The sequence below is a fragment of the Bradysia coprophila genome, unplaced genomic scaffold (genome assembly GCF_014529535.1).
Source record: "Bradysia coprophila strain Holo2 unplaced genomic scaffold, BU_Bcop_v1 contig_24, whole genome shotgun sequence".
NCBI classification, from domain to species: Eukaryota; Metazoa; Arthropoda; class Insecta; order Diptera; family Sciaridae; genus Bradysia; species Bradysia coprophila.
The window spans coordinates 6,954,618-7,026,706 of record NW_023503501.1 but is presented as its reverse complement, the minus strand read 5'-3'; the positions used below and the strand labels follow the sequence as shown (position 1 = coordinate 7,026,706).

The 72,089-nt window shown below is 35.3% G+C and overlaps 4 protein-coding genes and 1 long non-coding RNA gene across 8 annotated transcripts; 3 read left to right on the top strand and 2 right to left on the bottom strand.

Annotated features, from left to right (window-relative positions):
* The first annotated feature begins 1,520 nt into the window (after positions 1 to 1,520).
* On the top strand, positions 1,521 to 2,301 carry LOC119077717 (rutC family protein UK114-like). Of its 2 annotated transcripts, none has more exons than XM_037184999.1 (3): positions 1,521 to 1,775; positions 1,835 to 2,064; positions 2,125 to 2,301. In XM_037184999.1, the coding sequence occupies exons 1-3, from the start codon at positions 1,711 to 1,713 to the stop codon at positions 2,220 to 2,222; spliced, it is 393 nt and encodes a 130-aa protein (XP_037040894.1). In that variant the 5' UTR covers positions 1,521 to 1,710; the 3' UTR covers positions 2,223 to 2,301. The 2 variants fall into 2 exon arrangements, with proteins under 2 accessions (XP_037040894.1, XP_037040893.1); XM_037184998.1 differs by having other exon boundaries at positions 1,823 to 2,064.
* Positions 2,292 to 10,988, bottom strand: LOC119077691 (zinc finger protein 771-like). Of its 2 annotated transcripts, none has more exons than XM_037184956.1 (7): positions 10,739 to 10,988; positions 10,644 to 10,675; positions 10,407 to 10,549; positions 5,035 to 5,136; positions 4,817 to 4,978; positions 2,961 to 3,044; positions 2,292 to 2,896 (listed from the first exon to the last, which is right to left on the bottom strand). In XM_037184956.1, exons 1-7 carry the CDS (start codon positions 10,833 to 10,835, stop codon positions 2,398 to 2,400), a joined length of 1,119 nt encoding a protein of 372 aa, XP_037040851.1. In that variant the 5' UTR covers positions 10,836 to 10,988; the 3' UTR covers positions 2,292 to 2,397. The 2 variants fall into 2 exon arrangements, with proteins under 2 accessions (XP_037040851.1, XP_037040852.1); XM_037184957.1 differs by having other exon boundaries at positions 4,817 to 4,975; positions 10,739 to 10,985.
* Positions 10,989 to 12,916: 1,928 nt separating this feature from the next.
* On the top strand, positions 12,917 to 15,086 carry LOC119077654 (probable arginine--tRNA ligase, mitochondrial). The gene is made up of 5 exons (XM_037184870.1): positions 12,917 to 13,074; positions 13,151 to 14,336; positions 14,395 to 14,525; positions 14,586 to 14,809; positions 14,876 to 15,086. The coding sequence occupies exons 1-5, from the start codon at positions 13,039 to 13,041 to the stop codon at positions 15,027 to 15,029; spliced, it is 1,731 nt and encodes a 576-aa protein (XP_037040765.1). The 5' UTR covers positions 12,917 to 13,038; the 3' UTR covers positions 15,030 to 15,086.
* Positions 15,087 to 19,956: 4,870 nt separating this feature from the next.
* On the top strand, positions 19,957 to 22,638 carry LOC119077653 (zinc finger protein 391-like). Of its 2 annotated transcripts, none has more exons than XM_037184869.1 (8): positions 19,957 to 20,235; positions 20,294 to 20,490; positions 20,549 to 20,792; positions 20,934 to 21,043; positions 21,104 to 21,628; positions 21,686 to 21,780; positions 22,041 to 22,293; positions 22,415 to 22,638. In XM_037184869.1, exons 1-8 carry the CDS (start codon positions 20,110 to 20,112, stop codon positions 22,566 to 22,568), a joined length of 1,704 nt encoding a protein of 567 aa, XP_037040764.1. In that variant the 5' UTR covers positions 19,957 to 20,109; the 3' UTR covers positions 22,569 to 22,638. The 2 variants fall into 2 exon arrangements, with proteins under 2 accessions (XP_037040764.1, XP_037040763.1); XM_037184868.1 differs by having other exon boundaries at positions 20,546 to 20,792.
* Positions 22,639 to 44,943: 22,305 nt separating this feature from the next.
* LOC119077652 lies at positions 44,944 to 56,728 on the bottom strand. Its single transcript, XR_005087849.1, has 3 exons — positions 56,717 to 56,728; positions 54,931 to 54,935; positions 44,944 to 45,117 (listed from the first exon to the last, which is right to left on the bottom strand). It is a non-coding gene; the product is annotated as an uncharacterized LOC119077652 (long non-coding RNA).
* Positions 56,729 to 72,089: the final 15,361 nt, after the last annotated feature.

Below are 72,089 nucleotides of genomic sequence, written 5' to 3'. Positions count from 1 at the left end.
GTATTGGACCGAAGTTAATTTTTACCGCCTTCTCGGTGGCTAAAAAAATTTGGTCCGGCCATAGGAGCAGGTCAGGTCCCTTAAGTATTTGTTTTTTACTTATTATAATACAGTCACGGCAGAGTACCTTTTACTCTGCTGTGATACAGTTCGAACGATCTATTTTATGCTCTTTCATGAAAAGAGTAAAAGTGACTCCAGTGCCTTCAGCAGATGTTGTCCTGTGCCTTCTTTACCAGATGAAAGGAGATTTTCCGTTTCCACGCGTTGTTCTGCTTACTTAAAAAGCTTAAACCGAAGTGGAAAATACAGCCCGACAGGCACAATTATTAGGTTTCATTCTTATGTATGGTTTCCACTCAACAAAAAGTACTGTGTGATAGGGCCGTGAGAGGGCGAACTGTTAAGCAAACAAAGCAAAAATTGAGAAAAAAAAATCCGGAATACTTTTTCGGTAAGTGGAAATCAAGTATTAAGTTCCCATTCCACTCAACAAAAAGTACTTCGTGAGAGAGCCGTGAGAGAGCGAGCTATCAAATAAACAAAGCAAAAGTTGAGAAAAAATTCAATTTTGTCTCTAACACTGAGTACTTTTTCGGTAAGTGAAAATTAAGCATTAAGCTGAGGCTGAGTCACGTCAACATAAAAATCATCCAGTTGATTTTTACTCTCCGAAACCTGTTGAATAATTTCTAAATTTTCGAAGAAAACAGTCTCTCACTTTGCAGTTATACCTCACAGACTTATAGAACTTATATTTGTGTTGTTTGTACGGGTCTCAAAAAGCGAACCTCTACTCCACATCTCGCGACATTTTCATATTTTTTATGCAAAATAAACGACATTGAATACCGTTAATAACATTATCCGGATAATGTATGGTGACACTGTCGATTCGATTTAGTTTATTGGCACCAAATGACACACTAAAAGCGATTAAAATAAGTTTAAGTTTTTACAATGCTCTCTCGATGAGAGACCTTTGGTTTTTAGTATCGCGGGAAATCGCTAAAACTTAAAAAAATATAATCAAAAGTTCAAATAAACAAGAAGGTTATGTCGCTAAGTGTGATCGCTGTATGTTTCTGTTTAGTCGCTGTATGGCATTGGTTAAATTTCTATTTAAGAGCAATCTATACATGGCTAAATTGTTGCCTACATTTGGACGCAAAGTTATTACTATTTTGATGATAATGTCGGACTCGCATCATTTCTTGTACCTAGAAGATGTACCTAGGTCCGAGATCTTTTAAAAGACAACACACACCGTCAACAGGTTTTTGCCTAACTGACTGAATGACATTACCAACGAACATGTATGAATATAACACAGAGAGACATTATCAGTACTAAATCCAAGACGCAACCTAATAACCGATTCAATCAGATCTCATTATTGTGAACAACAACCTGATGAAGAGAATTATTTTTGTTGCGGTTGAGTTTCGAACCCACAACTGGCAATTAAATAAAATTCAATGTGAAGTCTCGACTCACACGCTGCGCAAACTTAAACAATATCGACGAAAACAAAATAAACAGCGGAACTGAGCGAATCCTCTCTTTTAATCGATCTATCAATGAACAATCTAAATATTTACTCAATGTGAGAGTATAAATTAACTCGAAACTCGACATCGTTAGTCATTCCATGCAAAGTCCCACAAAACACCGAACAGAAAATTCAAAATTTTTAAAAACAAAACGAAAATGTCTACAATCATACGACAAATAATTAGCACCGACAATGCTGCAAAGCCTATAGCACCGTTCAAGTTTGTGAAAAATTAATAAATGCTAATTTCACTGATTCAAATCAAAGTGTTTGTTTTAGTCAAGCGATCGTCGTGAATCAAACCGTTTATTTATCCGGATGTATTGGAATAAATAAGGAAACATCGAAACTGGTTGACGGTGGAGTTGTACCAGAGACGATAAAGACATTGGAAAATATGAAAGGGATTCTAGAGGCTGCTGGATCTGGTATTGACAAAGTGGTTAAGGTAACCATTTTTGTCGATGATATGAATGATTTTGCGAAAGTAAACGAGGAGTACATGAAGGGTAAACGGAAAATTCGAGTAGCCTGAGACCTAAGGTACTCAACAATTTTATTTTTCACAGTGTTCACAACTAACTTCCCAGCCCGATCGTGCGTACAAATGGCCAAACTACCGATGAATGCCAAAGTTGAGATTGAAGTAATTGCCCTGGTAGGATAGAAACTTTCAGTCCACATTTTCGTTTAGACTAAATCAAACTAACTAACTAATTAAGTCGAAACAAAAATCTGATTCACGATAACATGCGATTTATTGATTGACCTCGACCGAATGGTCTCATAAATTAAATAAAATTCAAATTACCGCAAAGTGGATGAGTCGAAATATGCTACATTTAAAACGGATGCAATCGTTGCGTATGATGATGCATCATACCTAAGGAACTTTGATGTGTGTGCCCCAGCATCGGTGGTGGTAAAATCCCTAAGCCAAGCGATGCCGTGCCTAAACTACCGTTAATTGCTGTCGGTGCAATTGGCATCGATACGCTGGGCTCGTGCGTTCGATAATGTTCGATTAAACTGAGCGATGTGGCGAAAACTTTATGGCATTCCCGACATTTGTACGTCTCGGACGTACGTTCGTTCAAGTGAATTTTCTTCTTATGCGCCACCATGTCTCGATTTCGACTAAATGTTTTGCCACACGTATCACAGCTGTGGTTTTTGATGCCGGTGTGAACTACCATATGGCGTGCAACGTCACCGGAAGTTATGAAACCCTTATTGCACACGGGACAGACCTGGTCTCGGATTCCAGAATGGATTTTTTTATGCGCCTGAAAGTTGCCCAACGCTGCAAATTGCTTACTGCATATTTCGCACTGGAATGGCCTGCATGACAAAGAATTTTTTTTTTACTTTCTATGTTGAGAAGCATTTGAGAATTCAATTTTACTTTTCATTTGTGTGAGTCCGAATGTGAATGGTTAGGTTGTGCTTCTGTGCAAATCTCCGAGAACAGTAGGAGCACACGTACGGTCTGTAATTTTGTTTATCTTGTCAATCATCTTACACAAATGTGCCATGTCGTTTTCGAGTAACTCATAAGGCCACGGTTTGAAACCTATGCCAAATTATTACGTTGGCCGATGCACGAAAAACATTTTGTTCTACGACTTTGACCTTTGAACCCAAAGAAGGATATCCCAAGTGTGTATCGCAGACGTGAAGTATCGCCAAAGTCAAATCGATTTTTTTTTTCGACGATTCATGTCACAATCTGGCGATTTTTCTTGGCAATTCATCATTTCTGGTTGATTTGTTAAATCACCGAAAAAATTGCCAGAATGCCAAGAGAAATAGCCAAAGAGTGAAGAACCACCATAAGGACAAATTTTCAATTCTTTATGTTTCTGGGCGTTTCTTCACGCTTTGGCCGTCCTTCTTGGCGTTTCTTCACACTTTGCCGATTTTCCTTGGCGATTTTTTATTTTTTTGGCGATTTGACTTTGGCGATTCTTAACGGAAATATAGACGTCACACATCGTAGATAGTCCAATTTGGTGTAAAAATGAAGGCTGTGGAGACAAACGGCAAATGCAATTGAAAACGAGCCGTCAGAACAGTCGGAGCGTTTGCTGCGACTGAGCCCCGTACAAACCCGTACATCTATTGCGCACGTGAACCTACTTCGTCCGTCGCCCTACTCCTACCGTAAGCCTATTGCGCCCGTAAACGTCGTAAAATTCTTATGCAATGTGTACGTCTTAAAAATTGCGCATAGCGCAATTACGAAGCCCCGTACGACGTTCCTTTCAAAAGTAACACAAACTACACTTCCCACTGATCAGTGATTTTGGAATTATCATTTTCACCTATTTATATTGATTTTACAAAAATCCAAAATGGCGGCCGACGGCCATTTTGTTAGGAGGTGGAAAGTACAACGGCTGCTTTACATTCGTTAGTACCTTTCAAACAAAAAAACTTTCATGAAATTCGGTTAAATTTTACTCGAGATATTAACAAAAAACACCACCTTCACTGTACGGCCGAGTAGCCACATATAAGCTCACTCCAAGAGACCTAGCTCACGCTCCGGTAAACCGAATTTCATAAACTTTTTTTCCCTGATTGGTACGGTCAATACCTATCTAATAAATCAAAATCCATCTAAATCCGTTCAAATTTGACTTACCTACAAGCAAAAACGGCTTGCCGCCCTGTACCTAGTTCACACCAAGGTGATGTATCATTTACAAGTGTAGCCTTTAAATGGCCAGAGAAATCTTTGGAAAACGTTAAAGCACTTATGGGGCCCCAGCCACGTATGAAACAGCCTTTAAAATTCACATCGACATAGCAGAATGACTTTCCTTCATAAAAGATGTTTGTTGGTAGTCATGAATGTCATGATTGGTATCGCTGTAAAGCTTAGACCTCAGGCTAAACAGTAACTATATTGTTGTGATCAAACAAGTCACCAGTAGGGTCCAAACAGTTTTCGAAGCTTCCTGCAGGGCACAGAAAAACGAAAAATCGATCTAGTTAAAAATTTTCCCATCGAAATATTTTCTTGTTATGTTATTCTTACTCGTGGTGCCGCCCTCTACAAAAACCACTAAAAACATTTCATGTCCACGAGAGGTCGAATAAATTTTTTTTCAAGCTCACCGTGGTAAGTGTCAAAGAACAATTGGCCAATGTAATAATTTGGCATTGGTTTTAAACCGTAGACTAGTGATGGGCTCGAAAATGACGTGGGTAGAACTGGTCTATCTGGTCAATTATTGTGACAGGAATTGACCTTACCGTTCGCCACTATGCGTCCGTATGTGTAACTGTAGTTGGGCAGCACATTTAAAATTTTTGTTGCATTCATAGCAAGTTTGCGGAACTTTCGAAGGATTCGGTTTCGGGCCTCGTTTTTTTCGCTCTTCTGGCAGCTTGCGTTTGTATCGACTTCGAGTTCTGCTAAATGAAAAACATCATCAAAAACCGTACGGTCAATTATGTCAAATCGTTCCAACCTTTTCGACGTTTTTTTCTTTTCCTCATCGTCATCGTCGTCTTGATTCTTCCGTTCGACTTGTTGAATGGGATTGTCGGTGTTGGTTTCGTTGTCCCTAGTACTATAAACGAAATGGTTTATGTAGCGTGTCAATTTACTATTAACTTGTTTTCTAAATTATTTCCATTCATTTAACTTTCAACTTTCAATCACTCACTCAATTTTATTCACTTGTTAAAATATTGTAATCCAAGGATTCTTTTGAATTGTATACGATCATATTAGCTTTTCTTCCTTTAAAAATGTATAAAACCAGAACATTTTGTAAAAATAAATCATTCAATTCCCGACACTCGACAAGAATCTTTCTTATTGTATGATTGAGAATTGAGCATCCGAGAAAATCTAAAGAGCTGATTATGACCCGCTTCGATTCACATCGAAAGTGAGCATAAATTAACCTTAGACTTCTATATTGGCGCCCAACGTAAATTTAAAATTCGAAAGGAATTAAAACAATTTCACAGTGGCTAACACAAGGTCATCAACAGCAAATATGGCGCTGAATGGTCAACAAATCCAACAATTAATTGACGCATTGCAACAACGTCATCGTTTAGGAATGACATCATGCAAAGCAACATTCGACGGGTCAAGAGAACTCTACAAGGTCGAAGCATTTATCAACGAAGTGGAAATCTTTAAAAGAACGGAACACATAAATGACGTAGACGCATTACAAGGATTACCACTCTTATTCAAAAAAGAAGCATCCACTTGGTGGGAAGGAATACGTACAACCATCATAGATTGGAATGGAGCGGTTACAGCATTACGAAATGCCTATGCACCACCAATGAAAAACTATCAAATCTACACAAAAATAATTGAATCGAAGCAAGTGGAAAATGAAACGACGGAAAATTATATCTGTCGTCAAAGAGCTCTCATATCAAGAATGGTACACAATCATAACGAAGCAACACAAATCGACTTCGTATATGGTGGTTTACTCCAATACATTCGGAAGGATATGCCACGAAATTCTATTACAACATTCATTGAATTACTGACTCGTGCAAGAGTAATCGAAGAACATCAAATTGAAGTCAAAGCAAAATACGAGGCAAAATCCAAGTTCTGTGATTATTGTAAAATGAAAAATCATTCAACAAAAGAATGCACCCGTAAAAATAAATTTGAATCATCGAAACCCGAAACGATGGCCACCGAAGAAAATAATGGGAAAAATACCACCAAATGTTATGGATGCGGAAAACCTGGATTTATCCGAAACAACTGTCCAGACTGTAAACCAACTTTACACGCAGCATCGATTGAATTGGATTTTTCTCACGTTATGCTGACATTGGAAGCTCCAATACCTGCCATTTCATGTCAAATCAATACATTAGCTAAAACTGCATTTTTCGACACAGCAGCAAAAACGAGCATTGCAAGTGAAAATTTGTACAAACGACTACTACAAAAAGGAAGTATCTCCATTTCAAAAATTGCAAATATCAAACAAGCGGATGGAAAGATCAAAAAGGACATGATAAAAATTATCCAAGCGGTGATCACAATCCAGAATCGAAATTTCAAAATCAATTTGGTAGTATTATCAGACACCGACAAAAATCGCACACTCCTAGGAATTGATTTCTTAGAACAATCAGGGATTATCATTTCACCAATCCAACGAATATGGTGGTTCATAAACGCTCCAATGAGTACATTTTCGTATGATCTGACCAAAAACTACGATACAAAAGAAAACGACGATCCAAAAGTCGAAAACAAGATGAACACCGGTGTTATCAGCAAATCGAAGAAACGGCGATTGAAACAATTATTCAAAATTATAAATTTGGCAAAACCCCACGAAAACGCAACAGATTTCGAATTTCAAAAGCCCGAAATGATTCCAACAACCAATTGGCGCAAACCACAGAAAATCGAATCTTCAGACGATGGCGAACAAACGGAACAATGTGAAGCTATATTGGAAATTATACACTCCAAGTATATGACACCAATCAAACCGATCTCGCCGATTAAAACACCACCAAAGAAGAAAAATATTTCGACAAAGATTGCTCAAAGACTCCAAGACTTATTTGGATCAAACAGTCCACCAGAATCACCAGAACGTCCTCCAACTCCAGGTGCAGATTTGGACATTCTGGATATCCAAATGATCGAATTTCAAAACGAACATTCATTATCGGTCGAACAGGAAATCAAATTGAATAAACTATTACAAAACTACGAAACCAATTTTAATGAAACCGTGGGTCCATGTCCATTCGCAGTCCACAAAATAAATACGGGAAACCATTTACCAATTGCAAATCCACCGTATCGAATGTCTGCGACGAAACGTGACATAATGAAAAAAGAATTAGATGCTATGCTAGAACAAGACGTTATTGAAGAGAGTGACTCTCCATGGGCATTTCAAGTCGTAATGCTTCCCAAAAAGGATGGTTCAATCCGATTCTGTATAGACTATCGAAAATTAAATGCAATCACAGTAAAGGATTCATTCCCACTACCAAGAATCGACGACTTATTACAAGAAGCTCGAGGTACTCTATTCATGTCATCAATTGATTTGAAATCAGGATACTGGCAAATACTAATGAATGAAGAAGATAAAGAGAAAACAGCATTTGTCACTCCATTTGGTTCTTACCAATTCAAAAAAATGCCGTTTGGACTATGCAATGCTCCAGCAACTTTCCAACGTTTGATGAACAGGTTCCGGAATGGATTGCCATCAATTTTGATATTAATTTATTTGGACGATATCATTATCATTTCAAAAACATTCGAACAACATTTGGAGGACTTAAAAAATGTATTTGAACGTTTACAACGATTCCAATTACGTGCACACTCATCAAAATGTAAATTCGCTTGCAAATCCTTAAAATATTTGGGACACATACTAACATCCGAAGGAATTAAATTGGATCCATCAAAAATCAGTGCTATTATCGAACGAGAAGCACCAAAGAATATAAAAGAATTGTTATCGTTCATTCAAACTTGTTCTTGGTACAGAAAATTTATCGAAGACTTCGCAAAAATATCTCAACCACTATCGAAATTGACTCGCAAAAATGTTTCATGGCAATGGACAGAAACAGAACAAGAAAGTTTCGACAAATTAAAGAATGCACTAACAACAGCACCAGTTTTGGGTCAATTGGACGAATTATCACCATTAACAATCAAAACAGATGCAAGTGGTTATGCAATCGGTGCAGTTTTGGTTCAAGGAACGACTGATAACGATCACCCAATAGAATATGCAAGCAGACTATTACTATCGGCTGAACGAAATTACTCGACAATTGAACGAGAGGCATTGGCAGTAGTTTGGGCTTTGGAGAAATTTCGCGGATATATCGAAGACAAAGAAATAAATCTGATTACTGATCACCAACCGCTAAAATGGCTAATGTCCATAAAATCGCCGTCTGGACGGTTAGCTCGTTGGGCATTAAGAATCCAAGCATTTAACGTAAACATTCAATATACACCTGGTCGAATCAATACAGTTGCAGATACACTCTCACGACCACCTCGCCAGGAAACACAAATTGAAAAAGAATCTATTGAAGAATTGCCTATAAATACAATTCAAGTGGACCTACCACGACATTCGGCCGAAAAATTACGATTGGAACAATTATCAGACGAAGAACTTAAAATGATTATCGAAGATTTTGAGTTACCAGAAGAAAACGAAAGATTCATTAAATGGACTAATCGGGGCTATTTTCTAAATAACGGAGTCTTATATAAATACTCAACCGAAATATCTGACAATACACCAGAAGAAGCACAATTGGTGGTTCCAAAACAAAATGTAATGAAAATATTACAGACTTATCACGACAATCCAACGGCTGGTCATTATGGGGTTAACCGTACAATCAACCGAATTGCAACACGCTATTTTTGGTCAAAAATGCGTAAGGACATATCGGATTATGTTGGAAAGTGTTTGGCTTGCCAACAATATAAAGCCAACAATTTGAAACCAGTTGGAATATTACAGACAACTGCAAGCAATCAACGATTCGAAATTGTTGCAATTGATTTAATTGGACCTTTACCAACATCACGATGGGGCCATAAGTATATTTTCGTCATTGAAGATGTCGCAACTGGTTGGATTGAATTATTTGCAATGAAAAACGTCCAAGCTGAATCATGCGCACACAAACTAATATTCGAGATATTCTTTCGTTACGGTATAGCACGACGCATCATAAGCGACAATGGTCCACAATTCATTTCGGCTGTTTTTCAAAAATTGGCATATTGTTTAAACATTAAACAATCCTTTACTCCGGTATATCATCCTCAATCAAATCCATGCGAACGAAAGAATCGAGATATTCGTGCGCAATTATCAATATTGGTAGCTAACGACCATACAAACTGGCCAGACAAACTACCAACAATACGTTTCGCAATGAATTCAGCAAGAAACGAAAGTACCGGATTCTCAGCTGCATTCCTCACGTTTGGCCGAGAACTACGTACCATCGATGATATGGAACATGATTTAAGATCAATCGCAAATTCTGAAAACTTTGTTGCTCAAATTACACCAAAATTATTGCAAATATCCGATACACTCAAAGATGTAAAAGAAACTAAAACAATCGTCCACAACCGAAATGCAAAATATTTTGACGAAAAACATCGTCCCGATCCTGGATATACAGCAGGAGATCTTGTATGGATTACTTCTCATAAAAAAAGTAATTCAACTCAACAAACGACAGCAAAATTTCTTCCACGAAAAGAAGGACCATATGTTGTACTTCAGAAAATTGGATCCGCAACATATGAAATTGGTTCGAATGATCATCAATCAACAATCATTGGGAAATTCCATTCATCTGCAATTTTCCCGTATACCAGCAAAAATTGACCCACTTCAAAGAACTGTTACTTCTTCACATGGACGACTACGAAGAAACATGGGGAGGAATGTAGCGTGTCAATTTACTATTAACTTGTTTTCTAAATTATTTCCATTCATTTAACTTTCAACTTTCAATCACTCACTCAATTTTATTCACTTGTTAAAATATTGTAATCCAAGGATTCTTTTGAATTGTATACGATCATATTAGCTTTTCTTCCTTTAAAAATGTATAAAACCAGAACATTTTGTAAAAATAAATCATTCAATTCCCGACACTCGACAAGAATCTTTCTTATTGTATGATTGAGAATTGAGCATCCGAGAAAATCTAAAGAGCTGATTATGACCCGCTTCGATTCACATCGAAAGTGAGCATAAATTAACCTTAGACTTCTATAGTTTACGCACACACTGTGAGTGTAAAAGTGGTGAGTTACCCGAATCCTTTGTCTAATATTCCTAAGTAAGACCGCAATCGCAGGTCCGAGTTCTCGCATTGTTGTTTGAAATGATAAGCAGCACCCAGTCGATATATGCAATTGTTACAGATCACCGAAGGTAGACCATCGTTTTTGTAAACCTGGAAAATATCCGATGAAGATTTGAGTTCCAGACAGAAGCTGAGAGCACTCCCTGATTCATTGGAGACACTAAGATCGGATGTAGAAACTCACCTTCACTTTAGCACAAAGCATAATCATATCAGCTGAAATAGAAATTTCCCGTTAGATTTGCTGGTAAATTAAAATTTAAAATTGCATGTCGTCACCTGGCATCATAGCAAACTCCATATTAAATATTGATGTTAAAACGCCTTCTTCTAAGCAAACTCGACAAATTTTATTTATGTTTATGTTGTAGTCCATTTGCGGTGGTCAGGTGTCTACCATTCGATGTTATTTTCGCATCGACTTTATGTGATCTTTTCGACTTTTTTTGTTTCCCTTTTGTCTGTCCCTTGTTCGCAATGTTTATGTTTTTTGTTGTGATATGATGGGTATGATGGCGACAGATACATTTTTAGTAATAGAACACCGATGACATTTGGAAGAGAATTTACTACCCGCGAGATTTGTAATTTGTTACATTGTAGAGCTGGATGACAAATAATTTCTCAATGTACTTTGCACTGGACCCAGTAAAAAGCTAACATTTCTCTTTTACTCGTTAACTATAACTTAGAAATGCGAGGCCTTCGACGAAGGAATAGACTGTTGTGATGAGATCCTTCTTAAGTTATAATTATCTGCTCGCTCTGATCATAACAGTCTATAGAGAACATTTAATTATAACTTGCCTTGGAGTACTTGTCAGCGTATTTGCTTGTTGAAAACATGCTATGATGTGAGTGTGAAGACCGTGAAGACGGTGAAGACCAAAGACCAGTTTATTATAAGTTGCCTTGGGGTACTTGTCAAAATATTTCTTTCGCTTTCATCATAATACTCTACAAGAAGCTGCGGGAATTTGCTCATAGATAGGCCTCACAGATAAATGGAATTTTTGGCTAATACTTAAAACATATAATTCCAGTCATTGAAAGTGTATTTAAAATTCCACGAATCAATACTAACTTTTTGCATTATTGTTCTTTGAAGAACGAATTAAGTACAATGACGCTCTTAACGATAACTCGAAAAATTAGAACGAAGTTCTGTGAGATATGAAATCTCAATATTCCCATCTGCGTAACAAGCGCCTTTTGCAATTAAACCAAAAAATTCATTTTATTATACGAGCCTATCACGCAATTTTTTTCGTTTTAATAATTTAAAATTAAACCTTTCCAGCTACCAGTCTAAATAAAAAAGACAAAATTTCGATTCTGTGAACAATATTCAAAATCAAAATTATACACAAAAATGCGCGCCAACAATGCGAATTGAATGATTAAAGTGTGCGCATTCCAAACGTTTCAGATGTATGCATTGCACAGTGCTTTTTACGGCAATAAGATAGCCGTGCCTTTTTGCCCACAAATGTTCTGAGTGATATTTTGACCAAAATGTCCGGTCAATCTTCACCAAACTTTAGAGAATGAAAGTTCCCCACGACTTTTAACGATATTCCCAAAAAAACAAATCAAAAAGTTAATATTTACTATGAAAACGAACTCTCTCAAAAGGGCATTTGGGGTGCTATATAGCACCCCAAATGCCCTTTTGAGAGAGTCCGTACGGGAACAAAAACAAAACTTTTTGAACTTTTTTTGGGGAGTACCGCTAAAAGTCGTGTGGAACTTTCATTCTCTAAAGTTTGGTGAAGATTGACCGGACATTTTGGTCAAAATATCACTCAGAACATTTGTGGGCAAAAAGGCACGGCTATCTTATTGCCGTAGAAAGCACTGTGCAATGCATACATCTGAAACGTTTGGAGTGCGCACACTTTAATCATTCAATTCGCATTGTTGGCGCACATTTTTGTGTATAATTTTGATTTTGAATGATTATTGTTCACAGAATCGAAATTTTGTCTTTTTTATTTAGACTGGTAGCTGGTAGGTTTAATTTTAAATTATTAAAACGAAAAAAATTGCGTGATAGGCTCGTATAATAAAATGAATTTTTTGGTTTAATTGCAAAAGGCGCTTGTTACGCAGATGGGAATATTGAGATTTCATATCTCACAGAACTTCGTTCTAATTTTTCGAGTTATCGTTAAGAGCGTCATTGTACTTAATTCGTTCTTCAAAGAACAATAATGCAAAAAGTTAGTATTGATTCGTGGAATTTTAAATACACTTTCAATGACTGGAATTATATGTTTTAAGTATTAGCCAAAAATTCCATTTATCTGTGAGGCCTATCTATGAGCAAATTCCCGCAGCTTCCAATGAAAGTGTACTTTCATTGCTCTATTAGTGTTCGATTCAAACCAACCACGCACCAACGACCAATGACAATTAATTTCTGATGCAATACTAGATCTTAACTTGTCAAAGTTTGACATCCGACCCTGATATCAGATCACATCCCAAAGGTAAACAATGTACAATGAGATGGTGAGATGATGAAAGTTCCTAAATTCTGATAATTAAAGCCGAACCGTTGACCGACGACTAACAAAATGACCGTCCAATTTCGAAATGCGCTGAGTTCCAGAGTGAGTGTGATATAATATTCGCAATGATTTGCATAGACAATGAGTCTTACGATCCTCCATTCAACCGGCAAAATAGATTCTCCAGTTATTACGAGTCGATGCAAACGAACCATTGGCTTTCCAATCGATCTACGGTGCTCTAAAATTGCGAAGAGGCGAAAATCAGCCTGAATTTCATCTATCGACAAAGGAATTCGCTTCGATCTGTAAAGATGTGGGCCTATCAAAATCGCCGACCGAAATCGTTTCGGATGTGTTGACAGCTGACTATGATAAGGAGCAAATAGTCGGAGCGAAATTGGTAAATCATTCGTACGATAATGTGGTCACGTTTGCACTGAATCACAATAACTTTGTCAGCGAAGTGTTTGCCAGCGCCGACAAGACTGTGTTCAACGAACCGAAACGGCGAATCATCGTCGAGTTCAGTTCGCCGAATATAGCGAAACCGTTCCATTTCGGCCACCTGCGTTCAACAATCATCGGCAATTTCATATCAAATATTTACAAGTTTTTTGGCCACGATGTAATCCGAATGAATTATTTGGGCGATTGGGGAACACAATTCGGTCTGCTGCAAATCGGAATGGAACTCAATAAATTGTCCACCAAAGATATCAAGTCCGATCCAATCACACATCTGTTCAATGCTTACGTTCAAGCCAATCAACTGGCCGCATCGGATCCCAGCATTTCGGAAAGAGCACGGAGCATTTTCTGTCAATTAGAAAATGGCCAAACGACAGACCTCAGTGATTGGATGGAATGTCGAAAGTTCACTGTAGATGAATTGAAAGGGATCTATCGACGTCTTGGAATTGAATTCGATGAGTATTCATGGGAGTCGGAGTATCGCAAGCAGAACATTATGCAAATCATTGACCTCATGAACGAAAGGGGATTATTAAAGACCGATTCGGACGGGAAATCCATAGTTGAAGCGGGAGACAAATCGTATACGTTGCGGAAAAGTGATGGGACGACGTTGTACTTGACTCGCGATGTTGCAGCGATTTTCGATCGCTCTAAGAAGTATGACTTCGATGAAATGCTATACGTCGTCGAGAACGGACAGCACAATCATTTCCAATCCATGTTTGACGTGGCGAAACTGTTACATTTTCCGAAAGTTGATCACTTGCGGCACATTAAGTTCGGTCGAATAGCAAAAATGAGTACCAGAAGGGGAAATGTTGTATTCTTAAAGGATGTTCTAGACGAGGCTCGTGATCTGGCACTTGAAATAATGGAGAAGGACAAAGGTATGTCAACACGCACTTGAATATTAGAACTGACCATCATCAGCTGAAACTATTCCAGACACAAAAATCGACCTTAAATCTATGGGACAAACAGTTGCTGACGTACTTGGAACCTCGTCGGTGATAATCAACGACTTAAAACTGAAACGTAGCGCGACCTACGAATTCGATTTGGAAGAAGCTTCGAAGGTGAGGGCGTACGTTAATTAAGATGTTCCAAAGCTGATGCGGATACTCCTATGCTTCTAGGTTACTGGACACACTGGATATCAACTTCAATATACTCACTGTCGCCTTTGTCGATTAGAAGAAATACCTGGCGTTAAGATGGCAACACATTGCAATCCAAAACTGCTACAAGAACCAGAAGCAGCTAATCTCATCTATAGTATGGCTCGCTGTGCAGACGTGTTGAAAGATGCGAAGGACAGCTTAGAAGCATTTCGTGTTGTGAAATATACGTTCGACCTGTGGTTCGTTGAATGATTTCGCATTACGGTCGGTTCCAATAATTTTATGTTTTACTTTTGTCGTTTCAGTAAAACCATCAACAAAGCGCATCGAGAGCTGAGTATTAAAAATGAATCGAACTCAGAGATTCAGGAACAGCGAATGCTGCTGTTTCGAACGGCCAGATTAATTGTTAATCGAAATATGCGATTATTGGGATTGCAGCCGCTGGAGAGAATGTAGGCGATGATGAGTTGTTATAGATTTTGTTAATTAAATGAAATTGTTTGCGAAAATGAGTTCAGTCAGTTTTCACTGGATTTGAATTTACAATAAAGACTATTCCGGTCGACCACAAATAAAAAAAGCTCGACCTGATCCTGAAGTTTCAGATCTTGTTAGGTTATTTCATAAAGACAAATCCCGACTTGAATCTGATTCATTTAAAACTTTCCCGACAGATTTAACCTGATACCTATGTCCAGGACTTTTGGTTTCAGGTTAATTTTGGTCAGGTCAAAACATTTTCAGGTGATTTCCAAGCTTCAAAAACTCAGGAAAACTGTCGGATTCAAATTTTGAGAAGATTATTTTAAAGTCCATCACTCCCCATGGTTCAGTATCCTCCCGGATCTACCGGATCAAGAACTTCAACATTTTCCGGGTACTCAAAAGCCTTTGAGGGTCGTCTTTTGATTTTAGGAAACTTTAGGGTTGTTTAGTATAGTAAATTTAGTATAGAAGTCCCATCTCGCGACGATTGGCTAAACTACGAATCATTTACAAATGAAAACTTTGTAACGTGGTTCTCTGACGGCTCTAAGTTCAACAACCGTGCAGGTGCGGGAACATTCTGTCATCAAACCCAATTTGAAAAATCCTACTCGCTAGGCTTCTACACCACAGTCTATCAAGCGGAAACATATGGCATCTCACAATGCAGCCGGGAAATGATAACCGAAAACATCAGAGGAAAGTCGGTAATGATCTGTTCTGACAGCCAAAGCGCATTGAAGGCTATAAGCGCATACAAAATTTGCTCGTCTACCGTCCTTAAGTGTAGGGACAAGCTTCAGGAACTCGCCGAACACAATTCGGTCAAACTGGTTTGGGTCCCAGGCCACAGTAATATTCAAGGCAACGAAATCGCCGACACTCTAGCGAAAGCGGGTGCATCAAAACTAATATGCGGACCAGAACCATTCCTAAAAGGACCACCGTCATTCTATACAAATCTAATCTCTAAATGGAAAAGCAAACAGTTCAAACAACACTGGGACTCAACGAACCACGCCAGACAATCAAAAAACTGCATTAAGATCAACGCCAAGAATGCTAAATATCTCCTCTCACTTAGCAGAAAAAACATAAGGAGATTAACATCCATTCTCACTGGCCACTGCTTCCTAAATAAGCACTTGCACACTATGGGCCTATCCCCAAGTAGCTTGTTCAACAACTGCGGAGACATAGAATCAGCCGAACACTTTTTATGTAAGTGCCCCGCTTACATCTCAGCTAGAGCTAAAAGCTTTGGAGCCTACATTCTCCCATACAACATAATCTGGAGCCTTCCGCCCAGCAATATTTTGGATTATCTAAATCGCACAGCTAGGATTTAGGTAACCCTGTGGGTATGCACAACAGGCCCATTAGAGGCTTAGGTGCTGAGGTTTCGCTTCACCCACTCTAACTAACTAACTAACTAACTTTAGGGTAATAGAAAGTAAGTTCCAACATTTCCATGACAGACCACATCCCACTATCAAATTGCTTTTAGAACTAATCAGACTATTCAATATATCTAGAACTATGAAAGAGCATTGTTCTTCTAGAATTTAGAAGATAGTGGGCAGTGTTCTGTGCCCTAAAGTTTTAGGAACCAAAGAGAACCAACCAACTACTACCTTAATCATCACTCTAGTCCAGAAAAGAATAAAAAAAAAACTTAGTTGTCCCTTAAAAAACCCAGAGTTCTAGAACTGGGAAAATTCTGGACCATGTGGTGTGTTTGAATTTTTAGGAACTAGTACATTACCAGGTCAATAATCCTAGAACTACAAAGGAAACTAAAAAAAATGCAGGGATGTCCTTTAAAACTTTCAGTTCTAGAATTGGGAGCGGAAGAAAGAGGCCAGGACTATACTGGTATATAATTATTCCTTATTTAACTTGACAAATATCGTTCTTTCAAGAAATCATTGTCACTTCCAACCCTGTTCCTGGCTGTATCCCATCAGGATAATAAGTTAGGATGTCAGATATTATTGAGGAATCGTAAAATTTTTAGTACCTTATGCTGGAGAACTTTTGAAAGTTCAAAATCCCGAACAAATTTAAAAATTACATTGAAAAGTCGTAAAATTCAAAAGTTCTGACTAGTGGTACCTCTGGATGAGGAAAATCATTAACAACAGACACAACTTCCTGTATCATAATAGCAAGCTTCCTTACAGAATAAAAATTTAACTTTGGTGAAAATATTGAAAATTATTATTTTTTCATTCTTTGCATTATTTGGCGGAAATCGGTTCCAGATCAGCCTCCGTTAAATATAGGAAAGACATACCTTATTTCTGTAGAGAATTTTGTGCCGAACAAATCTTCTGAACTCAACTTTTTTTCTGACATTTCGGAAAAGCTCTGACAAGCCACATGAAAATTCGAGCTATACATATGTATGGTAGGAGTCATGGCGACTGCATAATAATTCATCAAACCTACCTCTGCACCGTAAAATGCAAAAAGGTGGGAGGATAAGGGGAGGTGCTAAAATTTTGGGCATCGCATTAGACTCTGGAAGTTTATATTTACTGATGGCCAAATTTTCAGACCTCTGTGACAAAATATACTATGCAATTTTACCTTGAATAAAAACTTAAAAAAAAAATCAAAAAAATCAAAAAAAAAAAAAAACTATGCAATTGTGTTTTGTATGAAGTGGAACCTCTACTATGTCTGGCCACAACACAACGACAGCTCATGATAGTTTTATGATACTTTGCAACGCACTGCTCCTAGCATGAACACTACTTTGACAAATGTCCAATTTGGAGGCATTTGTGATGAGAGCTACCGCTTAAGATTGATTGTATTGTGTGTTTTAACTCTACAATGAAAGCAAGTCATCTATCTTTACGAAAGAAATGCAGTGCCTACTGGGAGATGCGGGAAATCAGAAACAAAACTACATTTTTTATTTACATCTTTAAAAAAAAAATCTATTTAAAATCGCTTGATAAGATTTTAGTGTAGACAATTGAGTCGTACAACTTTACTATTGCATAGAAAAATAGGTCAGCATCCTCTTAAATTTTTTGTGTAACAGTAACTTATTAACCGTACGAAGAAACACCTTTGGATTTTTGGCTAAAACATGAAGAATCGATTTTTTTAACTGTGAAAATTCTTTGTCTCCAGTTTCGTGGCTGATCACAATGTGAATGTGAGATACTCTCAGAGTTCTACAACAACCAAATACAAAGTATACAGTAGAAGGTTCCAAAAATAACCAAATAAAATTGTACCAAGTCATACAAATCGAAACACTCCGATCCGAAACATGTTTCGAAGACTCTGCAGAATTCTGTGAATCTTGGAGACAGTGATACCGTACATCAAATGCAATGGAAGCGAAGGGAAAATGAATTTTGCCTGGTTTATGGTCCTCATAGACAGAGGACCTCGGCATTGCACGATATTTGTTTCTAAATTTGGTCACCCATGTCAAAAATGGTCTAAAATATCAGTCGATACTTTCCAGAATCTGGAAATAATCTGCAATTCTGGAAAAATTGGTCACTTACATCAAACGCAACGGAGGCGAAACGAAATTTAATTTTGTCTGGTTTATGGCATACATAGACAGAGGACCTGGGCATTGCACGATATTTATTCCAAAACAGGGTCACCCATATCAAAAATAAGTCGAAATATTAGTTTGAAATCAGTCGATACCGTGCAATATTGCACGGTAACGACGGTTTATTTACCCATGTTTCACGCTTTTTTTGATATATGTGACCCTGTTTTGGAATAAATATCGTGCAATGCCCAGGTCCTCTGTCTATGTATGCCATAAACCAGACAAAATTAAATTTCGTTTCGCCTCCATTGCGTTTGATGTAAGTGACCAATTTTTCCAGAATTGCAGATTATTTCCAGATTCTGGAAAGTATCGACTGATATTTTAGACCATTTTTGACATGGGTGACCAAATTTAGAAACAAATATCGTGCAATGCCGAGGTCCTCTGTCTATGAGGACCATAAACCAGGCAAAATTCATTTTCCCTTCGCTTCCATTGCATTTGATGTACGGTATCACTGTCTCCAAGATTCACAGAATTCTGCAGAGTCTTCGAAACATGTTTCGGATCGGAGTGTTTCGATTTGTATGACTTGGTACAATTTTATTTGGTTATTTTTGGAACCTTCTACTGTATACTTTGTATTTGGTTGTTGTAGAACTCTGAGAGTATCTCACATTCACATTGTGATCAGCCACGAAACTGGAGACATAGAATTTTCACAGTTAAAAAAATCGATTCTTCATGTTTTAGCCAAAAATCCAAAGGTGTTTCTTCGTACGGTTAATAAGTTACTGTTACACAAAAAATTTACGAGGATGCTGACCTATTTTTCTATGCAATAGTAAAGTTGTACGACTCAATTGTCTGCACTAAAATCTTATCAAGCGATTTTAAATAGAAATTTTTTTTTAAAGATGTAAATAAAAAATGTAGTTTTGTTTCTGATTTCCCGCATCTCCCTGTGACTTCATCAGCCTCCAAGCATTTCTTATGTTCATGCTAGGAGCAGTGCGTTGTACTTTGTGAAAAATCATAAGAGCACGTTGTCAAATGGGATGGGCCAGAAGTTACTCGGAACGATGACCATAATAAGTAAGAAATAAAGAGAATCCGTTTGATATAATGTTACTAATATTATCATTGAACAAAATAGTCTCTAAACCTCTAAAGCAACCAAATTAAGATTAATAGATTGAGAATGCAATGATGTCGGTGTTTTATACATAATTCGCGTTTCGCGCATTGAAATTTTAAAATCATTCGAAGAAGCATGACATTTTCTGCAAATGTGCTGTTTCAGCTTATGTACACTTCGTCCTCTTCGTGACGTTAAAGTTAGCGTTCTCAGCTTCATTGACAGTTAACTTCGAAAATAGAAAAGGACTGGAAGAATTGATGGTTGAAATGAAAACAAAAAAAATATAGTTGAGATATTGGTTCCCCAGCCATTGAAGACTGGTATTTTGTTTCAAAATTGCATTCAAGTGTTGCAGTCTTCCATTTATTCCGAAAATGGATACCGCCAAATACAATGCCATTTGTCGAATATGTTTAAATGAATCGTCGGAGATGAACAACATATTCGGCAACACCGACAGCAATATTTTACACATTTTGATCTCACTAGCCGATATTCAGGTAGCAATGGAACGTGACATTGTCGATTCGGTAGACTATTAACATTTCGTGTTCACAGATCAATGAAAATGACGGCCTACCGGCACAGATTTGTTCCTCATGTTTGTATGAAGCCAACAGTGCTTGCTTCTTTAAGATTAAATGTCAGGAATCGGATAAATTGCTCAGGAACAGTCTACAACAGAGTGCGTACGAAGATGTCAAAACAGAGGAAATTCTGCACGGCAGTCACTTGCAAAGTATTTTTAACAATTGGTAAGGTGTTGTCGATTGCGTGAATAAGTGAGTTAGTCATTAACAACGTCTGTTCCAGTGAATCAAAGACGACGAATGATTTTTTCAAATCAGAATTGAACTACGATGCTGTGGCTGACCCAGCTAACTTTGTCAAAGACATCTTTCAGGAGCAGGAGGTGGAGGAGGAAGGACAAACGGCTTCTAATGTTCCTGATAGTGAATCTCAACCGGCTGACACAATGGAACCGGATGCGGGGAACTGTGAAATCGTTACCAGTAAAGACAGAATACAGACGGATAAACAGCAGCCAAGTGGGGATGTAAGGCTTCGATGAATCAATGAATTTTGTAATTGTTGGCACGGACTGGACTTTCAGTTCACATAATCGCTTGCGCAATCCTTTCTGTTATTTTACACTTGATGCAAGAGCAGCAAATTGAATTTGTTCTACCGTTCACAGGTGAAAAGAAAGGCTAATCTGCAGTGCAGTGAATGCGATGAAATTTTTAACAAAAAGATTGACCTCAAGCGTCACTTGTCGGTGGATCACATTCAAAATGACGGTGAAAAGTAAGTGTTCACAATGACTGTCACATACCTCTCACGAACCATTTTCGCTTCTCTATTCAGAACCCACAAATGCATTGAATGCTCGAAAATGTATTCGACGGAGGCTCTCCTAGGCATTCACATGAAAACGCACAGCAAAGTGTACTTGTGCGAACATTGCGACAAGAAATTCCACCGGCTCGACATCTACGTGGAACATCAGAAACGACACACGAATTTGCGAACGCATCTCTGTCCGAAATGTGGCAAAGGATTCTTCAACCAACTGTATTTGGAGCGACACATTGTCACGCACAACAAGGATAATTTGGAGAAACCAGTTTACGAGTGCACTGTGTGCGGTAAACGAATGAAACATTCAAATCACTTGCTGGTTCATATGCGATCACACAAGAACCGAACCGGGCCGTTGAACATTGACAATGAGAACAAGAAGGTGATTCTGTGTAGCGTTTGCGGTAGGAGTTGCAGTTCGATGAGTAATTTGGCGGTGCACATGAGACGTCATTCCGGTAAAATGACGAATTTTTGCAAAGTCTGCGGCAAGGGTTACCCACGCACTACGGATTTAACGATTCACATGCGGTAAGTCAATGGAAATTGAAGCTCAGAACTACAATTCTAACTGTTTGCTGTTCACAGGCAACACACCGGAGAGAAACCATTTATATGCAATTTATGCAACCGAAGCTTTGCGAGATCTGATAAGTTAGTCATCCACATTCGCACACATACCGGTTAGTTTTGGTATTGCTTTTCGTTTCTCTTCTGCTCAAATTTTTTTTGGCCTGAAAGAGACGATGTCGTGACAAATCTCCTGCGACGATTTCGCCCCGGACGATATTAACGCCCACTGGTCTTTAGGATCAAAATTATGGTGTAAATAATATCGTACCCCAGGTGCAGGCGATTTGTCCCGTCACCGAAGAGACTAAAATTTTGCAGTAAACTCAGTGCCCGCAGTCCTATTTAAAAAAAAAATTCTTCCATCCCTCAGGCGAGAAACCATACGTTTGCAGCGTTTGCGGCCGTGCATTTGCTCAAAGTAATGACTTAGCCTCACATAAACGACGAACGGTGTGCAGTCCACCCGAACCACCAAATAACTCAATCAATACTTTGTACACAATCGATACGAACGACATAATCCAGCAGCCAATAGCAAATGAGTCCCAGGCCAATGCATCGTTTCAGCATTCCGCCAAGTTTATTGCAACCACGAATAATCAAGTGACATTTGGCAGTGGAAGGTGAGTAGGATGTTTTATGAGTTTATATCAATATCTCTCTATCTGTCAGTTAGGTTGCGCTTCCACATCCGGTTATTCGGACTCCTTAAAAATTCATTTTACTCTTTTACAACTTAAACAGACAGTCGTATCAACACGTCAGTGATGACCCTAAGATAATTGAACATCCTACAGTTACTGTAGCTCAACCACACTTACAGCGGTTCGGTGACTTTCAACCGCAATATCCGACACCAAATTTACTACCAACGTTTACCGCGGCTTCGTATAGATAAGACATTTTGTTGTTATTGTGAGACGAAGAAGTTTTTTTTTTAAAATAAATTTATAATTTTTCGGTCGAATCGTTTTGCCTTTATTGATTAGAGTCAGACATTGTATAAAGTGTTCCAATTTATGGCTTCAGGGACTATTTTTAAGACATTTTTCTGGATTTGGTTCAGATTTAATTTTTTCTTTTTTGACAAATTTCGAAAAGTGTTTTCCAAAAAGCAGTCCCTGGAAATAGAGGAAGCTAGGCCAGGCCTCTCACTCTAAATTTGGACTCTTTATTAAGAAATTAAGGAGGTTTTAGCACAAAAAAAGGAGAAATAAGGAAATTGTTTAAGGAAAAATAAGGAGAAATTTTTCGATAAAAATCGAAATTATTCTAAGATACAGCAATTAACATCGGAAGTCCGCCTCAACTTTAAAATAAAACGCATTATTGTTTATTTTGACTATCGTTTTTGTATCGTAAAATTTACTTTTATCACGATGAAAATTTGAATATTTTGGGCGCGTTTAAGGCTTGAATTAGATTCTTAGCAAATCTTTGCTCCACCAATTGTCACTGTAAGTGCGCATCACCAGTGCCTTTTATAAGGATTTTTCACTGGGGTGCACAACTTTCCGAAGGGCCCAATTTTTTTCTCGAAAGGGCCCTCACAAAAAAGCCGACGTTTATCATAAAATTTACATTTTTTGTTTTCTGTTTCCGGCACCTCTTCAGCGCCCTGGGCTTCGTATTACAGCTACCATTTCCAGCACCCCATTTCTTATTCCCAGCGCCCTTGGCTTAGCACATAGGCTAAGCCGGCACTGTCGTTAACAGCTGTGAAGGTAGGTCAGACCTCCCACTGAATTTTTCGGACAATTTTCATTAAAATTTCAGACATTTTCTACGAAGATTTCGGACTAATAGTGCGCTTGGGTATGGGTAATTGGTGGGCATAATTTGATAATCGATAGCAAATTCAATCGGACGCGATGATTTTTATTTGAGTCGTTGTTTCTAACGTGATTTGAAGGGTCGCATCATTGGTCGATGTATGCGCCGAGGTGCGCTTTGTGAATTCGAATAATGAAACTTTTGGATTACAGCGAATGAAAATTTTGAATCGCAGCGCAAAGTTTTAAGAAACGATGTGGCAATTAAGTTCACTGGACGGATTTATAAAAAGTGGGGTGCACTGGGGTGCACTGGGGTGCATTTATCAAAAGTGTGGTGCACTGATAGGGGACTGGGGTGCACTTTTCCTCCGACTTTGTATGTTAAAAAAGGCTCTGCGCATCACTGTTCATTTTGACGTACCTATCGTTGTAGGGTGGTAGTTTTCAATCAGTTTTCGATGCGACAAAATTTTTGAAATTTAAGACGTACTTAAGGCGTTTAAAAACTTGCTGGATTAGATTTTGATCTCGTTAACTGCAAAAGCTGTTGTTTGTTATACCGTTCGAATTTCGAAAAAATAATAAATTGAAAGTTTGAAAGTATAAATTTGAAAGAAGTAAGTGTAAATAAGGCTAAAACCATGAATCGTTTGTAATAAGGACGCATGTCTGAGACAATGTTAAGGGTGAGTTACATGTTAAATCGAATACTTCTACTCGAGACTCTCGTGGAACTACAAAAATATATGTTAAACCGGTCATTAATTATCTAACGATTAGCCGTTGACATCTGAAGTTTAAATGCTCAAATCTATCGAAAAATGAGAAAAATTCGATTTTGGTACTGACCACTCTGTATTTTTTAGCGAATTGACTTGTATGGAGAGTTTTGTGCATAATACAATACTCTGACGAATTGCCGAAGAAACTATAATTTAATTTGTACTACTTTCCGCTAGGCGATGTCAAATATGTGAAAAAACACAATTTTTGAGGTTAGGATGCCCATAATCCGAAAATGACCAAAAATCAAGCTTATCACCCAAACTATTCTTTATCAGTGACCTATTTGCCATCGATTCCAGCAACATCATTTTGTCGACCTACCCGTTCCCACGACTTAGTACTACAGTTAGAGGCAGTGAGATTTCAGCATGAATTTGTTTCAGCTGTTTTCCAGCTGATTCTCACAACCAATCAAATCTGTTTATACGGTTTTACTACTACCAGGCGCATGAGCAGCTTCAATAGTATAAACAAACAGTTTAGATTGTTTGGGTGGATCAGCTGAAAAACAACTGAGGCAAATTCAGGCTGAAATTTCACATGCTCTGACTGTAAGGTAATATTCGTAAAATCTATTGAGGGATTCTCCTGACAAACGATTATCAAGAACCTATTTTCAATAGAGGTGTTATGGCTTAGATAGATATCAAATCTATGATCGAAAATGTAGATTTTTTTAAAATTATAATTTTCTAATAAAACCATGATCACCAGTACCTCCTTAGAAATCAGGTCATTTTACCAGATTACTATATTCAGGTCCATCCAGATTAAGTTAAAATCGAAATTGATCAAGCTCGGTATTGTCAGGTCCCGTTTATTTAATCCTTACCTGCGTAGTCAGCGTTTTTCTTTAATATAAAGGATTCATAACTGTACTTGATGCTTCGGGTGGTATTATTTTGAAATTATGGGTGAGAATACCTAATTTAATCTCGATTTTTATTCGATCGTGAACAATTCAATTGTAGAAATTGGGTTTTAGTAGATTTATCGATCAACAAGAAGTAACAGGAAAACATATTATTATTTTTGCAATACGTACTGCAAAATGGCGAGAAATATGTCTTGAAATTTGCTTGTTAAAGCTGTAGAAGTATAACACTAAGTACAAGTAGACCATACTTTGAACAAAATCAACAAAATGAATCACAGGTCTGAACGATATATGGGTAATTTCAGCTAATTTGTGACTAGTCGAAATATTTTCACTAATTGAGATGAGATTTCGGCTAACTTTTTTTTCCTTGAAAGCTGTTGACCAGACGCGTCGTTTAACCCCCATATTAGGTCGGTTGCCAAAAATCTCGGGGAGATACCACCATAAAAATGTATACTTGTTTTCAGCAAATTTTTGAAAATTCTAGTTTATTTCACGAAACCTGAACCGATTTCACTAAACTTTTTTTTTGCTGAAAGCTATTGACAAGACGCGTAGTTTGACACCATGATGTCGTTAGCTTCCTACAAATTAGATCTACGGATTGCAATTATAAAATATAGATCCGGACGCACTTTTAGAATAAAAATAAAAAATAAATAGAAAATTTACTTGTCCATGTGTATGCATTCACACTAGTCGCCATTTTTGACGGGGCATTATTGTTGGGATTTATTGTTATTGTTGGACATTATCGTTTTTGTCCAAAAAAGCTGGCGTCCTCAATTACGAGAAATTCTCAATAAATCTCAAATGATTTTTGTAAATTTGTTTTCCTGTAGATGTGAACGCTATAATTCCACAATTGCTCCAAATGGCACGAAATTAAATTTTTAGAAGATTTTTGGTTCATTCTGCTTCGACGTAAGGTGAAATTACCTCGACCCAAACGTTGCCAAAATTACATTTTTTTTATATAAAAACTGAAGATCGGTGTCATTCGAAAGCTACAGCGTATGACTTCACGAGAAAAATAACTTTGGCTCGATCAGGTTAGTTGGGTGAGTGAAGTAGGTGAAAACAGTTTCCCAGTGGTGATAAAAGTCATCCTCGAATTTTAACTCGTCGAGGTTATCTCGAAAAAATTTGTTACCATTTTTTTAAACGGTTTTGAGCCAAAACAACATTTTCTGTGGGGTAACAGCCACCAATTTCGAAAAAAAATATTTCTGGCTATTAATGACCTCCGAGAAATATCACTTTTTTAGACATATCTCCCCCAAATTTTGGGTTACCAAGCTCATATTGGACTTAAACTGCGCGTCTTGACCACAGCTTTCAGGGAAAAAAAAGTTTACCGAAATCAGTTTTTATTTGGTGAAAATATTTCAAAAAGTCACAAACGTGTAACGCAACTAACCGCCGACTTTTGCGATCACACAAGTCACACTTCGCAGCCTAAAAATTCCAATTCTTGTTGGTATGAAAGCACTGTGTCTCCTGAATATTAGAAAATTTATAGACTGATTTATTATCGCAAAACATAGCCAACACAATTAACTTTATGACTCACAGAAAACGAAATTTGTAACGCAACTAACCATGAATTACCCATATTGTGATGCCCCCGACGTTTTTAATAGTTTAGCCTGATAAGTTCAACCTGCGGTACGAAATATTTTTACTAAGTTACCAGTAAATGAGCTGATCAGATTCGATTATCACCAATCTGTTGGGATCAATGATACATTGCATTCCATTTAATTTGGTTTAAATCATGTAAGCGCTATTTGCCTAATGTAAAATTCATTCTCAATAAATATCTGATATCGTGTGGACGTGTTTTAGTCAGTTAGAACTGAGTATCGTCTCACCGGCATATCATTTGGAGTCAAACACCACTGCTAACACAACCCTCAACAAATCATTGACGGTGTCGTTCATAAAAAACATGGAAAATTTATGATCTATAGAATGACCCCATCAAACCTGACTGATTCTGACAGCTTCGTTAATCCTTTGTAGAATAATTCGAACGTTAAAGATGGTGCATTCTCATGATCTTATAAAAATAGGGGCTGTGATGATGTCGTGATTTTTTTTTTAAATGTAAAATGAAAGTTTACTGCCTAGAGTTTGAGTGTTCCGAGTCTAACTAGTTATTAGAAGTGTCTCAATTAGAAGTGATTCCGCAGAAAAATGTATTTTACTTTTAAACAATGAATTTTCTTACTATTTTGACAGATATCTACCGTGGTACCGTGAAACCATCTCGGACAAGCATTCACGAAATTATATCCCACATTTGAGTTTTATTAACCAATGTTATTTTAAATATGAATATCGTCAAGCATTTCTTGTTCAACCCCCTCTTTCAATTTATAGATGTTACACAAATGAGAGAAACGGATAAAAAAAAGTTGCCTTCACTTAATCCCTCCAACAAAATATTTAAAAAAAATGCGAAGCGATTTTAAGAATCGTGAATGAGAACACCATAAACCTTCTTTTTTTCCTCGTCGGTTTTTATTATTTTATATTTTCTGGTTCAGTGGAGAGAGAAAGAGAGTTTTAGCCGGAATGTTCTATTCGGTTTGTCTAAGGGTAACCCTTTCAAGGACTAAATAGACAGTAAATTAGACATTTTTATTGTTGTTTTATGACAATAAAAATTAAAATATAGATCAATTTGAACACGAAGAAGAATATTTATTTTAGTGTATGTGCAGGAGGATGGTAAACGGGATGAGAATAATTTTTTTAAATTTGTTTAGTCCTCGATGTCTGTTAAGAAAATAAGAACAAAAAAAATTTAATTAGTTCCAGTTGGACCAGAATAGAACGGGGAGAAATGTACGTGCCCCATGTGGCTGAGATAGTATGACGATAATTTCTTTTCTTTTCTTTTTTTTGCCTCTCCTCGTCTTTCTTGAGATGTTTCCTTTTTTTGTTACAATCATAACAATAAAAATTAGACATTCATATTCGTAATTGATATTAGAATGGAAAAAAGGGTTGCCTTCATTTCGGCTTTATTACATGGGATTTGGCCATTATTTAATTATAATTTCTTTAAATATTCTCAAATTTATAGTCAGATGTGCATTTCATGTTTTATTAGACTCTGGTTGCCAAAACGTTTATGTGTTTCGTTTTTCTGTTTTTTTTTTTTATTATTTTCATCTAGAAACAAATTGACTGCTCTGCTTAGTTAGAACACATCAAGTTTATTTTGGAAAATTGTAGAGAACCGTGCAATTGCGGTTATTTTGTGAGTATCCCCTGAGTAATAAGAACTATTTAACAAATAATTTTCAAGATTTTCTAAATTCCAAAAATTCCATTCAATTCAATTCCGAAAATTCTACTTATTCCCTTGACTGAAAGTCAGGGTCTTAAACCAGAAAATACCGAAAAATGTGGGTAACAATAAGGTTCACTGTGATTGAAAATGTATGAAATGCGATGAAAAACGTTAAATGTGGGTAACAGTTATTCGTTGAGGGCACGATAACTTGAGTAATTTTTAACCAATTTGGTTGAATCTTTTTTTTAAATTTGTGGAAGTAAAATACCGAGGCTAAGTTCGAAGATGGGCTATGTGGGATGAAGGATCTGAAAGATATCCCAGAAAAACAGTATTTTTCACTGTTGATTATAGCCTCAATCGAAAAAGATTACTTTGATGAAATTTGATTTTATTGCGTAGTGTGTGTAAATCGTATCAGTATGTTTTCGATAATGTGCATGAAACAAGTAGAAAGAAAAATTTCGGCACTACATGCCCAGCCTCTAACCGGTAAACATCTCTTGTTAGTGAACTGCTAACAATTTGATAGTTGACTATCCACTTGATAGTTGACTATCAAATTTGATAGTTGACTAACAACTTGATAGTTGACTATCAAATTTGATAGTTGACTAACAACTTGATAATTGACTATCAAATTTGATAGTTGACTAACAACTTGATAGCTGACTATCAAATTTGATAGTTGACTAACAACTTGATAGTTGACTATCAAATTTGATAGTTGACTAACAACTTTAATGCGTCTACTACCAAAGAAAGATGTTTTTTTTACTCAAGGTCTTACGGCAGAAAAATGTCATGAGCACACTATGATTTAAAAATGTAGGAAATTTTATGAAAAGCGCTAAATGTAACCATCATTCTTTGTAGGCAATATAAGATATAAGTCATTCTCAACAAATTTCTGATTATTTTTTTTTAATTCATTATTCCAACAATCAAACAAAATATGTTACAACTCCCATACGAGTGTGAAGTTCTCACGAGTCGTAATAATTTTATGGGATATTCGACCAATAGAAAAATTCAATTTTACCGATAAAAAATAATAAAATACCGATAGAAATGTGGTACATGTCGCTGGCACCTCTTCAGTAAATCAGTAAAAAGTAAAAAAAAATTGTCTTTCCTTCACTCTTTGTCGATTTTGGAAATATAAAGCAAAGGCGGGTCGTTCCTAGCGAATTCATCCTTTTACAAAATGTAACGAGAAGGCGTTTTGTTCGTTCCAAGGGAATTCATCCTTTTACAAAATGTAACTTAAAGACGTTTTGTCAATTCCTCACTTTTGTAGTTTTCTGAATCGACAAAAGTGAAGAAACGAAAAAAAAAAAATAATTAATTTATCGGTCGTTTATTACCATCCACATTTTATTCACGAGTGACGGTTTTGTAAAATACCGGGGGACTTACTTTTTGTACAAAACTGTAAGTTCGGCAAGTACATCTATCGTTTTTTTTTATTTTTTACCAAAGTGAAAGAGTCCTCTCATCGTTCCACATTTGTAAAACTTCGCATCTACTCTGATTAAATTTGACAAAATGGCAATCAAACAGAATAATAGATAGCTCATACGAGTGGGAAGTTTGCGGCCAGAGCGAAGCGAGGGCCGTAATTCACACGAGTCGCATTTTATTTACGATTTGTGGTTGATTGAAAATCTTGCTGCAAATTTATAAGAAAAATGAGAACTCAAAGATTATTCGGTCTTCGAAGGTTTATTTGAAGAACTTTTTCTGTCAAATATCGTTGTCATGTTTAGAGTAATCGATATATTAAATGTAGGCATTTGTATCAGTGATGCTTCGGAAGTTCAACAATGAAAATGGTCAAAAATATATTGAAAAAATTGTCAGTCAATGGACCTGACCCGCTTAAAAGGTGGGACCTAGTTTCCAAAAATTCCGTGGTAATATAATCCTTTTGTATGTCGACAAGGTGAATTGTTAGGATATGTCAGACACAACAAAATTGTAGTAATAATGGCCAATACGAGCCAATAATAAACGAGAAAATAAGTGTAATGTCGTCGTGGAATTCGTCTGTTTATCAGATAATGGCTCCAGCAGAAGGATTCATATTTTTGTGGACAATGAAGACTCCAGAAATGGCTATACATATGACCCCGTTGTTCGATATCTTCTTCTTCTTAAACAGACGGTTGATATCCACTGCTGTATGTAGGCACGGGTGTGACACTATTCACGCTATTCACATATATTTTATGTCGAAGTGGCTGGGGGGTGTATGTAGGCCTTTCCTTTTGTCTTCCATTCTGAACGATCCATTGCCATTTGCTGCAAATTTGTCCACACCATTCGCTTGATCAAGTTCGTTCTTTCTGGTGTCAAATTATTATGGTTTTGTCATTCTCGCAATGTGTCCTGCCCAATTCCACTTTAGAGATGCTATCCTTTCCATCACGTCTACGACTTTCGTTTGTTGTCGAATCCGCGGATTCGTCATTTTAACTCTAAGCGAAATCCCACTATACTCCGTTCCACTGCTCTTTGTGCTACTCTGAGCTTGTTCTCGGATGCTTTCGTTAGTGTTAACATTTCTGCTCCATACGTCAACACCGTAGGACACACGAATCACACACTTTCCTTTTTAGACTGTTGTTCATTTTGCTTTTAAAAACCATCCTAAGTTTTCCGAACGCTGCCCACATCCAGGGATCAACCCTTCTTCTGACCTCCGCTGTCTGATTGTCGAGACCTAGTTTTAACTTGATGCCAACTCTTTCGATGACCGTGTCTCCAATTTTGATGACCCTGTCATCATCGATGTTTCTCTTGATTTTTGTCTTCGATATGAAAATGGTTTACTTCAACTTCAAGGAGAGAAGAAGCGTATTTATGAACCCTGTATTTTGAACATTCAAAAGAAGCTCAAGTTTAAGAAATTAGAAGTAATTGGACTGTTGAAAACTGTAGTTATATCTGAAATTAGGTGATACAACGTCCTTGTTTGGAACTTTTTACCAAGAATGATGTTTGAAATCACACACAAGAGTGAATTACAATGGAAAAGTCAGCATAATTGCCAATGCCATCAATGCAAAATTGCTCGTGTGTTTTCTGTGTATCACGTTCGACTGCATAATTATACTTGTGATGTAATTGCAAGATTTATTGGTCTGATTTTGATGACCGGAAATCACAAATTCATTCGACAATGAATTTGCAAACCAACACCAACCATAGATGTTGCCGAATGTACTTGGTATGTACGGAAAAATCACATTATAAAACATGCTACAACTATTACATGGTACGGTATTATAGATGTAAATTAGGCCTCAGCATAAATAGGAAAAGTAAAATAATAAAAAAAGGAGGAAGAATAAAACTACAATCATCAACAAGGAGTATGAAAAACATTCTCCACTGCATCGCCACCCACTTTGCAGGACAATGGCGGACGTGTTTTAATTTTTAAACGGCTTTTAGATAAAAGTTTGCTTTTTCTCTTTACGGGTTACAAGCATTTAGACCAAAGCTATCCTTCCCTTTTATACAAAAATGGAATTCTCTAACCAACATCCTCTACATATAGAGAGTCTCTTTATTTTCATTTTTTTTTTTTCATATTTTTTATTCTGTGCTGCCATTTGGACTTTATACATTTTATATATTAAAGGGAAGGGTGGGGGTAACCATCGGGGGAGAAAGATAAAATAAAAAAAAATATGAGGATGAAGTGAGGGCAGCGATGAAATATAGAGATATAGATACAATTTTTTTTTTCTCCCAACGAAAATAGTAGATGTGTGTGGTTCGCAGAAAATGTTTCCTAATTTATGAGATGACAAGATTCTGGGACACGAATTTAATTATTATATTTTTGTCGAGATATAAATATAATTTTTATAGAATTTTCATATTATGACAATGGGTTTTATATACAGATACGTATTTGAATCTAAATAGGGTTTTTAAAAAATTATTTTTTTTTCTACTTCTGGTGACATATATACAACGCACATACCAACTCTCGGGGTATACTTCGATAATTTATTACACCCCTAAGTGCTGGTTCATTATTATTATGGAATTTTCTGTTTTTCAATTGATTCTAATTAAGATAACGAAGTTCTGAAAAAAATATTAATTAGTTAATTTATTATATTTTTCTCCGGTTGGACGAAATGAAAAGTTCTGGTGCTGTGTGTGTGGTTGTTGTTTTTTTTCTCTCCTCTCGGTTGTTCGGGCGAGAGCGTGGAAATAAAAAATTGTTAAATTTATATTGTGATTTATGTGTAATTAAAAGAAAAAGTTTTGTTTGGATAGTAGGAAATGATGCGAATTAAAATGAAACTTGCTGTTTATGTAGGGCAAAAATTTATCATAGGAAATTAAAAATGAAACGAACGAACACGAAAAAAAAGTGGTGATAAGACGGCTGGGAAAGTGATAATAGGACATTTTTTTCCGTTTAACATCTAACACCAGTAACAATTGATCAACAAAACATTTTAATAAAATCTGCGGAATATTTTTTTAAGATACAATCAATATTGTAGGCTATAAGCTTGGACCTCATGGACATAATTTTCGGTTAAGTGAAGCATCTAACAAGCAGTCTATACACTATAAGTGCAGGTCCCTTTGGGCGATAGTCGTAGCACGGTAGCACGACTTTTGAGATAGCGTTCTGTAAAAGAATATTATTAGCATTCGGCCCGAAACATCCTATAAATCAAGTCCGCACCCATTTCCAATTTTTAGTCCCTCTGTAAAGGCCAGACTGTCCTGACAATTTTGTAGAACAACTTTTTTTATTTATCACATTTTTTTTAATTTCTTGTCATCACCTTGGACAGTAACGGCTTCCGTAGGTTCGTTGGACTCCTGACAGACCACTCTTCAATATTCAATGTCAAATTTGTTTGGTTGTTACTGTCCAAGAGATTCCGCAGCCGAAAACCACATACCTTCGGTGTCAAGCACTTTCATACAAGAACCTTTCGACCACTTTTTTAAGTATCTATCGCAGCGTCTTCGTAAGCACTAAAAATCTTTAACACTTTCAAATAAATTCTTAAAAAAATGTATGGGAGCGAGATCTTAGAGTAGGAATCTCGCTCAGCACGAGACAGATTTTTGGTATTACTGATTACTAATCAGTGATTAGGTACTTACGCGTAAAAATTAGCAAGTTAATTGTGAAAATTAAGAAAATCTGTACTTTTTTCCGCAATTTGCACATTTTTTCAAAACTGCTTTTTTTATAGAAAATTAAGAAAAAAAATTGGTAAATCCAGAAAAATGTTCAAGAAAATATAGGAAAATATTTGTCTCACTACTTCTATTGTCCCTTTCAATTCCTAACATTCCGATTCACGATTCAAAAGCGATTGACCGAATTTTACTCCCCATGACAATGTGCGCTTCGACATAAAACCATTTTTTCGTATTCCTTTTTTCTTTTGAATCAAATGCGAAAGAAAATCCATAAAACTTTATATTCGGTATACTAACATAGCACACACATCTCCTTATCTAATTAGGCACATAATCTTTCAGATTAATTTATTTTATGGCATAATCAACGTACTTCTGAGCTAGAATAACGACTTCTGAAAGTTGGTGGAAATATGTGTGATTGTGTGTAAGCATTGCACGCGACGTGTAGATTAATCGAGAAGTTTTTCGTTATTATTTATGGAAAACATGGATTTTACATTTTGTTGCTTTACCAGGTGTACTACTTAGCCCAAACCCTGTGTCTTAGATGCGATTTCAGTCTTTAATGTAGATCCTTTTAAAACGAATTTCATGCTTCTCTAATGTCTAACAGTTTTGCGCGTTGCTTTACATACACACGAATCGAATTTCCGAGTCATCTATGCAACCGTAAAGTTTAACGCAGGGAAATTTATAATCAGAATCCTTATTAAAAGATTTACAAATTGAAATCATTTTTTATCTATAAATAAATCAGTTTGTGGCCTACATCCCAGTATCTACCATTGCAAAAAAAATCGCATTTCACATTCCACATTTTTTCCCCTCTAAATAAAAACTCAACTTCGCATTCAAATTATTATTTTACACTCTTTTCGGTTGTACCAACACCGCTATTTTATGGATACAACACGCGCGATTTTCCCGTTTGACATAATGTAAATTAAATCAAATAAATTACAAACATTATTTTAATGTTTTTGGCAGACTCAATTGATCAGTTTGGCGGTTTTTTTTTTAAATTGAACGTGGTAGTGGTGGCATGTTCAAAAGGGGAGAGAGAAATGGGGAGATTGAATATCTTTAACATAAAATTAACTCGAAAATAGTTAAAGGTATAAAGACTGTGCCAAAAATGTTTGCTAACATTTCTGGTGATATCGGTGCAGACTGTAAGTAATCGTACACAAATGACGTCTTTTTAAACGGCTGAAGGCGGGGTGGGTTTTTGAAGAACACAATAAAAGGTATTCACTGCATTCGACTCCTATCACTAGTGAATCCAATTGGTAAAAAATGTGTATGAAATTTACCGGTAAACGCTACATTCATCGGTAAATTTCATACAAACTTTTTCCCGGATGGTTGAGCGAATACATAAACGTTACCGGTAAATTTCATAGACATTTTTTACCGGCTGGTCGAACAAATACGTAAAGGTACGTTACGAGTAGATGTAACGTTTACCGGCAAATTTCATACAAATGTTTCACCAGAGAGCAATGAGAATTTGGTTAGAACATTAAGTGTCCACTCCACTCAACAAAAAGTACTCCGTGAAAGAGCCGTGAGAGAGCATGCTGTCAAATAAACAAAGAAAAAATTTTAAAAATTCAATTTTGCCTCTCACACGGAGTACTTTTTTCGTAAGAGGAAACTAAGCATTATCTCGTGATTGCTTGAAATTTTGTTGAAAATGGAAGCTGTGTCTATCTCATTTTCAAAACATCCATAGCTACCAAACTCCAATACCCAGTTATAAAGTGCTGTTGATGGTGGGTATAAAGTACTGCTAACATTTCTGTTCCACAGAACAATTTTTTTTGTATTATTCGTAAATACAAAATGATTTGATTTTAGGTATGAGAATTTTCAGAACTCCAAAATGATATTGGTTATGGAATGTGTGCGGTAATATGAATTTGAAGAAAGCAACAACAAAAAAAAACCGCACAGAAATTGAGCCACTCCAGAACCCCCTTTTTTGATTTATTGGTATCGTAAACAAATGTTCGTTTCATTTCAATGATATATTGAGATTAAGAAAATGGTATTAGCATATCTTGGAGACATTAGTGTGGTTTTTGAGTGATATTAAATGGAGTTTGAACATTTGGTAAAATTGTGCTGGGGTGTGAGGAATGGATTTTTTTTTGGTGATTACGTTCGGTTCGAGGTTCGGTTGATTTAGCGGATGCATGAAGTGGGTTGAAGGAAAAAAATTGTTTTCGATAAATCATTTCTGCTAAAGTTGGTAACGATCCATTTTTATTATGTGCGTATTACAGGTGAGAGATGTTATTGGATTGGTATGTTTTGCTTAAACATGTTACAACGAACCATTGGGTTATTCGATTCTCTCATTTCTGTTGATGTAAAATATTTTGCTAATTTCTAACCTTTAACAGATGACAATATCGTCAGTCTGTTGACTATAATCGTACTATTAACAGATTGATTCACAATCTTCTACTTCATTACATTTAACATAATGTGCATTCTGCTTTATAGTACCACAGATTAGCCAGAGAAAGCCTACATTTAGACAGAAAATATTTGTTTTTTGAGGATTCCTTTGAACCAAAATCTTTTTTTTTTTTTTAAATTGGTTTGTGAGTCATGACATAACCCACTTGAAGAATCCTGTGCAGATTACATAAATTGCAGATTACGGGAATCGAACCCGAATCATTTTGGTGTAAGGCTAGTATGTAACCACTGAGCCATATCCCGTCCATAAGCTGTATGTACTTATGTGTTGACGCTTTTGATTGTTCAATTCGCCCACTTAATTAAGATTCTACCAGACATTTCGTATTTCAAGTTGAGACCACATTTCTTACGTAATTTTGTTCGAAATTTTCTATCTAGGTACACTTACTCTTAGGTACATAAGAGGACATCGTCATTGTTCTGCATCGCATGTTTGCTCCCTTTGTCGAAGTATAAATCTAAATTGAATACAAACAATCGTCGTACACCGAAAAGTTGAATGATGAAAAATCCAACAAAAGATCTGAGATTAAAAATTTACCCAGAATGTCTAAGCATCACATTTATATTGTTGAACTTGTTACAATTTCTTTATCAAGTTTTGCAAAAGAAAAATCCGAACAATTGAATTCCGACGATTATTATTTTATTTTATTATATACACGAAGCGCACTCACATACGATATTATTCCTGTGCACACTGAAGGGAAACAATTAAATTCCCGAGAGGCTAAAGGAAATCGTGTGAGCGCCATTCAACTTTCAAATAAGCGGATTGTAAATTCTCTGGTCGGGGAATACGTTCTATAAAAGCCATAGAAAAGTTGAAAAACACCTGTAGTGTTTCTTGTAAATAAATCGCTCGAAAATCTTTATTTCGTGGTGGAGAGTTTGGCATTAAATCAAGTGAAGTTTGTTGTTAATTGCAATACCATACACAGTATTTGTTACAGAGAACTTCAGCAATGAATCATTTGACTATAAAACGAAAAAACGTAGACACATGAACCGTTAAATTGTGACAATAGTACGCAGGAGTTACGAACGGATAGTGAAACGAAATAAAAACAAAATTTGAAAAATCATGATCCAATCAATCTAGCAAACATGCTTTCATTATGCTAATTAAGAAAATAAAATTGAAGTCATTAATCTACTTAAAAAAAGCACCGTCCTGACTGTATGCTCTTAATCAATTAGTCCTGATAAACTTTTAGGCTTGGCTCATGTCACTAATTAGAATTTTATTCTTCGTTTTTTCTATAACATCACCTTCCATGCTCACAAGTTAAACATATGTAAAGTACACCCAGTATGATCGTAGTTTACTTTCGTATATATCGGCGTATTAATGAACAATGAGTCAATGACTATTATGCGAGTATTAATTTATGGTGTGGTTTATTACGTACTCTCTATAGGAAACCAATTCTCTTATGGTTGCTGTCATTCAATATTAGCCATTTCATTAGACATATAGATATATACGTACTTGGAATACAACTTTTTTTTATATATAATTTTCGATTCCAGTTATTGCGGGTGGTGAAATATAAATTGTGTACATCATCATAGGTGGGGCATATTATTATAAAAATAAAATTCCTTTTTTTTCGTCGTTGATGGGACTGGTCGGTCATCTGATAGAGAAATATGTATTCGTTACATTATATATGATATCAGACATATCCTGTCGTTTGATGGATGGATGTGGGAAATTGTTCAATTACTCATATGATTAGAAAAGGGTTAACATTTGTTTTATGGAACAAAGGTGTGATAAAACGACAAATTAATTTTCCTTCGAAAAAATAGTGACACAAGTTGGTGGGATTGGATTGGACAACGGATAGTCATCGGTTATGCCAGCAATGATGGCACAAATGAATTAAAAGAGCTCTAGCTTTACTCAGTTTTATAGCAAAATTAATGAAGCAAAATATGTTCACGATTCATTTCAAACAAATCCGGACAGCAGCGGTGAAGAGAATAACTCTACGATATTCCATGGAAAAGTTGTCTGGTCAATGGCAAACGAAAGTAGTTTATTTGAGTGTGATGAATTTAAGGAGTCTTTAGACTTTCTGCATTAATATGTTGTTCAAAATGATGAACAATCAAGCTATAGTGACAGTATTGGTACAACTCTAGCGAATCCTAGTTAAAATGATATTTCAACTCCTCACTTGCTAACTAGACCTGCTAACTCGAAACCAGTCTTTGGTTAGCTATTACGAGGCAAGAAGATTAGCGTTATCATTCACCGAATGAATGCAGCCTTCGTCATGGGTACGCTGCAGTCTTCAGAGCGGTTAACAGAAGTTTTTCTTCTGTTATTGTTTTTCGATGAAACTGCTGTGTTTTTCATTCATTTTTGAATGAATAAGTTAAAAAAAAAACCCTAGCAATGGTTTGCACACGTTGTTTGTGAACAAATAAGAGTTAGTTTTTTTCTAATCTTTTTCAAGCCTTTTCTTTCATATGCATTATTTCTAACATTTATGTAAATCAAAGATTATTGATTGCTTCGAACGTGCCAATAGAACCTGCGATTGTGGACTTTATATTTGACGGGCAAAGTGCATGTCGCATCCCATAATAATGATTTGCCTTTGATGAATGGCATGATGGTTAGTCCATCAGCTCTCTTACCATCCGAAATTTTATAGAAGTAGTCCCGAAAGCCCAATTTTCTTAAACGTTTTCTTTCTACTATCCTCTGTGAATTTCGGACACCACTTGCGCCTTTCCGGTTAACTTCTTATCGAGCCTTTTATAAACGGCATCCGTATTGCGGTATGAATCACTGATTCCTTTCATTGAAAGAATTACCCAGTGTTTATTATCGTTGTTATTGTATCCGTTCCAAAAAGATTGAGTTTAGGACTTTAAACAAATTGAATTCGAACTCTTGTCAAATAAACGAGGCGATAACTAACTACGTGGCGATGCTTCAAACGAACAGATTCAATACTGTGGTGATGCGCTTTCTGCTTGTGAAAGGTTAATTCTGTTAAAATTTGTATCTATAGAATGAAATGTCGAATTGCCATAGCCTCTTAACTACCCGATTATTTTTAATTTCTTAAGGAATAATGTTTGTGTGTCGAGATATTTGTTCAACAATTTCTTTTCTTATTTTTCGCTTTGTTTTTCCAACTTTTATTTCCGATGAGAAAAAAAAATTAAATTCCCAGAGGATTGTAATGGCAAAAAATATTTACCAAATGGAATGAACTAAAGCGTCGAAAATGTGATGTCTTTTTTTCGGTAATACAATGCACAATATCCCCTCCTCGACCTATCATTTAAAATTTTCGTGTAAAAAATCTAAGGCATACAGAAAATGTAGAACGGAAAAAAAATCTTTTCACTTCTCCCCGCGACAGCAATTTAACAAAGCAAAAAAATCTTTCACTTGTATTTATCAGACCTATCATACAACTTCCATCACTTTTAATGGCCGCAGGTTACATCCATAAAAGGCCCTCCAATATATCTTTATCTATCTACTTTGTATTTCTTTATTTTCGGATGAAAAAAAAAAGTTCCACCATCTAGAACAACGATACAATTTTCACCCCACTCCAATTTATAAACAGAACTAATATCGTCGAATAAGGAATTAAAATTGGTGATTAATTTTTATGCCGTAAAAATGCAAATGGCTCAACTAATATTATGTATTATTTAAAATTATAAGCAACACAGAGGAAAAAAAACCACCACCGCCGAAGAAAAATCAGCCTCCCCACGACCAACTTAGGGGGGCATAATGGTAAAGCTGTAGGGATTTAGCTGAAAAGATGAAAAATTAGAGGAAAAGAAGAAAAAAAGCGAAACGAGCGAAAATCTATTTTCATTTTGATCAAAAATTCAATCAACGTAGGGAATATTTGATACCCTGTAAAATTATACTGTTATTGAGCTTATTAGGCTTTTAGCTATTAATTGTTGCAGAAGGAATTTTCTTCAAGGAAAGGAAAAAAATCAATTTGGTGTTCCGATGGTGACTGTAGAAAATGAGATTTTTTTTGCTTGTTTTCATACGCAACTATGGAAATTAAAACACGGGCATGCATTGCCATTATTGGTGCTTTCGTTTTGATATTTGGGTTTTACTTACTGTTTGTTGAATTGTTGGACCGTTGCGTCCCAGAATCACGCTGAAAACACATCAGCAATTTTGCATTGCTGATATCGACAGTTACATTGTTTACTAAAGAATGTTTAATGTATAATTGGTCTACAATGGAAAGCACAGCATAATTGTCGATCTCAGCAAATCAAAATTGCTAAAGTGTTTTCAGTTTTGCATTTAGAAACGTTTACACGACGATCACTTAAGGCCGATTTGCAGTCACTCCGTTTTGATCGCCATTTTCAAAATAGCAATGAAACCGGTTCTCGTAAACGAAGTATGTACTACGTTTAGTGATTTAAGAGGCATCGATACTTAACTGAAATAAGAGTCTACATTTGGGCGTTTGGTATTTCATTTTTGATGGTATATTTTAATCAGGATCCGTTTTAAAAAATGTACGACGGCAATAACGACCACGAAAATGAGCAGGTTAACGAAATTTCCATAAACTGCTCAGTTTTCTCAGAGCTGGTTCAAAGCATCGATGCCTCTTAAAGCTGCCACCGTCTTATCAATCCCTTATTTCTCTACTTGTCCTGCTTCACTCATGTCACCGTAACGAAAGTATAGAGAAATGAAGTTGAAGGCCGTTTGAAATGCCATCCACGTTATCAAATTCCATCCACGCCACGTTAAAAAGAATCTCATACAAATGAATGAATGAACGAAATATTTAACGAAACTAAAGTGAGTTTTACCTGTTCCGAGTCTTGCATATATATATATCTAAAAGTGATGCTATCGCCGGAAAAATGATGCAGTCCACGAAACATTCCAATGATATTGTACACGACGCCCTATTGTGCTTCCTCACGTGAGACGAGACACACTCGTATTTTATGGCTTTACGATCGTAATATGTTTTGCTATCAATAAAATTTCAATTAATTAAACAAGTTGTTACCGAAAATCATAAAATAGAATAACATACGAGTAGCGTCGCATATACACATGTATCATATTTATGATATTGTACACAAAAGTAGTCAAAAAGTAAAGCAATTAAAATATTAATTTCGCATAGTGTTTGGGGTTTCTTTGACAGTATTGTTTGTTACTTATGAGTTTTAATTATTTAACGAAAATGAAAATCTTTGGCAATAATTTTATCCTCATATCTGCATATTGTTCTCATATTTTCGTTTCGAATCACATACGGTTAGAGCAACGAATAATATAGCTATCTACAACATATGAGACATTAAATAATAAAACAAGATAGGAAGGGCAAACACCCAGTATTAGTAAAGTAGAGTCTCTGCATATTGTGAATCTACACAATTATTCTGCTGAGTTTGATTTTCAATTCCATTTCCATGCTGCGACGGCGCGTCAAGGTTGTATCCACAAAGACTCAGAGATATTTCGGATATTGTTCGGAACGGGTCAGGTTGACCTGTCACCTGGTGTTCATTTGAATCTGATTGTAACTGAACCTAAATTGAGAATTTTTACCTCACATGAATTTATCTTAAATCTGAAAATCTGTAATAGCTCAGGTGAATGAGGTCAGATTTTCAGGTGCATCTGCAACCTTTTACCTAATTTATCTGAACTTTCAGGTCTGATGAAAAGTCTACTAAGTCTTTGTTATATATAGTCCCACGATGACACAATGTCTTATTAGTGTTGCTGCTATAAATGTGTCAGAGAGCTGACCTAGTCATTTTAATCAGAAACATCGAAATATTCTGGCGACTTCTAAAACATCACTAGTATCAACGCACTTCATGCAAAAGTGGTACTCCAAGTGGTACTTGACAGTGATCCATACAAAATTTTACACTGTAAAAAGAGTGGGGATAAAATTTCATACAAAAAGTACTCTATCTGGCAGCTGTCATTAATATCACTTTTGCTTGAAGTGCGTTGCTAGTATCGATTTGAGGATTTCTAGTTTGTTGCAATTTTTGTTTAGTTTAGAAAATGGTAAACATCCAAAACTCTTCTTACTTTTCGTCACTGAGTTAAACAAATATAAATATTATTGCACCTTGTTGCATTGCATTGCTTGAGCTGCTTGTATGAAATGAATGATTGATAAAACTTGGGTAATTCTGAACAGATTAACAAATTTGGCTTCAATTGACGATTGACGAAAAATAAAATTCCCGAGGCGTTATTACTAACCTGTTACAGACGGCAAGCATATTATCGGGTATGTTAACCGTTCAAAGTATTTTTAATCTGTTGTTTTCAAATCTTGTACTTCATTTTTTTAAAATGCATTTTACTATATAAACGATCATATTACCCAGAGCTTGTCATTACCTACGTCGTCGTTATCGATAACAGATGAACAACTGCTTAAAGATTTTTTTGAAATATTAATATTTTCATATCTCGGAATCTTGTTAATTATCGTTTAAGTTAATTTATTAAGTTAATTATCAGGGGCATCTGAATGTAAGTTATTAGAATCTTACATCTTCGTTGAAAGTTTGGAAAATTGACAATTTACATTGAACAAAAAAGTTCCAGTGTTACATTTATTCAGAATGTGTTCGTTTCCGCTTCTGAGTGAAGCAAATAAATAAGTTAAACAAATCCAAGTTGATAATCTTTTAGTTTGAATTTGTTGAGGAGTCTTTATGGGTAACTGAGACTGTAATGCATTGTCTTAGTTACTTTATCGAGTTATACTCGAGAAGTGACATGACATGGTAGCGCTGATGCTATTCGGCACCCAAAAAATACATGAACAGACATGTTTAAAAATGACAGCGCCACCATGGCATCTCTCGACTCGAGTGTTACTCTATGACTTTATCAATGTATGTCCATCCCTATTGAGTTATAACTGAAAACTGGAACTGGCTGATGGCTGAAGCAACAATCAGAATATTCCGAGTCCCGACGCCGTCAACCTACAACTCCTTAATAGGAAACAATTTTCGTCACCGACGTCGCGATTGGCTATTCAATTTGTAAGCAAGGTTTTCGCTACTAATTTCATATATTTTTAGTATTCAGTAGTGGAACGCACTCACGTATTCATTACAGTGTGACATTATAAAGCTAGTTTCAAGATTTCAGGATTGGTTAGTTTTGCATTAAGTTTGCTCCAGAGATTGAAGATAAACATTTCTGTGAAACGTCGACCGACGAGACACTCTATTTAATAAAGCGTCGCGACGTTTGAACATTATTACAAAATGAGCCCACAAACTGTTGTGATTTTTAAGAGTAAATCACTGGAAGGTTCTCTCCCCAAATGTTTTACAATCCATCATTAATAAGAAATTATGAAAATATAACAGCAAGCTTGTGCAAAATACATTACAATTTCTTTTGCAGCGCCACGTTGTTTGGAATGAAAGTTTTTTTTTCTTCTTCTTTTTGTTTTGGTGTCAGGTAGATGATATTTATTCACCACCGCCTTATCCGTGCCGAGTATGAAAGCAGTTTACGGAAAAATAATATATTTTAATAATTTTAAAGTTAAAAAGACACCGTTGTGCTTAATTGCACAAATTCACCCATGTATATAAAAAAAATGACACAGAAAGAGCATATTATAAAATCTACAACAACATAAGTTTGAATGTGAACGAAAACACCCAAAGTAATGTGCTTTGAAAATAAATATTTATATTGTGTGTTCCAAAGTATTATAATCTTCTTGCTTTATTGCTCTGTGTGTTATGCAGCAAATTTATATGAAATCGGGAGTAAGAGGGAGCTTTATTACATTTATCCGAGCATAGGTGAAATTAGAAATCCGGTGGAATATTGCTATATAAGGGGTACGTATAATAAAGAACCTAAAACGCACCTTCTTTCGGAAGGAACACTCGACATTTATTATTTAAGAAAATAATTTTCTTGTTAATGAATAGACAAAGTTACTAAATGGAGATAAACAACCCAAAAATTTTTAGTCGTAAAATGCCATAAACAACAATATTTTTCTATTAAATTTATACACTGGTTGGTTGTGTGTAATGACAATTTACTTTCGTTTTTGAAAATACTTTATTGTCGCGAAATGCGTTTAAATTGCTTGTATATATACACGTGGAAAGCATGGGTTCGGAGACGAGAAAGACAGCCCATATAGAAGTGTGTAATGTAAGTAATGGCGCTATAATTAACACGCGACAACCTATAATTATGAACTTTAATGCGAAATGAAAGGGTTGTTCTAATAAAGAAAAATTATAAAACATTTTCATTGTTAGTAATATTTTGAAGTACGGCTTTCTTAATAAGGTGTACAAGTTTAACCGATTAGGCTGAGAAGTAACGAACAGTCGTTAAAAATGTTTTGAAATGCAGACATTTTTACCATGAACATATTTTCATGATTGGCAAAAAATATTATGGTCGATGTTGTGCAGGGCCTGTTTTCGATAATTTAAATTCTCAGAATTATCGAAAATTTATCTAAATTCTCAAAAAATTACTGAAATTCTCAAATTTATTTTTTGATAATTTTGATTACTTTTTGAGAATTTAGAGAATTTAAATTATCGAAACTAGGCCCTGATGTTGTGGTTCCCAGTTTGGGAGCATTCACAAATTTTTAGGGATGCAAAGTGTAATCTTATTTTCCATATTTTCTTACCTATGCTATTGATTCCATTATTGTCAATTTCAATATCGTGCACAGTCCATTTCCTTATGGTTAAACTAGGCACAACCTTTTGAGTGAGTAAATTCACACTGATTTTGACTGTAGCTATTATTCACTTTACAAACAAGCGAACTTTCATACGCTCGATATATAAAACTATTTCTGCTACTAGAACTCGAAACCGGTATCTTGGTTCTCGATGTAGTAAACAAGACTCTCAACTTCGTCTGGAACCGTCTACTCCACCTCGAACCGAGATACCGTTTTACAGTTCTAGTAGCATAATAATACTGCCATTTAAGAGGAACATCGAGGCAAATCCTTTATCGCACTAGTGCGATAGAATACGATCATATGACATTGCACACAGGCGGCGTAAGTTACAAATATCATCACAGAATTGCACAAATAATGCATTAATTGCATTCATGCGAACCCATTATTTTTGGGTGTTTTCCCACTACTAATTTATGTCTTTGATTGTATTGTGTTTTTCTTGCAGTCAATGACTCCACATCAGTGGGTATAACGTAGAAATGTTCCACTTTAGAGAGGAGTTAAAAATTCCGAATTTTGTCTGTTTTCCCACTAGTCAGAACTGGTCAAACTGCTACAACAAATCAGAAAGCTAACACATTCGTGGTCATTATTGCAGTCGAACATTTTTTTTGTTGAAATATGAGATAGAATCGAAACTATGACACTAATTGAATAGATCAGACCTATACCTGAGTGTGAGTATCTGCATTTGATTTAATATTGGTATAAGTGTTGTGAATTCTCACTGTGAGTCTACTTTTCTTCTGAGTTTTTTTAAGTGACACTTTGTCATTTAGGTGAAATTGCAGCCTACAATAGTGCGTTTCGTATTTTTTTTTCCTCGATATTAAATATCTTATTACAAAAATTCTTTAAAAAAGGCGCGACATTTATTTCCAGCAGAAATGAGTTAGCTTTCAATAAAGAATAGAGTTGGTTGTGTCGTTATAGGCCATCTCTGAGAAAAGTGACTAGTCTATGAAAATTTCGGTAGACTGCTTAATTTTCAAACAGATACTATGTTTTATAGAAAGCTAACACAATTCTGATGGATATCATACAGAAAAAATTACGAAACGCGCAAATGTAGGCTACAATTCGGCTAAGCGAAAATCTGAGTTTCAACCTGTTCTTACTAAACATGAAACTGAGAATGAATAGGCTTTCCTTAAACTTAAACCTGTGCCTGTTTTTTTTCGGAATTTAGTCCTGAACTTAGGCCTAAGATCTTATGATCGAGTTAAATCACAGTGTTCATAAAACAATAACCGCATCGCTACTCCTCCCATTACACTGAATATTTAGGTCCTAGTTTCGAAAAAAAGAAGGAAAAGGAAACGATAAAATTTTAGAGAGAAATTTATCAAGCATCACTTATAAAATGCTATAACCAAAGACAACCATAATAATAACGCAAAAAAATACAAATTATTTCCATGAATAAATATTGTACATATTCTTGTACAATGTCCTTACGGCAATGGAAACAGACATTTAATTTCAGGTTAATAGCTATTTTTATAGGTACACATTCAGTTCACGTCTCCAGGTCGCGTAAAAAAAACCTAATATTTTTTATTCCATGTTATTTGCGATTTTTAATGATAAGAAAACATAATAAAAGAAAAAAAAATTCGGTTTTTAATAATAAGAGCAAATATTAGCAAATGAGAATGTGCAATTCTGCAGAGGTAAATTTATGCTGGAAGGTATTTTGCGGGATTTATGAGAAATATAAAAAAAACGAGAAATATTTTTTGCGCTGGATGGGGCTAATAAATGAAACATTGCCTAAGTAGCAGTGGCAGTTCAAAATTCATTTGGGAATTTTAATGGAAATTTCGGCAAATTGTGTGTTTTTCATACACTCTTTACGACGACAAAGTCAGCAAGGTTTTTTATGTAAAGAAATAATTACAATTCTTTGCATTGATGAGAGAATTTTGTATCTCTACTTTGAGCCGAATATCCACATCGGAAAACCGTTCCAATGCAAATCCAGTGTGAACGGGTTTAAAGGGTATTATGCACAACTGACTAAAACAGTGTTATTGCAGAGAGAATACCTCTGCGAAACTTTTACTCATTTTGGTTCGCCCTCATCCTTACACATTAATAACCAACTTCTTATTCATCCATATTATGGATGGAGTGTATGTACCATGTATACCATCACCAACACCCACTAATCTTAGCGAAATGATAGAATTTTAACAGCCTACCGAGAAACCGTATTCCATTTTATATACTTCAATAGACCGAACGAGCAAGTTTAGAAGTGTTGTTCTATTATAAAGGTACTTAATGCGATAATAATGAACAACAAGAATTTTCATTAAAGATTGTTTGTATATCAAAACGTCCAGTAAATTATACGATAGTTGCCGTTCGGTGACAGCATAGATTGCCAAAAAGTCGAGCAATGCATCAACTCACCCGCATTATTATAGCAGTTCTGTGTATATTAAATGTGCTATTCAATGGGATTTTAACCGGAGAGCATTAACGAATTGCTGAACGAAGATTATTTACAAGAATGTTTGTAACATATCCGCAGCAGAAATTTATGGAAAATTCTGATTATAGACTCTTGTCTTGGAAAATTGTAAGGAAAATTCATGAGATGTTGCGATAGTCGTCTGTGTGCATAACATTACTAAATGCATTCCCATGAACATCTAGTTCATTTCGTTGCACTTTTACAACATTTCGTTCAAAAACTTACCACTCATGTGATGGCAAACCCAGCTTATCCTATCACCACACATATCCATGTGATACGAAGAATATTAAATTTTTTGCTGTTGATGTAAAACTCATTGATCAATGTACCGTGTCATCACCGAATTAGCTGAACAAAGTGTCAAATAGACATTCTATTCATGATGTTTTCCACATGAATATAACGGCACACACAGTATCGCGCTTGATGTGAGGACAACATATATGGTATGGTGGTAAATTGCACCAATTCGATAGCATACTTGTTGGCCCGTAGCGCAGTTAATATAAATTTGTATGGAAATAGAAGTTCTGAATACACTTGCGAATTGTGCATTCATACAGTGAATTGCATGATTGTTTTGGGCATTTTTATTAGAATTTTGTTTTTTGTTTTGTTTGCATGATGGTATCTTTCCACAACATAAAGTTAGGATCAAGTATATATCAGTACAATCCCTTCATCTCCTACGTCTTGGCCTATGGACATTGTCTCCGGTAACACTTCTCGCTCAGTCATTACGTAATGAAGTACTTGATTGACATGAGCGTGACGCGTCAAAACTTATTTCCCTAGGGCTTAGTTAGTAGAATAACTGACGTAATTGTTTGGAACTTTGAACATTGTCTTGTGCGGCTCCATCCCTCGCCTTCGGCTCGAGATGCAAACAATTCAAACACCGCACTTGGAGAAATAAAAAGTTCTAAACAAGGACGTAAAATACATCGTTCATCACCGAAACATTTAATCGAAGAATGTATTCGGGAATTGTTGCTTACAATAAAAAACCGATTACCCATGCAACTGAAACTTTGACGCTGAATAAATATCTATATGTCTGACATTCCCCCCCGTCCCATTTCTCAACAAATATTCGCCCACAAAAAGTAACAAAATTATTTTGGTTGCTTTCGGCTATACCGCGATTATTTCCTATGGTTTTCTCGGTCATATTTCCGTTTTGTGTGAATGTGTATGTGTGTAAATGGGTGTTCGACCAATAAATCACCCCATCTGTTTTATCCAGAACATTATTACATGCAGCATTAGAGAAGTGGAGAAGACAAGGAAAGCCATAATTGAATTTCGATTACTCGAAGATGTTTTGGAACGATTTATTTAAATTGTGTGCAAAGCCTGGCAAAAAACGATGAATTATTGAATATTTATTGTAATTGTTTCGAAATTAACAGACATTTTCGGATTTTGTCTGTATTTTAATTGTGGGATGGTTCGGCTCGGTTTGGCGGTTCGTTAGAGGTTATGTCGAAGACAAATGTTTCGGTGGAAATATTGATTATGTGCGAGATTACACTGTTAAGCCTTTGTCGCCGATCTGACAAAACTTTTAAAGCGAATTTGGTTTTTGATTAATGGAAGCAAAGAAAATCTTCTAAAAATAATCCTCAGGCCATCACTCGGATTTAGTTTTTATAATTTTATTCTTATACAAAATAAAAGCTTACCGAGATGTTTATCTGTTGCAGAGGGCTGTCATCTGTTATCGACAACTGCAACAATAATAAGCAACAAGCTCGGATCAATTAGGTCTTATATAGCAAAAAGCATGTTCAAATCAAATGAAGTAAAAGATTTATGAAATTAATCTATGAAAATCTTCGATCCAACGAAGTAATATATCACATAGAAAAACTGTTAATATGCTTTTCAGTCTGTGAAAGGTTAATTTAATAAACCTATCACTTCTTTTGTTTGAAGTTTTACCTAGTACTTGACCTACAAAATCTTTTACTTCATTTATTGAAACAATTTGGACACAAAAGCAATTGAAGGTTTAAAAATAAGACTTGCAAATTCAGTAACAAAACTACGCACCGCGTTGAAATAACTAATCCTACATATGAATATCGGTTATCAAACGGAACGAATCAAGAATCCCAATTAAAAATTTAAAATGTTCGCCAAAAGGGCGCGTACGCATAAAGCTTACACATTTTGATAATAAAATATTTAACTTGAACAAAAGGCACCTTTTCCAAACAAACACACAAGTGTAAAGTATACCTTTTAGCCATACTGAATAATAATTAACCGAACATTACGCAAAATAAATGGGAATAAAAACAACAACCGGAGCCATGGCCTCCATTAATTCAAAATGTCTATGCCTTTGAATCAGTAATAATTATAAATAATTACTTAAATTTGACCAAATTAGCAGAGAAAAGGAAGGAATGAAACACACACACAAATTGGGTATACGCAATGATTCATTCCAGCAGCGGTCAGTTAACCAAGAGTATATTTATTCCAGAAAATTTTCTCTCTATAACATGAACCAACAAACAAATCCCATTCCACGAAAAAGGTGAAAATTCAATCCTTGTGTGAAGAACACGGCATGCATTGTATACTGTATATCACATTGGCAAATACACATCACAGTTTTTCAGCACCAGTCCACCGCACTTTATAGATATATGTATAAGGCAAGGCAACAATATCCGACGGTGTATAACAAAAACTTTTTCTCCATCTCTCTGCCACATATTCCGAAATATATGCCGAATAAATGGTAATACTGGCAGGAAGTGTACCCAAAAAATTCGATCCTAAACCCAAATTCGTAGTGAATTATAAATCATGGTCCATATTGTTTGTTATATTCATTTCTATATTTTCTATAAAATGTTTTCAAAACATTATATATGCCACGATACGCGTATGTACCACATATATATATACACACAGCATCATGATGCTTCATATATATATACGTATCCATCCATACACTTTATACAATTCGCCAAATAATACACTTTTGTATATTTATTTCTAAACATTAAAACAACATCACAAACATCCTTAAAATTTTCATATTATATTCGGTCTATCGGGAATGGGATTTGATGTGTACGTTTATAAATACAAAACATATTTTTGGTGTATGGAAGAAGGAATGCCCTTACATGCAAACATACACAAGTAATACACATAGTTCGTAATTTTATGAGTATGAAGCTCCTTTAATAAGTTTGATATCCATATCCATATCGTATTGTATATTGCCGTGCTTGTTGTACGTATATATATACGCAGTATATTTTAGAGAACCGAACCATTAGCATGCATATAGAAAACCCTTATTAAGAATAAACTCCCGCAAAAACCACCCTCCTCTTTTATTGCCATTTGTAATAATTAAAGATATAAGCGCGCGGTGTGTATTTATTTTACACAAAATAATAAATTGTTATCCCTTTCCATATAACGACGTTTTGTATTTGTTCGCATATCCCAACCATTTACTTTAGCATATCGTTATCTCTATATAGTGGTGGATAAAAAAAAATTGAAGATTTTTTTCAACATCTTCTCAAAACTGTATCAGTTCAGGATAACATTGCCACTTTCGATCCGAAACATAGTTTTGCATACTCAAAAACACAATTTTCAACACTATCATACTCCCTTTGTACTCTAAGATACACGAATTGCCTTGAAACGTTGAGACATTTAATTCAGGAATACATACACGAATGAAGTACCATGCACACGTGAACCACCTGGTTGTTTCTGAAGGCAAGAAACCTGATTGTCTCAGTCTCGTTCCTTGGACGAGGGGCAAATCGCTGCTCTGGGATTACACCTGTCTGAGACACTTTCGGCCAATCACATGTCAATAGATCGTTACGCGAAATTGGTTATGTTGCAAAACAAGCAGAGGATAAATAACCTGAAAAATGTGACCATTTAACCTGTCACATACGGATACTCATCTGTTATCGATAACGACGACAAAAATAATGACAAGCTCTGGACAATATGGTATTTTATATAGTAAATTGCTTATTTAAAAAAAAAATGAAGTACAAGACTTAAAATGAAATATTTTACCTGTAAAAACGTGAATATTGAGAATACAAAAATCTTGCACTTCCATGAAGTGTACCTGTTGCAATCTGTGGTAGAAAAACGCGTTCAAAGTCGTTGCGATAAAACCTTTACAAACGGCTAGTCACCTGTTATCAAATTAAGAAAAGTTTTACCAAAAGAAGTAATAGATTTACAAAAGAGAAAATATGTTCTAGCAACGGAATTTCTAGATTTACTAATTATTGTTGTTTACTCAATTTCGGCCGATATCGACAAAAAATAACGGTGATTTCCTTAATTATATTGGTAAATCTAACGCTCGCTCGAATATTACCATTCTTTTAAAACCAATAGTTTACACAAGTCCTACACTCGATTTACAGTTTCTTGAGTATTGCAAATTCTCGACTTATCGATAGTTATGAGTAATAACATTATTAATATATTCTTCAAAGTCAAGATACCCCGACCAGTTGTGATTATTCAGAAGTTGTAATGTTATGTTATGAATCCTTGTTTAGTGCGAATACACGAGTGTACTTCCACCTCCAAGACTAGAAGAAAGTGTAAATAGGAAATGCGTACGAGAGTGTTAATCACTCGTCCGTCTCGCATAAACACCGATTTTTTCGTAATTGTAACGAAATTGTCAATTAGCTCCGGACTGCTTGGTTATTTCCTTTAAAAATCGAACTGAATAGCTTAGAATCATTCTATTTGAATCGAAGCAGAAAGCGTTAAAAAACCTGATAGCGCCCTCACTTGGAAGGGCTGACATTTAGGGTTTAGCAAAATGTCAGGATTCGGCACATTTCAAGTGAATGCGATAATATGCCTAGCATTAGGTCGAATAGAAGTTGTTAGCAGAATCTAGCAAATATAACGGCTGTAGCTAATGATGCGATAAATATTCCTAATTGTATACTATAACAAATGAAGTAATAGATTGACAAAAATTTAAATCAGGAGAAGTAATAGACACTATGGAGTATTACTTCAAAGACATTTCACGCTTCCATATTGCTCTACTCAATTCCATATCCGATTTAGCCGCATCCTTAAAACGAAAATGTACACAAAACAAATTTGAAAATATTGTCTTGATACATTGCTGAAAGTTTGGCCATTAAATAAAATAAGTATCAACATTGGTTGTTTCAATTGTTGTTGTTGTCGCTCGTTGCTTAAAAATGATATGTGAATGGCGATGTGAATTCGTGTACATAAAACGAAAATTTCTTAATATCAAAAAGATGATTTGTTTTATACTACATATACGTACGGATGTGCAAAAACTGTGGATAAACAAAAGCGCGAAAGCCAAGCACATTATAATTTTAAGACATAAAACCAAAAAGTATAAACAAGTTGAAATTATAGAAGTTTGGGTATTTGTTGCAGTCGTAAAAATTCATTCCTTTTTTTCGGTAGAAAATTATGAATATGATAAGGCGTTGCATGTAACAAGGTAATGTGCTTTTGGGAAGACGACGCTTTCATTTTACTTGTTATTATACGACTGTTATTCTTGTCTATATATGGTGGAATTGGATAAAGTTACTGTTGTGTGAAGAGAGGATTAGAAAAGTTATTATTTTCGGTTTGATTTAAATATGTGTCCAAGTCTGAACATTAAAATGCAACTTTGCCAGTTGTGCGACTTCTAATAAATTACGTTGATACAATAAATTGTTTTAAAAATAAAAATTACAAATTATTTTATTCTTTTGTTTGCAAAGATTAAGCTACCCGAAAAACCGCTAAAATAACGAGATACAGAGAGAGAGAGAGAGAAAAAAAGAGGAAAAACAACAATGCACCGGGAAAGGGACACATAATAATAAATACAAAATACCAAGGCAAAATTTAACCATTCGAATTATAATTATAATATTGTGTCCAAAAACGAAATATATAAATTAAAAAGTTCATTTCGTTTCCAGCTCTATTGTTTTTACAATGAACAAGAGCTGCTAATGCATATTGTTTTATATATTTGGACAGTTAACTGGTAACGACCGCCCTGCTGTAATACGGTGGAATTACCCAAAAAAAACATGACTTTACCAACACTTCCGACATCCCCCGTCCTCCCACTATCAAACCCGCGGCTCTTTTACATTTTTTTGTGAAAACATTTATTGTCGCTGTGTATTTTCTATCCGTTGGATTAGCAATTTTTTTAATGACTCGTAATGTGTTTGTTGCACGGACAAACAATTTTATTAACATTCGTATTGTTTTACTGATGAGGTATGACAAAGAATATTAACTGGAATATAATTGAGCGTAAGAAACTGAAACGGATCGGTTATGCAAGAGCGTGGAAATGGATAATTTTCATGGTTGCAATAATAGTTATTAAGTAGTTTAGTTTGAAAAGGATTTTGAGTACCTAATAAACCAATCCAGAAGGGAAATGCGGCATCGGTAATGGTATACTTCGAACCCAGCGATGGCATGGAGGAAGGAGGAAGGATTTCTTGCGATTTTTTGTAATTTTTTGGAACGTCTGTATTAATGCTGCAATAAACCTATTTTATAAGTCATAGACCAATAAACCTATCACTCGTGATAGACGTACAACGAAAATATCGTTTACACTATTCTTGTCGACCTCGGCTTCGCCTCGGATCGACAATCGACATCTAGTGCGAAAAAATACCTTCATACCTACCTTGGTAGATAAATAACTATTAATGCATCGAGGAATTGATACCTGCTTCATGTATATCCAGTGACATTTGTTGTGTGAAATATTCAATTCGATTTAATACGTAGTAGTCCAAAAATCAATCGAAAATTCTGCTCCATAATTTAATGCACCAATTCTGACTGCAAATCATCCAATTCAAATGATTTTATTAAGGCCAGGTTATGCCCACTTACTTCCGTGCGATATATGCGACCACAACCTGACCTTAAACAAACTTCAAATATTTACTGCGACTTTGAAAACCTTCGCGTATATAAGGGAATCTGATTACGTCATATTCAAGTTACATTGCTATCTGTACACGAAAATGACATACATTTTCATTTTTAGTTGTCATTTTGAGAAAGGACCTGACCGATATTATTACTTCACTTAGCCTACATTTGCGTATTTCGTATTTCATTTTTGATGATATCTTTTCATCAAAATCCTTTTCGAAAAATATACGACCGCAATAACGATCACGAATGTGTTACCTTTAAATAAAAATTAGTTTTGGTTGAAGTCGTTTGACAGACTCTGAGAAACGTGAACAGTTTAACGAAATTTTAATATGTAAACTGCTCAGTTTTCTCAGAGCTGGTCAAACTGCTTCAACCGAATCTATTTTCTTTTCAAAGCTCGTTATTGCGTTATTGCGGTCGTACACTTTTGAAAATAAATTCTGGTGGAAAGATCATCAAAATTTAAAAAATCCAGTATTTAAAAAACGCCCGAATGTATTCAGCAAAGCACCGATACCTCTTAAGTGATGTGAATTAAGTGACGTTACTTGTTACTATTATTTACTATTTCTAATTTTCAGACCGTCATTGATTCTTAAATCTAGACTTTTTCAGAGATAGGAGAGCAGAATGTTGTCAAGTTAAAAACTATCGTAATTCGGAAGAGGTTATCATGCTCCCACATTGTAATGATCACATCTTTGCCCCTTTCGTTGACAAACATTATTGACAATGAAAATTAACACGTATGTCATTATATTAGCACTTGTATGTCGAGTACGAAAGACCATAATTAACAATTTCAAATCCCATTTCACTGACTGACTGACATCAATTAACTAGTCAGGACCTATTTTTGGTCAATTTATTTTAAAAAAATTGTTAAAAAGTTTAACAAAATTTCCAATTTCTCAATTTTAAAAATTTCGGTAAATTTTGGAAAAGTTTGTCAAACTTCGGCAATATTTTCGAAATTAATTTACCAAAAATAGGCTCTGAATCTCTTCCAAAAATATTTGTTATGTCATTTCAGTTGCCGAAGATTTTTCCCATTTTAATCTGTGAACGATTCACAAGTTGATGTACCATTTTCTTTCACATACACAAATATCCAATTACGCAGTGTACGGGCATAAGTCATTCTTTTACTCGATTTCACACGAAACGCACATAAATACAGTTTATCTAATGTCATTCGTCTAAATCCTGGTTTAAGATCCTTAGCAAGCACAACCAAAAATGTATTTTATATGCTGATTTTATAGGTGAAATGGTTGCTAGCAAATGGCCAGAATTTTGTTTTAGCATCACACCCACCGCTTTAGTAATAGTATCAAAAAACAGTGGAACATAAACAGTTTATGAATTAAAACAATCTCGTCAAAATTTTATACAAAATCATAGAAATGGAGAGGTGTTTTTTGGCGAGGAGGATAATAATATTTTATGCGTTGAAAATATTATGGAAGGCATGTGACGATTTTCGTTCAATTTGAATGTGGTATGAGGTGTGTTGGTGTCACAGAGAGATATATACGTATATGAATGTATTCTGCCATGAAAATCGGAATGAGATGAGGATTTAGAAGGCGTCTGTGTTTATATATTATAAAAACCGTGTTATAGATGGGTGATACTACTGTGCTAAAGCCTATGTCGTGTGTTGATTGTTTGGTAAAAGTGCTTGGCAATTATCATTTTCTGTATATTCAGTATAAAATATTAAAGATTATTAGTTGGCATAACGCACGTAATTTAAAATAATGAAATGATTTCTATGCGCAAAAATACGATAAAATGTTATAAATGCTGATAAATATGAATCATGATTTTAGCGGAATAAAGCATAATGAAAGCCGGATAATATGTTTCGGTCTCTCTGCAGAAGAATTGACATCGCGTTAGAAACGGTAGGCAAGGCATTTATCTTTTCAGGAATTTATTTGTTGATTCCATCAACATTAGTGAAATCAAAGGATTCTTTCTTATTTTGCACTTACTCATTTGCGAGAATAAAGAGTTTTGAAAGAGACAGTCTCTGACAGCAAAGTCGATGTTCATGAAATGTATCATGTACCGAGAGGGAAGGGGTATAGTTAAGTAATAGAAGGTGACAGGAAGAATGGCGATCGTATAGCTATGTATTACACATGTGACATCATCGCACTTCTCCCAGCATTAACACTAGTGTGTCAGACGTCAAAAAGCTTCGAAATATTGATACATGTAGACGGCCGCTAGGACTTTCGCGCCGCGTCATTCACAATAATTGACAAAATGACACATTTTGTATAAGGAAGATGTCACTTTGTGGGTTATTGTGAATGATGCGGCGCGAAATTCCTCAACACCATGTAGGCGTGTAAACTTGCAAGTGTTGTGTGCGTTACTTTATTCCATTTCCATTTTATTTATTTCCAAAAAAAATTCTTTAACACAAATGAACCGCGTAGCTGTAATATTTAAACAATTTTAGGGAGCCCCTCACACAATCAAAGCATGGCTTCTGTAGTAACGAAGAATTTCGAACATTACTCTGATAGCATCAGCCTCCAAATATTTCCTATGTTGATGCTGGAAGCATTGCTATCACGGTGGGCTTCAACGATGGCTAATTAAAAATGTAATGTAACTCAAATTTTATTGTAGATAAATGTTAGTCGATGTCCACTGATCATAAATCAGGGCAAGTGGTCGGAAAGTGGACGGCAACTTTTTGAAATATTTTTGAAAAACTATTTTTTAACGGGTACAGCGTCTCTCCTGCACAACAGTGTCAACATTAAGGTCCTACCATACAGTTTAAATTAAAGGCTATTCAATTACCTTTCGAACGATACCACACTTTCTATATTTGTGTTTAAAAGCGTGAAGTTTGAAGAATATTTTCATATGAGTAGGTACTTTAGTGCATTTATTCAATATTGAGAGCTAAGATGGATATAAGCCGAGACTCTTTGATGTTAATTTCGTATTCTAGGAACTATTCTTGACTAAAACTGACCAAATATCTCGAATATAATTTAGTTTGTTCGATTGATTCAATGTTTTTCAATAAATTGCTTACCGCCGCGAATACTTTTGAGCATCTAGGCAACCACATGGCGCTTAGAATGGTCTTATTTTGTATCAGTTGAATTGTCCTGGATCCCAGCTTCACGACGATACCAGATTTGCTATATGTAGTGTGCCACAGCTGTGCTGTACAACTCATTTTATAGGCGAAAGTCAGTCTACTCGAAAGTACAGAGATCGTAAGATTTCGAAGATTTTTTAATCAGTCTACATGGCAAAATTATTGAACGTTTTAGCTTATAATCGTAAATAGAAACCAAAATGAAACTAAACATTGGCAATGAAAAGAGTTTTGAGTTCAGTCCAAAATCTTACGATCTCTGTACTTTCGAGTAGACTGACTTTCGCCTATAAAATGAGTTGGACAGCACAGCTGTGGCACACTACATATAGCAAATCTGGTATGGTCGTGAAGCTGGGATCCAGGACAATTCAACTGATACAAAATAAGACCATTCTAAGCGCCATGTGGTTGCCTAGATGCTCAAAAGTATTCGCGGCGGTAAGCAATTTATTGAAAAACATTGAATCAATCGAACAAACTAAATTATATTCGAGATATTTGGTCAGTTTTAGTCAAGAATAGTTCCTAGAATACGAAATTAACATCAAAGAGTCTCGGCTTATATCCATCTTAGCTCTCAATATTGAATAAATGCACGAAAGTACCTACTCACATGAAAATATTCTTCAAACTTCACGCTTTTAAACACAAATATAGAAAGTGTGGTATCGTTCGAAAGGTAATTGAATAGCCTTTAATTTAAACTGTATGGTAGGACCTTAATGTTGACACTGTTGTGCAGGAGAGACGCTGTACCCGTTAAAAAATAGTTTTTCAAAAATATTTCAAAAAGTTGCCGTCCACTTTCCGACCACTTGCCCTGATTTATGATCAGTGGACATCGACTAACATTTATCTACAATAAAATTTGAGTTACATTACATTTTTAATTAGCCATCGTTGAAGCCCACCGTGTATGGTAAAGAAATAGTATTTTACACAACAGTCTCATTTTCGTGTGTTTATTGACCTTGGCCACGCCTCGGATCAACGAAATTCACATGAAAACTCTACTTTTCATCTTCTTATCCCGTCTTATGTAATGGGTTTTTCATGGTGAGGGCGTCGAATGTAGTGCTTGAAACACGTCTACTCTCTCAAAATCTTGCATCTCTTTTGCACTAAATTTGTAATGCGTTGAAATTTTTGACGTTTATTGACTTTCCACGTTTTCCATTGTTAAATCGCAAAGGTGGGGAAGAGATTTACTTTTCTATGTTCTATGACAAGACTGTCACCGTGAACGGAACCAAAGAGACTGCTGGCTGAGAAAATGCCGGTAATTTTGTCTTTCAACCAACATACAAAACTACTTTGACTTCTCAATTGGATATTATTACAGTTAATATTCTAACAAAATCACAAAGAGACAACGAAAAACATGAGCGACAGAAAAGACTTTTTCATTTTTGCAGCACATTTTTTTTCATTTATTCAAAGCAGAATGGAACGTGGTAATTAAACAATTACGATGCTTCATGAATTATAATATGTAGCAACGCATGTTACCTTTAGCACAGGAAAAGGCACAGGTCTGTTTGTATTCTACTATTCTGCTTTTTTTATTCGCTTGCATTATTTTAATGTGATAAAAAGATCTCTCATCTCACTTTGTCAACACATACAACATGCTAGTAACCTTTAGTAAAAGGATGGAAAATATATCTGAACGATAGAAGCGTGTTGATAAACATGAAAGCACCTACATTGTGTAAAAAATTACCCATTTTTTTGTATACATAAAAATGGCATTTGCTAAAGACGTTTGAGAGTGACAAAAGCATTAACCATCAAAGGGTTTTTTTTCAGGAATTTAGTTTTGTTAGAGGACGACACGACACATATGTGAGTATATTTGAAGTGACAATAAAACACTTATGAGTGAACGCTTTTTAGATTAACTGAAACGGCAGAGTTGTAAAATTTCATGGAAATAAATTGAAGCCGAGAAAATAATTAGAGAAATTTGATTGTGGAAATATTTTTAATTGGCGTTCTGCCCTGATAGCTTTGCAACATCAACATTTATTATGTGTTGCAACGTTTGAAATAAAAGATAATTAGTCTCTTTGACGGATAAAGTCTAAAAGTAACAATGTGGATGAAGAACAAAGGCTCGATTGCCATCAGTGTTTCTTTGTCGAAAATAAATAAAACTTTCACAGACGGCTATGTCACCTGTTATCGACAATTATGTCAAAAATTAATACTGAAGTGTTACGACGAGAAATTTCTTTGATTCGAAGGATTTGGACCAGTTTTAAACAACACCATTTTTCACTCAAAAAAAAAACGACTCCGCGCAAAACTTGTTTATTTAAACGATGTTAAAGCGAGAGCTTTGAAATTCTATAAAACGAAAACAAATTCTTACAATTTGCCCTGAATTCAGATTGAGAATTCTGATCACAAGCTACTTACGACTAGTATTTCCTTAACATTTCGTCGCAAACCAATTTCCATGTGAAATCCTATCGTCAGTAAAAATACGAAACTAAAACGATTTCCCAAGAATTTATGAAGGAACCGTATTCATCTGAAGGTCGGAAATCGATTGAATATAAAACTATTTGAGAAACAGGCTTTTACAATAGGATCAACGCGGAACTTATTAATTTTATACTCGAGCTAATCACTTTTCATCTGTTTTGTAATACTTTCGGTCTGAATCTAAACTTCCTGCAACAAATGTCAACATTATTCTCAGCGATTTAACGTGTTGCACTTGATGACATCTTCTAGTTAAATTCTGAATCATTTTCAGGAAGATGCGGGAATTTGAAAGAAGATTAGGTTTAAATAAAGAGACTTGAACATTCGTATTGTATTACTAGCTCTGTCATATTAACGATACTACAAAAAAATTACTTTCTGTTGCGACAAATCATGTTGTAATGGAACACATTAATAATAAAATTGCTCAATGTTTCCGATTGCAGTTCCGTGATGTAATCTTATTGAGCCATTGACTTTGACGTCTTCATACCATTCTTCCAAAAAATTAAAATTTCGCAAAAATACGTGATAGTCATAACGAACAAATAAATACAAATCTAGCCAAACCTTATTAATCGCTGAAAAAACGTAATATCAAAAGATTCTGCAACCAATTTTTGAACCGCTCCAAATTTTAGAAATTATCTGCATTTTCTTCTTTCAATTGAGTTTACAATCACCATTACCAAGAAAAGGACAATATTAGAAAACCAACAATACAATTAAAGTTGTTAAAAACCAAAAATAATGAAAGAACCACAACCGAAAATAAACGGCACATTATGTCAAACATGCAATAATATTACACCAAACTGTAACAATATTACAGAAGTTGCAATAGTATTCGTTTGTAACGCAATAAGATAACAAACGAATATTATTGCATCACAAAAACGCGGATTCGATTTCTAAGGCTATGGAGCGATATTAAATTTTTTGACTTGCGTACTTTGAAAGAGCTCATGAAAGTTCACGAAACTAGGTTTTTGAACCCAAAAAAAATTTGGTCCAAGTCCTTAGGTTCACTCACTGAACCCTCCGAATTCCGTAATAATATTGCAAGATTACAGGGTTCAGTGAGAGAGTGCACACACCTGGACGAAACTTTTTTTGGGTTCATTGGTGTACTTTGGTGAACTTTCACGAGCTCTATCAAAGTACACAAGTCGCATAATTTTGGAATTCAATTTGGCCTTAGAAATCAAAGGTGCGTGACTGTAATAATATAGTTCCGGGAAAATCTTATTACAGTAACATTACACATATTGCAATCTTATTGTATTTTTATGTTTGCAATGTTGGCACTGTAAGAAAGTTCGTTCGTTTTGTTTTTAATTTTTGCAAAATGCGAAGAGCGCCACAGTTTAAAATTGTGTGTTCTACATAATGTACTTATTTCAGAATTTGATCGGTGTAGGGCAGTGTTCAAATTTAATGTTATGGTGCGAATATGTGTACGTAACTCAAAGTAAAACATTTTTAGGCTGTCAGCTATAATATTTCTGATTATATGAACTATCTTAGTCATTGTTGTCACACGTTTTAAATTCTTTATTTAACTCAAATTTTTATTAATTTTATAATCTTCGCAAAGAAGTATACAAAATGAAATCTAAAATTGGAATTGAATTTAGGCTACGATAAAATTACAATCATTGCAATGTTAATTGCATTTTTATGAATTTTGTTGACATTTTTGCAAATTATTGACTTAAAACCGATTCACAAACGTTTTTGAATTGAACTTTTTCGTCGGTTTCCACTTCGCTTCTTCAAAAAGGAAATCGTAAAGTCACCAGAGAAATTTATTTAATTCTCTTTTTTTGTAAATTCCCGCATCTTCCTGCGCATATTCCGATAACTTAGCATGGCTCGAGTAGGTGGTGTTCGTAACATGAAGTTTATTAAATTATTAAAATGCTTTTTAAATATATTTTAATTAGCGTAAAAAAATTCTATAAACGCAGAATTGTTCTATTTTGTATAAAGAATGTAAATAAATTATAAAAATATTGTCTGTTTCCCGACTAATTCAAAAATAAACGCTAAGCGCTCACTAATGCTGTAGTCACAAACGTTTTCATAAAATTGAAGTAAAAGATTTGAAATCAATCTCTTAAAAATATATAGTTCAAATGAAGTAATTTACACAAAAAAACAACTTTTTGGCATTCGCTGTGGCCTGTGTAAAGGAGAAAATGCTATTGGCAGGCGCCTGCCAATAGCCTCCGTAAAAGGGAAAACACTATTCGCAGGCAAGTTCGCCTGCCAATAGCATTTTATATAAGGGAGATGCTATTGGCAGGCGCCTGCCAATAGCATCTTTAGTAATAATTTGGCTATTGGCAGGCGCCCGCGAATAGTCACTACGTTTTAAATTCAAAGTCAGGAAATATATAAGCAAAAACGTTTTTTTTATTAATTAAAATAGTTTGGCGATTCAAAGAGGTAATGTAGCTGCAATTTTAGGAACGATACCTCCAACAGCAAAGATGCAAGAGATTTTTTAATTAAATGATTAGATATTGTATAAAAATCTTTTATCACCGATTGTAAAAATGTTGTCAGAAAATAAAATATGTTCAATGAAGTAATAGATCTAATAGTAAAATTGAAGATATGCTTGCCGTGAATGGTTATTGTGAAAAAAGTGAAACATTTATTTTCTATCAATCTGTTGAAAATGCTTGTATCAAATCAAGTAATAGATGTTGTTGCTGTCTAATGAAGTTTTACATATTTTAATTTAAACCAAGAACTCATGAATCCGGTCTTAACGAAACTATCCAGATATCATAAGCCTCCAAATATTTTTAATGTTAATGCTTGGAATAGTGCCATGGTAACGTACAGCATCAATTAAACTCGAACACCTAAAGGTTAAGAGTCAATTTGCCAAAACTTCGAACAACTTAAAAACAAGCCATCGGCGATTTTTGGAGGGTATATAGTAATTGAATCAGGGGACCTTCCTGAGTCATTTGCAACTAAAAAAAATCTTCGAAGTAATTATGTTTTCACGCCAGAAATCATGAAAAAATGCACTGCGCGAGGGTGACCAAAATAGTTTTTGTTGCATATCACCGACAATACGTAACGCATTTATCTGAAATTATGGTCATTTGTAGAGGTGTTGACGCCGCATATGCTGGCCTTTAAAACATTTCGAAATTTTTCGTGTATGTGGTGCAGTAGCTATTTTAGGGGGAAAAAATTGCAACTTTTGGAGAGTGTTTAAAAAAAATTACAATGATAGACTTGGAAGATATGGGTGTCGTTGGATAGGTAGTGACCTCTACTATCTATGACACCATGATCCTACCGCGGCACGGTTTTCGTTGAGCTTCAATTTTGATTGAAGTGCACTAACACAAAAATTCTCTAGAATTCCAATTTTTTTCGCGTCTATTTTAATTTTTCTGACGTATGAGACAATTTTAAGTCAGGGCTGGAGTTACTGCCACCTTACGCTTCGGGAAATTTCGTTCAGGACCTATAAAATTTGAAAAAAATCCAACTTATTCAATTGTTTCATACGTTCCTCGGGTGTCTCCAGACTTCCCAGTATGGCCAGTGCGGCACTGTATCAAGTGTTTACTAGCATATTATAATAATTTTTTCTACGTCGGTCACTTTACGGAATGATTTGGAAATATGTCAAATTTTTCGTATTCGTGAATTTGTGAAAATTTTTCAAATGCTGTCGGTAAGTGGCCAACGTACGAAATATGATTATAATACGCTAGGAAACACTTGATACAGTGCCGCACTGGCCATACCGGGAAGTCGGGAGATACCTGAGGAACTTATGAATTTTTATATGACAAAATTGAATTAGTTGGTTCTTTTCAGTGGCAGCAACTGCCAGCCCTGACTTAAAATTGACTAATACGTCAAGAAAAATTAAAATAGACGCGAAGAATAGTGGAGTTTTATAGAATTTTTGTGTTAGTACACTTCAATCAAAATTGAAGCTCAACGAAAGTCGTGCCGCGGTAGGTTCATGGTGTCATGGATAGTAGAGGTCACTACCTACCCATCGACACCTATATCTTTAAAGTCTATCATTGTAATTTTTTTTAAACACTCTCCAAAAGTTGCAATTTTTTTCCCCTAAAATAGCTACTGCACCACATACACGAAAAATTTCGAAATGTTTTAAAGGCCAGCATATGCGGCGTCAACACCTCTACCAATGACCATAATTTCAGATAAATGCGTTTCACATTGTTGGTGATATGCAACAAATACTATTTTGGTCACCCTCGCTCAGTACAATTTTTCATGATTTCTGGCGTGAAAACATAATTACTTCGAGGATTTTTTTTTAGTTGCAAATGACTCAGGAGGGTCCCCTGATGCAATTACTGGTTCCTGGTTCCTGGTTCATACAACTTGGTCGAAATTTTTGGCAAATTGACTCTTAATTTTGAAATTCGAATTGTTACAATTTCGTCGAATGTCGTTCTCTCGTGCAACTTTAGCACCTTAACTTGTCTTATTAATATATTATTAGTGTTATCGTCATTTAAGTATGGTTTCCACTCAACAAAAAGTATTTCGTGTGAGAGCGAGATGAGTACTTTTTTGGTAAGTGGAAATCAAGCCTATCAGGTACTAATGCTAATTTTAAAATGTTTCGTTTCGCCTGCTCTTGAATTCCTATCCTTGAGAAGGAGCAACGTCAATAAATAGCCTGAAAAACATTACATACACTCTTCAGCCGAAATAATATTTACCAAACCACCCATCCGACAAGTTATTATGAACGGTTTTCATTTAAACGATTTCCATATAAACGATTCTCGTATCCACTCAATTAACATGAACTAAATCACCAAAAAAACATTAGTTACCCGCAAATATCCGAAAGATATAGTATGGTGGACCAAAAGGGTGCAACGCATTTAAATATTTCTCACTTGACATTATCAGCGACTGGCCATTTTGTGTGTAAAACCATTTTATATCCGCCAAATGAAACCTCGTGGAAAATTATAATAAAAAAAAACCACTTTGGGGAGATGCAGAAAAGGCGAAAGATTTTTTTTCCTGTTTTTTATTTGTTGTCGTACAGCACTCTACCAGCATCATTCCTATACCTTTTCCTACCAATATTATAGACTTCCATATAAGGTTGTTGGTCTGATTTATCCACCCTTTTATGTTGTATTGTATAGACTCCATTTTTACGTTGGGTTATGCATTGGCACGATCAATTTTTTATCAACATTTTTTCTTCTCACACCAAAATGCCATCTCGTTTTTGTTGAACAAATTTTTTTTTTTTTCAAATTTTTATATGTACTCGAATAAATCGTAGCAGCCACGAGTGATTAAAAATGTTTATTTAAAGTTTACATCCCTTTACTTATGGGAAATATTGTCGTTTTTGGACTGGGGAGAAATTTTTATATTTTCTAAAATGGGGATGACTTTTTATGCGTACAACTCTTTATGATATACCGAGGCAGAGAGAACACAAAAAAAAAATTAAATAAAAAATACGACAAAAGGGTTAATTTTTTCGGATTATCAATGTTAAACCACTGGCGTATTCTTACAATTTTTTTTCCCGTGGTTGTTGGTTGAACGTGGATTATAATCGTTTTTTATAATACGTGGAAAGCGAACACAAAGCATATCAAATTTCTAAATAACCAGTCCTTATAGCTCGTATAACTACTCAGAGTCAGATCTTGTTATCATCGTTAGTTAAAGCATGAATAATAATAATTATTCGCCGAATTCAAGTAATTAATTACATAAATTAACGAAATACTCGCACTTTTTCATTCTCTGGCTTCTTTTTTTTATTGTTATTGTTTTAGGAAAAATTGAAGTCGTTAATTGTTGAAATGGTTTTTTTTAATTAAATTTTTTTTACTCTCTGTGTTGATTATAGTTCTGTTTGTTTGAAATAATTGAAAAGTTTATGTGCTCAATGGAAAAAAAATGTTTGGATTAGAAACGTTTGTTATCAGTCATGCGAATGGGGTTGGCAATATAATTGTTTGTGTGTATACCTGGTTCGCTTGGATGATATTACTCGGTAATATTTCATTTGTAGCGTTTAACATCAGCATTGCACACAGAGCGTTAATAATTTTTAAAAGTTCAGTTGAATTTGGTATTTTACAATCATTTCACTGGTAGATCAAAAAAGCTAAGTTGCAAAAATGATTTCTCAATAGTACTTATTGCACTTCACAATAGTGTCACTAGGTCCCACCTCTGTTGGGTGGGTCAGATCTCTTGATTGACTAAACTTCTCAAAAGTATTTTTATTCGTAATGATTTACAGCTGGTAGCAACAGCTGGTGTTTATTTTATCGTTTGTCACCCGACACACACAGACATACACGTGTATAAAGAGAACAGCAAGATAAACACAAAGTAAACAATTGCTACAATGTTCACCAGCTGATGCTAGATCTGCACACCGAAATTATTTATTCCCTGTATGTTTTTATTAAAACTTAAACTCGTGTTAATTGCTGCCCTCGCTTCGCTCTGGTTGCAAACTTCGCACTCGTTAATTTTCATTCTGTTTATTCTTTTTGTTAACAAGGCAAAATCACATAACAAGAAAAATACTATTGAAATTGATACAAAAAAATTGTTTAGGAACAGCAGCTAGATCATTAGACCATCATAATCTATCTTGGAACCTAACCTCAGGAGTTTCATTCTCCATGAAAGAAGTTCTGTTGAGAATTACTCCAGTTGTCGAGCTAAAAAATAGCAGAAAAGGCTTCTTTTAAGAACTATACTCGCAGATGGTTGAGGCGATACCACCCATTTCCAAAGTTGACCTGAGGATTTAAATTTTTTATCGAATAAATTTTTTTTTTTTGAAAATCTGTTGAGCATTGCTCAAGTTAACAAAGAGCAGAAAATTGTTACATTTAAAATTTTTAATTACATTTCCATTCTGTGTTTTCTGTCGTAAGACAGTCAAGGGAATAAGCCACTTTCCAACCTAGAGAAAATAAAAGCATGTTAAATTGGGTACATCACAGAGGGAAGCCACTCAATTGTATGTTTAAATGTATGTTTAAAGCCATTGAAGTACTAGAGGGTGTATCAAAAGCAGAAACATATAGCTTGAAGTAGGGCCAGATAAAATTCCGGTCATGCAATGATAACTCAATCGTTTTATAGAAACTAATACAATAACCAGAGGCTGACCTATTTTTAGAAATTTATCAAATACGTTCACCTGTACATCTCTAATATGTTCAACGTATTACTATTGACTACCTATTATTATAATTCAATGTTTTGCTTAAGCTTTTTTAAGGCGATTTAATCAATTTTGTATGTCCTGATTTTGACGAGCTTACCCGTTCAGAGCCTTAGCTTCAACCATAAACAGAAGTAATAGATTTAATTTCTTGTTTTTTGATGAGCGGAAAGTCAATTTCTTATTTTGTGTCTCGTTCGCTCAATTGGATTTTTATTTAATGCCAAATATTTCGTCTGCACATCGCAGTATAGAAATAAAAAAGGCACATAAGCTCAAAACCTGAATTTGAAAACCTGAAAAAAGAACTCGGAAAGGAGGAATTCGAGCAGTGGCGAAACCGGGTAACAATCTGAAAATGTCGGTATTCAGTCGACTCAAGGACAAAACACCAATCCTGCAGCAGTCCAACGTAGTATACGAAGTACCATGCACATGTGGAAAACTGTATTGTGGGAGAACACGACAGAAATTCGGCAAGAGAATCGGCCAACATGACTACCACATCTCCACCAACGACTGGTCACAAACCAAGATGGAGTGGAGTCAAGATTGTCCATAACATCCTGGAGAGATCGCAATCAAAAAGACGTCGTCGAATTTAAACCGCCAACTGGACAGTCAATACCTACCAGTTGCTTACAACAACATTATCTCACTTCCAGAGAACAGTGAAAAAACCTAGTCGTGTAAACGCCCCTCTATGGCTGTTACCATGGTGAATTCAGACAGCTGTGATAAAGTGTCATTGACATTGAAGTTTGTTTAGACGTAATTCTCATCAGAATTCAATAATTTTAGGTAAAAATCCTAATTTATGTGTCAACATGCGAGCTTATGTTCCTTTGTTATTTCTAGTCATTGATAATGTCTGCGATGTGCAGACGAAATATTTGGCATTAAAAATCCAATTGAGCGAACGAGACACAAAATAAGTAATAGATTTAATGATTATATGGTACGTTTACGGTTTAACAAAGGAATGGTTGAAAAATGTTGAATTCATTTCCACAATGAAATTATAGAAAATTTAATTATTGATTTAGTGCAGACATAAAAGAATACTCAAGCTCATAAATATTCATCGCAATATTTGCGTCATAAATAGATTGAGCAACGAGACCAAATTCAACATTATAAAACAACTCTCGACTTTTTTGTATATTGTATAAATACAAAACCCTATTTTCGCTGATCGTGTCACATTTTCAGAATATTTAATATTTTAATTACTTCTTAATTTATGCTTGACGTGATTCGTAACTTTTTCTCTCTGACTTATTCAATAATTTTCTAAGTTGATTTCGGTGTTTTTGGCTTTCGAAGAAAATTAAACGATTTCTATGATTTTTAACGAAATGCGGAAATTATAAACGTCTGCCTGTTCAATGAAACCAAACAATTAAATTTGACAAATTTGCGAAATGGGTGCTGTAAGATTGGATTGGATTAATTGAAGAAAAGTGATGCGACTTCGTGAATTGTATATTAAAATGGATAAAAGTTTTACGAAACATTCGTGGCAAAGTCAACTAAAATTCTTACTCGCATAAAGTACAACAGCAACAAAAATAACCCTCCACCCACTGTATGCCACCATCATATTTTCCCCTTAGTTAGTAGGCAAAACACTGGTTTGGATACATAAATAATTCTTTGCTCATATGAAGATTGGGACATGTTTAATTATTCCAGGCGCTGTTACACAACAAAGAGTTCATTTAAATGAATAATGACGAAGGTTACCTTTGTTACTTCTTTGTATAATCCCTTTCCAATAAAATATAATTCACTCCCATCCCACATTACATTTGAGGTGCTCTCACATATAATTTTGAATGGGATTTTTTTTTCGCTCATCTCTGTCGTTCGTACCGAAAAATTATTCCGGCGAAAATCTACAGACATTTTTATCTGCTGTGACAAACGTAAAGGACGTTCTCATTCCACATATTTTTCTGTCTAGTATTTCGAATGAACATTAATTCATACACGAACTCAGCGATGAGGGAATTAGCCATGTATGAACATATATCGCCCACTAATCTGTAATTTTACATGCAAAAGTTGCTTGTTACACCCCGTTCTACTATTGCACAGTGACTCGAAGTAGCCCTTTTTTCCTGTTTTTAGTCCGCAGGCATAATAAGTACAAACCATGTATGTTCACCAAAGAATTTATTATTTTTTATGATGTTTAAATCTATTGTGGGTATGTAAGCACTTTTTCCGGGTTGAAATTGAAATTTTTAGGATCGTACATGCCAACTGGAGTCGGTGAAGGCTTTTAAAAGAACGCGTGTTCCGTCGGTTGTAGAATTAAAATTGACTTAAAGTTTATTTATTTAGGCGTAATGCTTCGCTTATTGCATGGATATCGTGCGGATGTATCTTCAGGCATACTTCGTTTGCACGAATAAACTATGAGTTATCGTCCTTCGTTTCCTCTGTGGGTGGACAGTGTTTCGAGCTGTGACCATTTTTGGGGAAACATTTTCACATATTTTCTGTAATTTTCACACATTTTCCCAAAGTTTCCTAGAATTTTCCGAAATTTCACGAAAAATATTTTTGGTGAAAATTTTCATACATTTTTTTAGATTTTCCATAATTATCCCAAAATTGGAAAATTTGGAAAAATGTAGGAAAATTTTGGAAAATGTGTCAAAATTTAGAATATATGTCTACCCAGAAATAGTCCTGGTCTGTACTCCGCGCACAGATTGATATGTATCTTTGTCATGAAAGATCTTTACATGTAATGTTTCCATCGCACCTTACGAAGAAGGCAGTTTTGAAAAATCTGGAGGCAAATGTTAAAGATGGAATGAAAAGTGAAGACAAGGCTAAAAAGAGTGATTAGGAAATTTTATAGAAGACAGAATCAGAATGGGATTTATGGGATGTTCACAAAGATTTTTTTGTTTTGTTGTTAATTTCAAATTAGGAACTACAACAATCAATGTAGAAATAACGAAAGAAAACTCCTATATCCTCTCGGACGCATTCATTATAATCTCATTAAATTCAGTACAATTACCCACATCGCATTATACATATATTTGAAAACGAAAAACAATCCCAATCCGAAACCCCATGCCCGTCAGTCTTAATATTTGCATTGACTGGTAAATGTTGCCACAATTTGGTTAAATTTTAAAACGATTGCAATTAAGAACATTTTCGTCAAAATCTTTCATCTTAATATATAAAATGCAATAACATATATTCGAGACGGCAAGTTGTAAACACCGCATCATACATTTAATTTGCCAAACCGCAAGATAATAATTGCAAAATTTACAATTAATTAAACAAGGAAATTTGTTAGTTGACTTCTGGTACCCACTTTTCGCTATTTTATATTGTAGCAGTTAAACTGTGTGTGTATGTATATTGATATACATATTGTACGGGTGGGTGATGTTTGTGTTTTGGGTTAAATATTTTCTTGATGCGCTGTATGTTTCAACTGCAGTTACATAAATTTTATACAATCGCTCATACATCCTGGCATTTTCACCAAAAAATAGAGACAATGGGGGTAGGGTGATGAAGAAAGACTCATTCACTGAAAGAGCGAATATGAAAGAACTATGACTGACATAATGCGGTGGACGGTGTTTAGAATTCGGTGATGCTGTTGATGATGATGGTTGTACATATACACATCCATAGTAAGAGAGTTCATACCCCATTTAAATGGGTGCAAGAATGGGTGTGTTAAACAGCGACTTTAACAATTCGTTTGCCATATAGTTGAAACGAAATTACCGGCAAAATTTACGGTTTACCGGACACGCTTATGATGAGTAATATTATTTGTTATTTGCTATGTTTTGTGTGTGCTTTTATGAGGACTTTCGGAAGAACAATATTATGTGCGATTTTAAACAAAATTACACAAAACTGTTTGTGTGACTCTGGTTTTACTACTGTTTGGGGGCACTTGTTTATACACAATTTTCATTTTCCCATTTGATGTTTAAAATTGAAACGAAAATTGTTTTTGAATTGTATTTAAAGTTAATTTTGCTGATAAGATTATGGTGGAAATGATGGTTTTGTTGCGAGAGGGTAGAGACATGCAAAATTCGCTTATGCAACGGGTTTTTGTTCGAATACATGACTGGAGCATAATTCACAATTTCAAAGGATTTTCTTTCCACATATATTGTAGGACAGATACACACAATGTTGTATATACAATGTTGGTGAAAATATTTCCACTTTGGAAGTGATTAGCAAGCATTCACTGATTTTCATTACCTGTTGCTTCACGAGTGGTACGTATTTATCTTACTAGAGAAATCACGGTAAAATTACAGACGTTGACCTTGTTGACAATCTTTGTCTTTCATTTTTGCATCTGTTACCTATAACAACTACAATAAAAATAAAAAATGCGGTCAAGCTAACGACGCGTCGCGACGTCTATATAGCAAACAAATCTATGTTAAAGCATGTGAAGTAAAAGATTCTGAAAATGATAAGATCACGTAATAGATTCGAGAAAATGCCTAATAATAGTACAACCTCCGGGCATTTCTAGAGACGACCGTAAAAGACCGGACGGTATGACTCTAATTACATGGAGTCACGGTAAACCGATTTTGTGGGATGTAACCATTAGATACACACTAGCTACATCTTACATAAGTCAATCATCCAAAAAATCTGGATCAATTGCAGATAATGCTGAAAGATTCAAGCATAATCATTACATACGTTTAAAAGAAAATTACTTATTTACACCTATTGCTTTTGAATCACTAGGCTGCATGGGTCCTGAAACAAGTACATTTATAAAGAAATTGGGTTCATTAATGCGAAAAGCTTCTGG

Excerpts from the sequence above, each read along its gene's own strand:
- LOC119077717 (XM_037184998.1), top strand. The coding sequence starts at position 1,711 with ATGTCTACAATCATACGACAAATAATTAGCACCGACAATGCTGCAAAG. Across the intron at positions 1,776-1,822 it reads AAGCCTATAGCACCGTTCAA|TGTTTGTTTTAGTCAAGCGA; the intron begins GTTTGTGAAAAA and ends TTCAAATCAAAG. Across the intron at positions 2,065-2,124 it reads AAACGAGGAGTACATGAAGG|TGTTCACAACTAACTTCCCA; the intron begins GTAAACGGAAAA and ends TATTTTTCACAG.
- LOC119077691 (XM_037184956.1), bottom strand. The coding sequence starts at position 10,835 with ATGGACTACAACATAAACATAAATAAAATTTGTCGAGTTTGCTTAGAA. Across the intron at positions 10,676-10,738 it reads GGAGTTTGCTATGATGCCAG|CTGATATGATTATGCTTTGT; the intron begins GTGACGACATGC and ends TTTCTATTTCAG. Across the intron at positions 10,550-10,643 it reads TGCTTTGTGCTAAAGTGAAG|GTTTACAAAAACGATGGTCT; the intron begins GTGAGTTTCTAC and ends GATATTTTCCAG.
- LOC119077654 (XM_037184870.1), top strand. The coding sequence starts at position 13,039 with ATGACCGTCCAATTTCGAAATGCGCTGAGTTCCAGA. Across the intron at positions 13,075-13,150 it reads GAAATGCGCTGAGTTCCAGA|ATTCTCCAGTTATTACGAGT; the intron begins GTGAGTGTGATA and ends CCGGCAAAATAG. Across the intron at positions 14,810-14,875 it reads AAATATACGTTCGACCTGTG|TAAAACCATCAACAAAGCGC; the intron begins GTTCGTTGAATG and ends TTGTCGTTTCAG.
- LOC119077653 (XM_037184868.1), top strand. The coding sequence starts at position 20,110 with ATGGATACCGCCAAATACAATGCCATTTGTCGAATATGTTTAAATGAA. Across the intron at positions 20,236-20,293 it reads TCTCACTAGCCGATATTCAG|ATCAATGAAAATGACGGCCT; the intron begins GTAGCAATGGAA and ends TCGTGTTCACAG. Across the intron at positions 21,044-21,103 it reads ATTCAAAATGACGGTGAAAA|AACCCACAAATGCATTGAAT; the intron begins GTAAGTGTTCAC and ends TTCTCTATTCAG.